General features: G+C 38.3%; 4 protein-coding genes across 4 annotated transcripts; 1 reads left to right on the top strand and 3 right to left on the bottom strand.

Annotated features, from left to right (window-relative positions):
* The first annotated feature begins 4,838 nt into the window (after positions 1-4,838).
* LOC149404992 (uncharacterized) lies at positions 4,839-5,840 on the top strand. The gene has a single exon (XM_089607741.1). The coding sequence runs from the start codon at positions 4,839-4,841 to the stop codon at positions 5,838-5,840; it is 1,002 nt and encodes a 333-aa protein (XP_089463867.1).
* A 12,717-nt stretch (positions 5,841-18,557) lies between these two features.
* On the bottom strand, positions 18,558-47,500 carry LOC149404991 (pleckstrin homology (PH) domain-containing protein). Its single transcript, XM_089606736.1, has 63 exons — positions 47,079-47,500; positions 46,278-46,381; positions 45,800-45,934; positions 45,643-45,693; positions 45,443-45,537; positions 45,243-45,360; positions 45,044-45,145; positions 44,764-44,952; positions 44,517-44,677; positions 43,814-43,984; positions 42,412-42,504; positions 41,987-42,308; positions 41,796-41,900; positions 41,616-41,711; positions 41,135-41,202; positions 40,415-40,535; positions 40,137-40,337; positions 39,835-40,038; positions 39,523-39,632; positions 39,177-39,273; positions 38,860-38,958; positions 37,784-37,933; positions 37,636-37,710; positions 37,073-37,549; positions 36,645-36,992; positions 36,408-36,539; positions 35,881-35,994; positions 35,593-35,777; positions 35,222-35,330; positions 34,890-35,033; positions 34,110-34,400; positions 32,861-33,514; positions 32,573-32,770; positions 31,975-32,078; positions 31,409-31,698; positions 31,245-31,329; positions 30,828-31,163; positions 30,176-30,538; positions 29,571-30,060; positions 29,012-29,175; positions 28,621-28,783; positions 28,229-28,498; positions 27,943-28,137; positions 27,572-27,614; positions 27,079-27,203; positions 26,035-26,991; positions 25,874-25,947; positions 25,433-25,772; positions 25,248-25,346; positions 25,019-25,174; positions 23,888-24,069; positions 23,266-23,784; positions 22,752-22,929; positions 22,532-22,668; positions 21,985-22,111; positions 21,662-21,883; positions 21,226-21,585; positions 20,928-21,086; positions 20,258-20,542; positions 19,958-20,173; positions 19,820-19,869; positions 19,563-19,671; positions 18,558-19,305 (listed from the first exon to the last, which is right to left on the bottom strand). Exons 1-63 carry the CDS (start codon positions 47,173-47,175, stop codon positions 18,946-18,948), a joined length of 12,774 nt encoding a protein of 4,257 aa, XP_089462862.1. The 5' UTR covers positions 47,176-47,500; the 3' UTR covers positions 18,558-18,945.
* Positions 47,501-50,810: 3,310 nt separating this feature from the next.
* Positions 50,811-56,488, bottom strand: LOC149404990 (cation/H(+) antiporter 1-like). Its single transcript, XM_089607254.1, has 5 exons — positions 56,336-56,488; positions 54,909-55,483; positions 54,071-54,488; positions 51,931-52,895; positions 50,811-51,093 (listed from the first exon to the last, which is right to left on the bottom strand). The coding sequence occupies exons 1-5, from the start codon at positions 56,486-56,488 to the stop codon at positions 50,811-50,813; spliced, it is 2,394 nt and encodes a 797-aa protein (XP_089463380.1).
* Positions 56,489-68,374: 11,886 nt separating this feature from the next.
* Positions 68,375-69,744, bottom strand: LOC149404989 (FCS-Like Zinc finger 1-like). Its single transcript, XM_089606746.1, has 2 exons — positions 69,369-69,744; positions 68,375-69,129 (listed from the first exon to the last, which is right to left on the bottom strand). Exons 1-2 carry the CDS (start codon positions 69,668-69,670, stop codon positions 68,943-68,945), a joined length of 489 nt encoding a protein of 162 aa, XP_089462872.1. The 5' UTR covers positions 69,671-69,744; the 3' UTR covers positions 68,375-68,942.
* Positions 69,745-72,089: the final 2,345 nt, after the last annotated feature.

The following is a 72,089-nucleotide window of genomic DNA, read 5'->3' as shown; positions in this document are numbered from 1 at the left end:
CCCATTGTTCAGATGCCTCCCATTCGGAAAGATGTTCCACATTCTTCCAATTGATGAAGACCAAACCGATGTTGAGGATTGCGTTTTTTTATTCCAAGTCTTCGCACCAAATCAGACCTTTGTTTCCGGAGAAAGGTGAGATAACCACATCAATGGAAGAAAGATTATGAATGGCTGAGGAGATATCCTCCCATTGATTGAAACCATTAAATCTTCGAACCACCACTGTCAAGTTCGCTTTTTCTGGGATGAGTTGGAAAAGCGATAGGGGAGTGTGCCGAGCCTGCGTCTTTCTTCCCCGCCGTCTTCAGTGAAGCTTGAACAGCTCCGCTGTAACTAAGCTTCGCATCGGTCCTTCTTGCTTCCAAATCCTTTGACTCTCCAGCCCTCTGATTGACGGACCATCGCCCGAGGACCACTTCTAGGGTCCTTGAGAAAATTTTCCATCCTTGCCTCCTCTCGCGTTCGGGGATAAGAACCAGTATTCCATGTCCCTGAGCAAACTTCGTGATCCTCATACACGAGCCTCTATTTTTTGTCATTACATCCAAGATAATTGAGAAGACGTTTCCCACGAATCTCCTCCAAAACGTGTTTTCGGGAGAATGTCATTGACATCCTTCCATGGCCTTCACCAACCACGCCGCAATATTTGTGTTCAGAAAAAATGCTAAAAGAAAATTTCTTGCTTTCCTCCAAAAGCCGGACGATTCCACCATCTCTTCCAAGAGATACCGAGAACCGTTTGTCTTCTATGAAGCAGCTATCCACAAACACGTTATCTCTTAGGACTACCATGATCAGACGCTATGGTGAAAGCTAAGGAAAACAAGAGAACCGAGCATTTGAAATAATTTGTTGAACCTGAGAGCGCAAACCGATATCAAAGTTCGAGAAGAAAATGAGAAAACAGTGAGTCGGAAAATTAAAAAAAAATGACTTGAGTGAGGCGCGTGGCACTCACGCGCGTTGGAGGTAGGGGCGCATGGGTTGCGAGTGGAGGCACGTGAGTTGAGCCCCGGGGCGTGAACCGCCACAAAGCTATGCTAAACTCTATTTATTTTCTTTCTTCTTTTTAGTCCTTTTTTTTAAGACATCAAACGTCAAAAGAGAGATACGTACCTTGAAACACATGAGCACTAGTTTAATAAATGCTACCATTTTCAGTAATGTCCTACCTTTATAAATAATTTTATACTCAATTAGTTTTTGTGATGTTATTTTGAAAATAAATTTGAAACCGGATACAAACATCTATCGCATAGAAAAAAATCTCTTTTAGAATATCGTAAAGATTATAAAAATTTTAATTTTTTTTTATTTCTTTTGTATTCAATTAATTTTAGCCGCTAATAAAGTAATTTTTATAGTATTGTATCCTCATCAAATTAAATTTTGATATGTAGCCCCTCCTTTAAGTGTGACTGAGAATAGAAATATTATACTTTCGTTTATGGTGGTCATTGCCGTTGATCATAGAGTAGTCTATCATTTTCTAAGTAATTCTTTTTTTATCCCATGTAAGAATATTATCATATTTATATATGATGTTTTGACCGAGGTTCGAAATTTCGTTTTTTACGTCATTTCGAACCTCCTGATTTACGGAAAATCGACACGCCGATGAAAAATCGAACGGAAAAAATGTGGAAAAAGACAACTGATATGCTTTCAAATTCCGTTTTTCATGGGAAACCGACATGCCGATGGAAAACCGAACGAAAATAATGTTACAGAATATATTAAAATATATACATGTATCCATATATATATATATATATATATATATATATATATATTTTACAATTTATAAACTTAGATGTATATCTCAAAATATGTCTACCCAATACACATATTATATAAATATGCACATATTATACAAATGACGTATTCATTTTTGTTTTGATTCGAACAAAAATAGAAAACGAAAATGCTACACTACAGATTTTTCGGATTCTAATTATATGATATATAGTTAATGAAGGACCAGAACCAAGACCAATAACGTCTAATGCAATAAAGTGACTTGGAAATTAGAATATGAAATTAATATTCATCCAATTAATGAAAAACCACAACGTCTAATATTTGTTTTAAAAAATAGTATATTAATATGATTTCAGAATATTACATTCACATGAATCACAATATGTTATAGATATTTTAAGGTAAATAATAAAAATTAAAAAGATGTCTCTCTCTGGAAAAATTATAAGTCTAACTGAAAATTTAAGAACGATCTGAATGAGTAACTTACTTCAACTTTTTTCTCTCTAAGTTTCCCCCGAAACTTTAGAGCTCCATTTGTGGTTCTCCTTCTTGGTAAGGATGGAAGAGTTATGCAAGGAATGGCAAAATCTCAACGTGACGGAGGATGAGGACGAGGTTGTTTCCATTGGCGAAGACATTCTTGAAGTTGGACGTTCTTCTGCTGAATATGTCCTTCTGGGAAAGCTTCTTACTGACAAAGCCTTCAACAAAAGGGCTTTGAAGAACGTGATGGGAAATCTTTGGAATATTAAGAAAGGGCTGGAAGTTGCTGAGCAACAAGATTTGATCTTCAAATTCAGCTTTGGATGCTTAGCTGAGAAGAAGAAAGTGCTCGAGAATGGACCATGGCTCTTTGACAAGGCCCTCCCGAACCTGGTCGACCCGACTGCATCGGATATGGCTAGGCCGGAGCAGTTCTCTTCTGCGGCTTTTTGGACCCAAATCCATGGGATTCCTCTTCTTGCCACCTCCGCGAAGATGGGAGAAGTCCTTGGAGGCAAGATTGGGAAGGTGATAAAGATCGACACGGATCGGAAGGGTAGAATCCGAGACAGCTACATTCGGGCTAGACTTCAGATCGACATTTCTAAACCTCTCCGACGGGGTATTTCGGTCCAACTCGGAGCTGCGAAGGAGAAACTCTGGTGCGAGCTAAAATATGAGTGGCTCCCACTGCTTTGCTTTCACTGTGGAGTGATTGGACACCAATGGGACAGCTGCACTATGGGTGACACCCCGGTGGTTAAACCCCCCAATGGCTTCGCATATGGCGGCTTCATGGCCGGGATCCCTCCTAATCGTATGGCGGCTCCGGTCTTCCGCATACCTGCTACCACAGTTGACAAACAGAGGAAGGGATGGGGGCCGACGAAGGAATCTGGTGATGCTCGGACAAATCAGAATCCCCACGACCATGGCCAGGGGGCGATGAACCCCGATGACGGGCCGAACGAGAACTCTCGCCCGAGTCCTGGGGCTCCGGACTTGGAGAAACCCGTCGAAGCTTCCAAGGCGGTCCCCCCGGCACCAGCTGCGACGCCTTGCCCCCCGTCAAGCCCGGCGCAGAGCTCCAGGCCAAGGGACCTGCAAGATGGGCCTGGGAACTCACGCGCGACTGCTCCACGCGCCGAGAAGCCGCGGAGTCCCGAGGAGAAATCTTCGGCCTTTGATTCGCCCAATAAGGAGACCCCTTTCTCGTCGAGTGGGGCTTCTCCCTCTGGGTCCTCTGTGATTCCCCAGACCCAGCCAGCGGTCGCTCCTCACATCGGGAATGAGAGTGCTAAATATACGAGGAAAAAACGTGCCTTGGGTAAACGACAGACTGGGATGTCGTTTAAGGAGAAAATTGATTTCTTTGATGGGCCAAAGAAGACCAAAGGCGAAGTGGACCCATCAACACCCGTGGGCCGTCTGGGCTTCTTTCCCGGGCCGGGTCTTACTCCCAACTCCTCGGACTGGTGCCCCCACCCGGACGAGGCCAAAGCCACGACTTTTTTGAAACCCAAATCTGCTCCTGCTTCGTCTGTGGTCTCTGGCGCGGCGAAATACACGAATGGGGAGGTGCGACAGCTGGGGAAGGAGAAGGACGGGGAGGAGAAGGGAGAGGCGCGTGAGAATGATGTGCCGGTGGTTAACTCGACGACCCGACCCAGCCCTGCGGTGGAAGAGAAGCATGGTCGGGATGGGAGGTCAGAAAGTCCCATTCCTTCTACCTCTCCGGGAACGCAGCTCAAACCTCCAGGCAACCCAGTCGTAGGTAGACATGAGTCTTTGCCAAAACGCTGTGACTTATCTGAGACTCGTGGCTCCTGGAAGAAAAGAGCTAGACAAGCTCCTCCTACACCGGGCTCGACAGAGAAGAACAGCTCGGCTCTTAGCAAGGGAGACTACACGGGGCCCGGTGATGAAGGTAATTATGCTAAGATAGCTAGGAAACGGGATGAGCTGATCCTGGCTATCGAGGCGGGTCCGGTCGACGAAGCCTCAGGTTTTGGAATGAGTGGGGCTCTTGTTCTATGCCCGAGGCCACAACAAGAGCTTATGAATGAAGCCTCGAACACCTCCCTATGCTCTGCCATTTCTGGGTCCTTGGATTCGGCAGCGAACACATCGACGATTGAAGCGGCGCCCCGCATGGACGAGGGCCGCCGAGAGCAATGATTGCCCTTTGCTGGAACGTCCGGGGGTTGGGCAACCACGGGACGAAGCGAACTCTTCAGTCGTACTCTCAAAAGTACAAGCCCGATATGATCTTCTTATCGGAAACTAAACTTAAGAGTAGTTCGGCTGAACGAGTTTGAATCTTGTTGGGTTTTGAAAATTGCTTCGTGGTGGACCGTGTGGGTCGCAGCGGCGGACTCATGCTTTTGTGGAGGGACACTGTTTGTTTTACTCTTGGATCCTACTCGAGATTTCACATAGAGGGAGGAGTCCGAGATGAGGAGAATCGTGGCTGGAGATTTTTGGGTATTTACGGTGACCCGGTGGCCTCGAATCGGAAGTGGTCGTGGGAACTTATCCGAAGGGTTCTAGCCTCCCATACCGGGCCGTGGCTAATCGGGGGAGACATGAACGAGGTTCTTGAGAACTGTGAGCTTAGTGACGGAAGGACTCGGGACCCTTATCTTCTTGAATCCTTCCGGCACCTCATGGAAGATTGCGAGCTTGAAGACTTGGGTTTCGAGGGGCCGGAGTTCACGTGGCGTAAGAATTCCTCCCCAGATAGCATTGAAGAAAGAATCGATAGGTGCTTGTCTAACGTGGAGTGGCGTACCATCTTTCCATTGGCGAAAGTTTTCCACCTCGAGTATTGGAGTTCGGACCATCGGCCGCTCCTCCTTGCGTCCGATGGTGCGAAGAAGAGGGTCCCGGTGCATAGATTGAGAAGATTCTTTTTCGAGGAAGCTTGGTGTGATGAAGAGGAGTGCGGCGCCATTATCCGAGAGGCTTGGGAGGGCAGCAACGACTCAAGCACTTCTCTTACTTTTCTCGAGTCCCTTAAGAGATGTAAGAGAGGTCTTGATCGGTGGAACCGGGGGAAGAAGTCGGAGTTAAAAAGGAAGATTGAGAGACAAAAGATTATTGTGGAGCGGGCCGTAGATAGGCGTGAGGAAGGCTGTCGAAGGGACCTTGGACACGAGCAACGTATCCTCGACGGACTCGTTGAGAAAGAAGAAATCTATTGGCGGCAAAGAAGTCGGATGGCTTGGATGAAAAGCGGGGATAAAAACTCGAAGCTTTTCCACCGTAAGGCGACTACGAGGAGGAGGAGAAATACTATACGGGGCCTCTACGACGATGACGGGACGTGGATAGAGGGAGACTACGAGTGTGGAAAGGTGATTTCGAATTATTTTGAGAAAATCTTTCACTCGTCTAGACCCGGGGCGGACTGCATTGCGGAGGTTCTTTCCGGAGTCGAGCCAAAAGTCACCTCGGAGATGAACGAGCTCCTTCTTTGCCCCTTCGACGATAAGGACGTGGCGGCTGCCCTCTTTACGATGGATCCCATAAAAGCACCCGGGGGGGACGGTTTTCCCGCTCTCTTCTATCAAAAAATTGGAAGGTAGTGGGAAATCTTGTGACCTCCGTTTGCTTAGGCGTCCTCAACAATGGTGACCCGATCTCGGCGCTCAACGATACCATTATTACTCTTATCCCTAAGATGGATAAACCGACAAAGGTGAATGATTTTCGTCCTATAAGCCTTTGTAACGTTATTTATAAAATCATTGCTAAGTGTCTTGTCTCGCGCTTGAAGGGTCTCATGGACGTGGTTATCTCGGAGAATCAAGGGGCTTTTGTGGGGGGGGGGGGGGGGGGGGGCGCCAAATCTTCGACAATGTCATGGTGTGCTTTGAGGGTATCCACACTATGAAGAGGGCCCGGTTCGGAAACGAAAACTTCGCCGCATTGAAAATTGACATGGAAAAAGCTTATGATCGAGTGGAGTGGTCGTTCATTGAAGCTATTATGTTGAAGTTGGGCTTTGACTCTAGATGTGTGGCGTTGATCATGCGATGCGTGTCCTCGGTGAGTTTCTCCTTCAACGTCAACGGTTCGACTCAAGGGTATCTCATTCCGGAATGTGGCCTACGACAAGGGGACCCCCTCTCCCCCTTCCTCTTCCTCTTTTGTGCCGAAGGTCTCTCTCGTCTCCTTATGGAAAAAGAACGGAGGGTTCTCATTTCCGGAGTTAGATTTGGGAGAGATAACCTTCGGGTCTCACACTTGCTTTTTGCCGACGATAGCCTTATTTTCTTCCGGGCTAGCGTCGAGGAGAGCATTGAAGTGGGCCGGTCTCTCTCGCTGTACGCCGAGGCTTCGGGGCAGGTCGTTAATCTCGCTAAATCCGACGTGTGCTTTGGTCAAGGGGTCCCGGACGACACTAGATCTTCGGTTGCGAATAGCCTCGGAGTCTCGATCACCTCGTGCCATAAAAAGTATCTCGGGTTGCCCACCTTCTCGGGACGGAGGAAATGCGAGTTATTCGCATTCATAAGGGATCGAGTTTGGGAGAAGCTTCGTTCTTGGAAGGGGATTTGGTTTTCTCACTCCGGTCGCGAGGTACTCATCAAGGCGGTACTCCAAGCTATTCCCGGGTACGTAGCGAGTTGCTTTAAGCTCCCTAAGACGCTCATCAAAAATATTCACAAGATCATCGCTAAATTTTGGTGGGGGAGCAAAGAGAATGAGAAGAAGATCCATTGGTGTAAATGGGAGGATTTGACGGCTCACAAGGAGGATGGCGGGTTGGGATTCCGGGATTTGGAGCGTTTCAATCAAGCACTTGTGGCGAAACACGTGTAGAGGCTCGAACGGAACAAGGGCAGCCTCGTTGAGAGGGTCTTCCGAGCGAGCTACTACCCCGACGGAAGCATTCTTGATGCCGTCTGCAAATCCAACGGTTCCTCTATTTGGTGAAGTTTAATGTGGAGTACAGACCTTATTGTTAAGGGCTCGAGATGGAGAATTGGGGACGGGGAATCGGTGTTTGTGACGAGGGATCGGTGGATTCCCCGGACCCATAATGCCGCGCTCTCCGATAAATATCTCATCCCGGATAATATGAGAGTGGCGGAGTTAAAGCATAATGGGGGGAGTGGAATGAAGCCTTGGTCAGAGCCTTGTTTGACGACGAAGATGCGAATGATATCCTTGCCATTCCGGTGAGTAATGATGGGATCCACGATAAACTTCGTTGGCACTTTTCCATCGACGGTGAATACTCGGTCAAGAGTGGCTATCGGGTGGCCATGACTTCCATAGCTCGTGCCTCCACGTCCGAGCCGGGGGCAACCGGTAGATGGTGGAAAACTCTTTGGAAGCTCTCTCTCCCACCTAAAATCAAGCTTTTCACTTGGCGGGTATGCAAAGGATGGATCCCGGTGCTAGCGAACCTTGTTCGAAGGAAGATCACCGACAATGACCGATGTCCGAGATGTTTCGGAGGCCCGGAGACGATTATGCACGGCTTATGGGGCTGCAGGAAAGCTCGCAAAGTCTGGGAATTTTCTAATTTTCTAGACGACGTTAAAGATTTCCGGGGAGAAGATGCTACGTCTTTGTTCATCAAAATTATGGAGAACTATGAGGTTAGTAGATTGGAATTCTTTGTGGTTCTTGTTTGGGAGCAGTGGAATCTTAGGAACAATGCCATTGCCGGCCATGCCGAGTGGAATGCGGAGGAGACGGTGGAATGGGCTGGACGATTTCTAGAAGATTTCCGGGTGGCAAATGAGATTTCTTCGCCTCGCCCCCCGCCTCGCTCGCAGCCAGCCGATCGGTGGATGGCCCCAAGCCTAGGTACGTTGAATTTATGTGTTGATGCGGCCCTTGATGTGGCTTCCGGGAAATTTGGCACGGGCTGTGTCCTTCGTGATCATAGGGGATGGGTTGTCGCTTCGGAGATCTTGGTGCGCAACGCCGGCTTTTCCCCTACTCTTGCGGAGGCTTACGCGGTGTTTGGAGGGCTGCGGTTGGCGACAGAGCTCGGTGTTTCCAGCCTAACCGTGCATTCCGATTGCCTCGCTGTGGTCCAAGCGATTAATAAGGAGTCTCCCCCGGCTACGGAGCTCGGTACGATCTTGGAAGATATTAAGGTTAAAAGGTTAGCTTTTTCCAATATTGATATTTCTTTTATTTCCCGATCTTGTAACGCGGTGGCCCATAGTTTGGCTAAATTTGCTCTTAATTTTAACTCGGATTCGCGGTGGATGGGGCTTGTCCCTCCATGCGCTATGCGAGAGGTTAGTAACGATATTGTTTGTTGATGTAACCACGGTTTTCCTCCGCCACTTAAGTGATGGTTTTAATGAAATCTCTCCGTGGTACCGACCACGTTTTCAAAAAAAAAAAAAAAACTGAAAATTTAAGAAACAAACAAATATACTTCAAATATATATATATATATATATATATATATATATATACATTTTATTTTGTTTGCGTTATCAATCTCTAAGAGAAAAAAAAGATTAAAAAAAATATAATGGAAACTTACCATAGTTGAGACGTGAGGCGGTACTATTTTATACATAATAAAGAAAATAAATGAAATGATGGGGAAATATAAAAAAATTGAAACATATTTTTATGTTTTATATAAATGAAACATATATAGAATGTTTTTTTTGTGAAATTTGTTGTAACTAGCCAAGGTTGTCATTCTTATTGGGGGAATAGCCCAAGTTTCATTTTATTAAACAAATAGCTCATATTTTCGGCTCAGACCATAACGCCATTGGTAAATTCGCGAATATGTTAATTTAATTAACCTACTGGAGTGAGTTAGGTTAATTAATTAACTTATTGGTTGAATATTAGTTTATGTTCTGATTTTTTTGTGAGTAAAGTTAATTTACTAAATGATTGAATTCGGAATTAGGTTAATTAATTGAATGCTTTGAATATCAATTGACTTAAGTTATGATTTTTGTAAATTTTTTGTGAATTTAAAATCCTTCACGAATCAGTTAATTAATTAACCTAACTCACTCCAGTAGGTTAATTAAATTAACCGATTCGCGAATTTACAAAGTGCCTCTCCTCAGTCCCCTCCATCACCGCCGATTTCCTCTCCGCCGCCGATTCCTCTCCCCCCGCCGATTTTTGAGTCAATCTGAGCCGTCGATTCTCCGAGCATCGCCAATGCCGGAGCTCGACGGAATCGATGCCGTCTATGGCGGATCTTGACGGCGTCTATGGCGGATCTCGCCGGCGGCGTTAGGGATCAGCAACGAGGATGGACGACGATTGGCGACGACGCGGCGGCGTGAAATGGATCGGCGGCGATCGGCGGCGTGAAGTGGATCGGTGGCGTGAAATGGACGAAGATGAGAACGAGTTTAGGTTTAGGTTTTGGGAAAATTGAGTTTTGCTCTTATATATGAGGGTAATTTAGGTAGTGAAATATTAATTGGGCTATTCACTTAATTTATTTAAATTTGGGCTATTCTCCTAATATTGGTGGGTTGATTGGGCTAATATGCTCACTCTCCCATGTTTTTTAATCGAAAAAACTAAAACACATATATATATATATATATATATATATATATATTTGCAGTTTGGCACATAGATAAAGTTGCCATGGGAGACTTAAAATATAAATGTAAAAAATAAAAATAAAAATTACAACTGGACACTTAATCACACAGAAATGTGTCCAAAATAAAAACAATTAAAAAAGAAAAGAAACTAAACGAGAGAAGTCGAGATATAAAAGAGAGAGTTTTAAACAAAATTGGACAAGTGGCCAATAAACACCTTATCAATGTGTCAGCGGGAGAATGAATTGCTTGAATACTTATTAACTATGCTATGGATCTAATTAATTAATATTCTAACTTTCAATAAAGTTACACTCTGTCACTTGCCACTTCTCTTGCTCACGTCTAAAGCTGGCCATATGAAACCCGGGAAATGTGATCCCCTGGTCCATTCCCATATTTTGCGGGAAATGGGACTCCCAGAACCGTAAGAAATGGTACAGAGAAATCCCGGAACCATTTTCCACGGTACCGGGAATTCCCGGTACCATATTTCGCGGTTCTGGGATTCCCATATTTATTTTTTTCATTTTATTTTAATCATGAATACATTTAAAAATAAATAAAAATCCATATATTTTCAATTAAAAAAATACGATTTTAAAAATATGATATTAAATGGTGCTAAACGGGGATCCTAGTTCCGTCCCATTTCCCGGATGGTTCTAGGACAAAAGTCCCGATACCATATTTCCTAATACGGTTTTTTCCCATTTCTCATATGGTACCAAAAATACGGGAAACGGGGTCCTGCGGGATCCCATATGGCCACCATTGCTCACGTCCCCCTTAAAACACTTGACCACTCTACCAACCACTCTATAGTTTTCAATAAAGTTATATTCCATCTATTTTTCTTCTTTTTTTTTTGGAAAGTGGGACTCATTGACTCCTTCGGTCTCTCTCTCTCTCTCCTCCTTAATCTTCTTCCTTCTTCACCACCGAAAATCGCCACAGCCATCCGCCATTTCTCCCGATTTTCCCCGACGCACCGTTTATGGAAGAAACGACGCACCGTTTCTCCGATTTTCGAACAAAAAATAACTACGAAACGATAAAATGCGTGTTCGTCGGCCGCTAAGCCATCGGCAGCGGCGGCACCGGCAAAATTCGACGACTTTTGCCGAAATTTAAAACCTTGGTTTTGACAAGTGAAATTTTTTTAAATTCAAGGGTCACTATTTTAATAAGTGTATATAAAAAATATAAAATTGGAGAATGTGCCTTCTAAAAAATTTAAGCTTTATTACTCTGCCATAAATATAAACATTTGATTATTTTGCAAAGCAAGTAATTTAAAAGTATAATTTATATGTGAAGTTATAAATGTAAACCTTTGATTATTTTGCTACTATAAGTTTCTCGATTATATTTGCCTCGATGATCACACGAAAATGCCGAACATGCTCGACAATCTATCAAATGTAAAGATCGGATTGTCCCAAATCTCAATACAAAAAGTATCAATTACAAGGGAATTCAACATAAAGGTGAAATAATGATGAAAAGTTGTGCAACGTTGGTGTATTGTCCCAAAAAGTTTTTTTTTCTTTCCTTGTAGGGGTCTTGTGTTTTTATAGGCGGGGTCAAGTGTGAACGTTGGTTGATCAAACCCATGTCCTAAGCGGTTATTTAATAATTTCTCCGATCGTGCAATATAACTGTCCGGGTAACCGTTCGTGGGTTATCTGGACAGTTATTGATGCTTAAGTGGCCATTGTAAGCTTTAATTTGACTAGTCTTTATTAAACCGAGAGCTTCTCCAATATTTTATGGTTCTGCTGATCGGTACCCGGCCGGAGCTTAGCTTATGCTCCCGATCGTTCTTCACGTGTCTTACACCTCGAACAAGGTTTTGTTTGATATTTTATGGCTATTTGGTGTTACGTATATTTCTGATCATAACAGTGATAAAATATTAAATTTTACTAATATTTGAGTCAAATTCCCATCCATCTATTAACGAGTCCACTATAACTCCAGGTCAAATCTAAGACCTATGGTTGAAATGACAGAAAAAATTTTGATGGTCGAGTAGAAGGTGTCGAAAACAATATATGCCATAAATTATGACATTATTAACACCATTTTCCACAAATAGATAATAGAGGACGGTAAGAGCAACTTCAATGCTAAGAGTTGCTCACTCTTGACACATCACTTAAAATAATATATTTTATTCAATCTCTCTTTCACATCATTTACTGGCAACTATGTACAAAATTACTCCAATGTTAGCAACTTTTAAAGTTTGCCTACCATGATCTCACCTTGTTTTTTATAACGCCTTATAAATATATATATTCATGTAATATATTTATAAAAAATACTACATGAATGAAATTGAAAAATATATTACTTAGTTATAGAGTTAAAAATATTAATTGTTTTGGTAATGCTATGAAAAAATTTGAATAATTTGGGATATAGTTAGAATAATTTTTGTATGGTTAGTTAATAATATGGTGAAATGTAATTTTTGGGGAATGTATAGAGAAAATTGGAAGTGAAATAAAAAAAAATAGAATATTTTAAAATTGAGAAACTTGAAAATATTTGGGATATTTGTTAAAAAAAAATAGGGATATAGTTTCATATTATGCTAATTTTTTTTAGGTTTAGTTAGTTATATTATATTTTTAATAGTTTAATTATTATTAAAAAAATAGGTGGGCATCGGTGCCAGACAGGAGCACCGACGCCCAATATTTTTTGTATGAACTAGCAATTTCAAACTTAGTGTTTAGAAAAATAGTCAAGGTTTCATAAGTTAGTGTATTTTAGCCACTTATAATGTAAAAATACTAATATACTCTTAATTATTTTCAAAATAATTAATATAAGTTTCCAAAATTTCAATCCACTGCACTTTTTGTATTAATCCATTACTCGATAAACTAGAAGAAGAAAAAGAAGATGTCAAAAAATTTAATTGTTCTTTCTAAATATTTAATAAGCTCTTCGATAAACCAGAAGTAGAAAAAGAATAAAAATGAAGAAGAAGAAGATGTCAAAAAATTTAATCATGCTTTCAAAATATTTAATCTACTCTTCGATAAACCAAAAGAATAAAATTTTCGTAGCTGAATGTCCCTAACCTAATAAGACCTAAACCTCTTTGGAAATTCTTCCCCAGTTATAGTACTGGAAAATCTCTATAGTTTCCCCGAATCTGCACTCTCAAAAATTCCGGATCTGGTCCGATTCTGAAGAACAGACGGAGCAATGATCACATCTTCGATCTCGAATTCCACGGTGGTGTCATCTTTTTCGGTGAATCTTGAGATCGAAAAAGCTAGGGCTCGGATGAGCACTCTGGCTCTAGCAGCGATAATCATCAGTGGTTTTCTGGTGGTGGCGGTGATAAGCGTACTTCTCTATTGCTTCTACGCTTCCAAGAAGAGCTCGAAGATGATAACAGAGACCAAGAAGATCGTGTACTCCTCGAGTCCTTATGTAAAGGATAAACTTTTGAATCTCGTCGTTTGTAATTTACGGTTAATAAATGAGCTTCCGTGTGTTACAAGTAAGTTTTTGAATGAATTATGGACGTTGAAGTTTAGTACTGCTTTTCAACAACCAAACACGAATCCAACTAACTTGTCACAAAATCTTTAGCAACTGGAATCTCCTGCAGCTGCGGCTTGACCGTCTTCGTGACGTCTACCACGCTTGCAAGGTAACCAGCGCATCCCTGATGCATCATCTTCATGGCCTTCAGCTCCGATATGATCGGAAAACTCGATTTCCAGAGGCCGTGAGGATAGCGGACGGTCAGGGCCGCCTAGTAAGAAGCCTAGGATCTCTGGAAGAAATCAGTTGCCCGTGTGCCGAAGGTGTGGCAGATCGCACGAGGGAGAGTGTTATGCTCGTGCGCTGGTATGTTTCAAATGCAGGAAAAAGGGTCATCTGTCTCGGGTATGTGAGAATCCAGAAGTAAAGACCCCTGCACCCAAAGAGCAGCCGAAAGCTAATGCCCGAGTCTTCTCCATCCGTGAAGATGAAGTACGAGCAGGGTCGCCCACCGCTGTCACAGGTTAGATTTTCGTGGATTCCTTCTCTGCATATGCATTGATAGATTCAGGAGCCACGCATTCATTCTTCGCATCTAGGAAGTCTGGTCAGTTAGCTGAGCATCAGAAAGAATTCTCCTACCCGTTCGTCACGGCTACGCCTTCTGGGGAAAGGTACCAGTCATTATACTGGTATAGAGATGTGTCTATCCGAGTTCATGATCGGATAATGAAAGCAGACTTGATAGAATTGGAAATGGTGGACTATGACGTAATCCTCGGAATGGATTGGTTAGGTGGGTCTCGGTGGCGCGCGCGCAGTGGAGAGCTCGGCTTAGCTGGTGGCGCGCGGAGAAGAGAGAGAACGAGGGTTGAAGAAGGAAGTGGAGATGGCGAGAGAGATGATGATGATGATGGCCGAGAGAGCTAGCTTGGAGGAGATCACTGGGAAGAGGACGAGGAAGCAGTGGGTGAATGGTATTTCGCTGATTCGGTGAGAAATTTCATCTCCTTGGTTTGAATTGAAAACTAGGGTTCATAGCTCAAATATTGGGGGTTTCGTGTTCTTTGTTGATTTCTGGAAAATTGGAGGTGTTTAATGGTTGTTGAGCTCGTTTTTTAACATCAATGATGTGAATTGGAGGATTGAACTCAAATTTGTTGGGTTTTGATTTTGGCCGTGTAGCTTGGTTTTTTTAGCCGTGTGTTTTGAATTGTGAAACCCAGCCTCTGCTACGTGATATAATCATTCCTTAGGATTTGTGATTGACCCGTTAGAATGGGGGAGACAGGAGATACGTGTTTAACTCTCGAATTCAAATCGAGGGTAGAAGTACCGGGAGTCATATCCCGAGTCTTCAACCTAAAACACTAACGAGCATAAAAGGGAAATGAAATTTCTCTCAGGATTTATCCTGAGTCGCTCTCCTGTAAGTAGCATAAGTGTGTACTCTGAGTGTAGCAGAGTACCCGAACCTTAAAGAATTGTTGTGTCGATGGTACCAAAATGAAATGAACCCTGACGGGCTATGAGGGTCTGGGGGATGGCGCTGAGTACTCATTTATCGGGAAGTCGACCAAGAGTCGCACCCGATCTTGATGCCAGGTTATGAAAACCTGAAGAATGCACCTTGACGGGCTATGAGGGCTTGGGGGTTGCGCCGACGTCGAATGAAGTTGGTACCATTAGTGGATCCCAGACTAACGTTAAAACTCTTAGGCCGCCGGACGACTGCTGCTTGAAGTTTAAGGTTGGTCTCTTGTCGTTCTGAAGGCTATAGCGGGGGATGTGTATAACCTTAAAGACGACAAGTACTAGTTAGAGTGTGCACACATTAGTCATGCTCTAGAACTTGTTAGATTTGCATCTATGCATTCTTATGTGCTTGTTTGCACATCACATGTTATCACACGACATTAGTCGCTTTATTTTCTAAGTTAGACTCCCACTTGTTGAGTCAATCGACTCATAGTTTTATGACCCTTGGTAATGTAGAGAAGGGCAAGACGGCGACGTGAATAACAGAATTGAAGACGAAGACCGGACGTGTATCTCTTGACCTTTGGGCTAGTGGAGACTCACCCGGGATCAACCTCTTCTATAGTTATAACTATATTTTGTTGAACCTCTTCCGTAAACTACGCTCCTAAAACTATCTCTTGTAATTATATGTAAACCCAGGAGCGGTTATGTAAATATTTAGAGTCGTAGTGAGACTTAAAGTTTGAATTGAGAAAAACGAAAAATTTACCCAGGTTTTTATATAACGACTTATAATACTTATATGATATCGTATTACGTTTAACATAAGTATTATGGTTATTATGTTTATTGAATTCTGTTTCTTTTGATATGAGATATATTATTATATTGATGTTGTGACTTGTGACGTAACCCACCGTCGCGGCTCGTGAACCAGCGACGAGAGGTCGCGGGTCGTGACAGGTTTTGTGGTATCAGAGCTCAGGTTTAGCCTTTCCTGTAGACTTGAGATACACGTTCCCGGTACGGATAGTGGGGTCATGCTGAGCTTACTGTTGCCATGTTGTTGATAGGATGCAGATAGTTAGTAAGCAGCGATAAGATTACCCTTTTTGGAACTCGTCTGACTAAGCCTCGGGAAATGCTAGTCTCTTTTTGGGAGTCTGTAGATTTGTGTATATAGCGTTAGTTGCCATGTGACATGTGAATAGTTGATGCAGGAATGCAGGTTGTATATATCTTTTTGACTTGATGTAGGTATGAGAAATGTTTGTGAAATGTCGTTTTGAGTCAGGATCGTGTGTTGATATGATTACTTTTCTCGCATTCTCGATGTTGTGACTTGGATTTTAACCTTGCCCTCTTCCATGTGTAGAATTGAGCAGGCATGGGGCCTAGACGAGACCCGTCCAATGCCGAGAATGTTATAGCGGCGGATCTCGCGGAGATCAGACGCACGCTGGAGACACAGGCTGCTGACGCGACCCAAAGAGATGAGATGAATCGGAGGTTCGCGCAGCAGCTGGAAGAGCAGAATCACACGATCACAAAACTCTTAACGAGGCTGAATGCGCCGCCTCAACAGCACCCAGCGCCTCCAGTTCCAGGAGAACGATTAAAGAACCCACCGTCAGTGCCTCCAGTTCCAGGAGAACGATTAGAGAACCCACCGTCAGTGCCTGTGGATCCTCTTGAGGAGCTCAACTTCCATATTCCTGACGTCGTTCCTCCTGTGAGCGAGCCGGTATACGAGAGGTTTCGTAAGCAGAAGCCTCCGACGTTTGATGGCCATGTTGATCCAGCTGCAGCTGAGAACTGGGTCAAGAAGATGCAGCAGATCTTCAACTACATGCAGCTGTCTAATAGCGAGAGAGTGGCTTGTGCTGTGAATCAACTGGAGGATGAGGCTAGGGGCTGGTGGGAAGTGGTGGCGTCGTCTGAGGATGTCCACTCAATGACGTGGGTCCATTTCCTCAATCTGTTCCATGGGAAGTACCTGAGTGAAGCTAACCTATCGAACAAGGTACGCGAGTTTATGAGCCTACAACAAGGTTCAATGTCAGTATCAGAATATACGGCAAAGTTCGACACGTTAGCAAGGTTCGCTCCTTCCCTAGTCCCTACTGATCAGGCTAGAAAGATGAAGTACATGCATGGGCTCAACGTGGATATCGTGAGCCAAGTGGATAGCGGCGATGATGGACCTCGCTCTTACGCTAACGCCGTGCAAAGAGCTTTGCGGATTGCTGGTTGGCGCGAGGGTGATCGGACTCCTGCACCGAAACCAATTGCTGCAACACCTTCTGAAGCTGCGGGCCTAAAGCAGAGCGAATCAAGAAAAAGATTCAGATCCCCATCAAGATGGGAGAGGAGACGGAATGAGGTCCCAACAAGGCTTGAGTTATCGACCTCAGGGAAGTTCTGGAAACCGATCACAATCGCTGAACCAGAGCAAGAGGTTGAGATCTCTCCTGAAGTCAGATATGAAGAGCCAGCTGTAGCGATTCTTGATCGCAAGGATAAAGTTTTAAGGAATAAGACCATTCGTTTGGTCAAGGTTTTGTAGAGAAGGGCAAGGCGCCGATGTGAACAAGGAAGTTGAAGATGAAGACCGGACGTGTATCTCTTGACCTTTGGGCTAATGGGAACTCACCCGGGTTCAAACTCTTCTATAATAATATCTATATTTTGTTGAACCCCTTCCGTAAACTATGATCCCAAAACTATCCCTTGTATATATACTTAAAATTCGGGAGCTTGTGTATAAATAAGAGTCGCTATAAGGCTCTAATTCCTAAAGTTAAAACACGAAAAATTTACCCAGGTTTTTGTATAACCCCTTATAACACTTATATATCATCGTAATATGTTTAATATAAGTGTTATGAGTATTATGGTTATTTATTTCTGATTCTGTTGATATGAGATATATTGTTATATATATTAATGTTGAGACTTTTGACGTAACCCTACCATCTCGGCCCGTGAATCGCCGACGAGAGGTCGCGGGTCGTGACACCTTACCCCATGCATCGACGACGAGTTACACGGCGGCGATATGGAGAAAGGAAGAATGATGTTCTTCGAAGGAGTTTGGAGATTCGAGCTTGAAGATCTTCTCATAGCTTCGGCGGAGATGCTTGGGATGGGAGGGTTTGAGATATTTTTGTGATTTTTCAAATTTTGGGTTAGATTGTCTCAGCTTTGCTAAAGTTGTCTATTTTACCAAACTCAAACTTTAAAATTGACTAGATAGCCACATCGCCCTTATCGCTCAACTTGCTCCAATGCTAAAAGCAATTGCTGATGCTCATAATATTCTCCACGTCAGCTGAAGAATGCCCGCGTTGGAGTTGGCCTAAGACACCACTTGCCCAAATTGACAACGCGACATAGAATTATACTATGCACAATATCGGTAATTTTAACCTTTTCAAAGTTTCAAAACTCGCTCGTCGATCTCAATCAAGAGTTCAATTCTAAATTTTTTTGTAAGCTTTTTTTTTTTTTTTGTTATATAATTAGCTTATTTCTGACAAATTCTCTTCCTTCTCCGAGTTCTCTTTATGGAAGAAAGTATGAATAAATTTCATTTTGACGCAGAGATCTTAAAATTATTATCCAATATAAGTATATTTAAATCTGAAATACTAAAAATAAATAAATTCAAACATAGGTTTGCTCCTAATTACTGATTTAGATCTCAGAAGATAAAGAAGACCAGATAAAAGCAATTGAACATATAAGTTAGAGAAATACGGTACCATAGAACAAAATGTATTTCCTTTTATTATCGTCCTCATAAACCCAAATTAACCGCTTGAAAACACTGTTTACCCGATACAAAACAGTGATTTGGGTAAAGCTAATCACAACAAAAAATAAAAGAAAACCTCAACTTCACATCTATATCATCTATACAATTCGGTGTGTGCTATACGAAACGAGCAATAGAAGTTATTTAATCAAACGGGCCTCATTGGCTTTAAAAGCCACTCTGGTCCAAAGAGCCTCTATGAGCACTGTACACTTTAAACCCAAGTATATACGACGCACAAACAAAGACCTCCAAAATAACCGACTAAAACAAAAGGCAAAAGCAAAAGACAAGAAGAACTCACGGGTCTCATCATAATATCTGAGGTGTGGAAGATGAATCCAAGAGAGGATGATTCGGGTCATCAAGAACCCGGGTGGGTTTCCAGTCGGATTCCACATCGGTTTGGCGAAGAGCAACGAATTGAAGAGCGTCGCTTTTGACTTGATAGATGTGGCAAGCCCACGGGTACGAATCCGGGGACGCCCAAACTTTTTGGTCTTCGAACTCGGTTTCCTCGGCGAGCGACTCAGCCATGCAGAAAACAGAGTCGGGCTCGGGTTCTTCGAAACTCGCTACGGCGACGCAGCCGGGAGATACGTACCCCTCGGGAGCCCGAGGGTGCCATATCGATACCGGTGTTATGTAGTCCTCCAAGCAATTTCTCCACACCTGTCGGTTTTCAAATGCTTTAGCTGATTTTATATTTATATATACGTAAATTTAAATAAATATATCATATGGACGCTCTTGGCTTTGGTTCATCATAAACAATGGAAATTTATATTGGGACTAAAACGATTGGTTAAGTGATAAACCAACTCAGGAGCAACATGAATGCAAAGCTATAGGGATGACAGGAGAAGCAAACTCTCTCTTTTTTCTGGATTAACATTTTGTATCATCATTATTCCGTGAACATTTCTTACCAGGTCATAACCAACTGGTAAAGCAAATAATCTGTCGATGTTGCGATAAACAGCAGCCACATTCGGAGGATACGTACCGACACGAGCAATATCACCAATCGAAACGTACCTGAATATTAACAAACCGTGATTTGAGTAAGAAGAAAAAAAGAAAAAAAGCAGGAAGAGCACTATATTACGCTGGTGGTCTTGAGTTGACGACATATGTAGAAAAATATCAATAAAAGGTGTAACAAAAGGTGAATATATGTAGTTACCCATCCGGACAAGTGGGTCTCCATATGCTGCACACACTATCTTCGAGGACCTGAAAGCAAACACAGTCCATTCATATCATTACCCAGCAAAATGGCATAAGTGTAACCACTTAAATTTTACAAGGAGCGACAAATTACCTTTTTCTTGCACAACGTGCATCGTTCTTTTGATTCTAGTTCGCTGCTCCAAATCTTCGTGAAATTAATAGCATGCTTAACAAACCTTCTTTCAACAGATGTAGAACTGCTTGCCAAGAGCTCTCTCGACCTAACAATAGATTTGCTCGATCTCCTCAATCCTCTCCCATCGTTTCCACTCCAAGCAAAATGCACATGTCTTTGGCTTGATGGAACCTGCGAAACGAGTCACGTGCATGTCAGACTCTTTTCAAAGCTAAGAGTCGTGCTAAAAAGCTATAGCTTCTGTACAAGGTTCACCTTCAGAATCAGGGTTTTCATGTCCAGCTGGTATTCTTTCCACATCTTTCGGACAACAGAACAAATCCTGATTGCTTGTGGTCCACTTCTCTCTGATTCCTCACCAGCATTGCACTTGATGACTCTGACAAAGTGTTCTGATCTTCTAAAATTCTTAAGATGGAGGATCAAGTGCGACGGTTGGCTGTGTCCTGATTTCGCCAGTTCCAGGGACATAAGCTCTTGCCAAGGTACATCCCAAATGATTTTGCAAGGCTTCTTATCTAACTTGCCTGGATCTTGGCACTAAAAGAAAAAAGAAAAAAAAAAAAAAAAAAAAACGAGTGGCCAATGAATGTCATGCAAATATGACTGCTAGTATTTTAAATAACATTTAGCAAACTAGCCATATTTACACTTTTAGATTGCTATTTAGCCACCCTTAAGTAAATATTTGGTAAATAGTCACGTCCACGTATTTGTACCTATAAATTGACTAAAACACCTCATTTTTTTCCTGTCCGAGTGTCATTATAAAATGGGTATTTTAGTCAATTTACGGGTGTAAATACATGAACGTGGCTATTTACCAAATATTTTTTTAAAGGTTGGCTAAATAGCAATCTAAAAGTGTAAATATGGCTATATATCTAATGGACCCTTTAAATAATATATATGGGTTATGACAAACCTGAAGCAGCATGACTCGTTTATTCGTCACTAGAACAATCTTTTGGTGAGACACCACAAAATGGGCTTCATAGTAATCAGACCAAGCAAACTTTGAGGGTTCTTTGAATAAATCAGTGCAGCCAAAGTGCCGACTTGCTTCTGCTAGGTATAGAACCATCTAGAGACCACCCAAAAAAAAAAAAAACGAGGAAATTAAGGAATATAACTCACTCAAAAGCAATATAGCATGAAATGATCTTTGAATTCCAAAATATTGACCCAGAATCTTGAAGTATAAAATAAGGAAAAGAAAATACCTGACCAAGAGCTTCTCTTTCACAATATTCTCTAATAATACCATCAGCACGTACGGCCCTCGGGTTTCTGATTCTTTCAGAAGTGGTCTTGCTACTTAAAACCTCCAAGCATCTGGAACAGCTTGCACCAATTCCATCGACGGTCAACGAAAAAAAGTCTAAAGCCCCACTGACTGGTTGAGCAATAATTCCTACGACAGCTTGACCAAGACCATGGGCGAGACCTATCAGGCCATTCTGTCTGACACTCGCAATGGGCTTCTTCACTACTCCAGATACCCCAAACACAAAGCCTTGTGCCAGAGCTTCTGATCCTTGAATAAATCCATCACCCACTCCAGTAATTTTTCTCGACCATCCCTGTTTTCATCTTAAAGTTAGAGACCCACTCTACATATATACGCCGACAGTGTCGTTGAAGGGAAAAAAAACTTGCCTGTTTTGAACGTAAGTGCATAAATTGTCCATCAGTTGAGAGCTCTGCAAACCCTTTACTGAGAGAAGCTAACGTTGAACTGGTCATACCAAGTACATCTACGGAAAATATTAGATGCAAAGGGTTGTGGATCAGGTCCCTCCAGACACGGTTAGTAATAGCAGATCCAATGGAACTTCTCCGCATAAATCTGTCTTTATGCATCACCCTTCTCAGATGCACCTTAAATAGGAAAATCAAAGATCATTTGTGTTAGTAGCTTGAAACACGTTACAACACAGCTGATTATAAGTTCACGTCTGAGCGTTTGCACAGGTACTGACCTGAATCTTGAATGCGTTTCCGATAGCTGAGAGTATAGGACTCCACACTCCAAGAACCCCACGTGGTCTCTGGGCTGGTGCTGTCTCCAGCGACAGTTTCATCCTTACTTCCGACACATCTATTAAGCTGGAATGAAAGAGTAGCATAGAATATTGATCAAATCCATACATATTTCTTAATATAGTTTATTTTTACATGTAGGGCCATATTCTGTGGTACGTGCATATAAGCAATGGACTGAATCCACACTGAGAGTGTCTACTTGACTAAAACAATGCACTAACAAACATCATGGCGGAACAAAAAAATCACAGGGGAACATGTAAAGTAATTGATGCAATCTCTGCCAACGGTATTTATGTGTATACATATAAACAGTTGACTTTGAGAACCCTTTTCGTACATTTGTAAACATATGACAGATGCATATTACTACCTCGAGTTGATCAATCAGTAAAAACCAAATGCTTCCAAAATAAGCTTGGGTATTTTTCGAGAAAGAGGAGCTATTAAAGGAGAGTGCAGCCATATGTATCATATACTTACCCAATGAGTATTTCTGGATCAACTTCTGCAACGCTGGAACTTTTCGGAAGACGGTCTAAATGAAGATTATTGGAGAAATCAACCAGAGCCCAAATAATTGGTTCATGAATGTTTACCCTCCATGTATTTTCAGTTACCTATCATGTCAACAGACGAATATGAAGAATACCATCACAAGAATTATGTTGGCATATGAAACTAATTGTTTACATAGCATTACCCGTATATACACATATGGATACACCTGGATGCCATCGGCATTCTCATTGCGCATCGTAACGGTCATCTTGAATGCTGGATTCTGCACGCTAGAAGTTCCATCAGGTGCCAGCAGCACTGGCATCAAAGTAAGAGGAAGTTGGTTGTCCAGCTGCAGGTGCCCAAATATGACCTTGAACCTAATACAAACGATAAACATGCAAACTTGAAACTATTTTCCAAACCAAGTTCCGTAAATAGACATGAGGATTATGACAGAGTTGAACGAAATAAACTCTCTTGAATGCTGTAAGTTCTTTTGGATGAACCGATGAACAACATGTATGAGAATAAATACAAACCGGAGATTGCATTATAAATACTCAGTAACTAACTTCTTTTATCTCGTGCTAAATATAAGCTAATATTCATTTCCCTGCTTTAACAGGGACAAGTTCTTGAAAAAAATATGCATTAGAATTGGAATAAAAATGACACAGAACAAAGGTTTATTGCCTACAGTAGTGTATCCTTACCTACTAGTCGACCCGCCATCATAGCCAGTAGAATATGACATGAAGACTCTCTCTAGATAGAAGTACGAGAGCTCTCTGGGTTTGTGGTCTATGATGGAAACCCCTATGACTCCGAGCTCAACAATAAGTTCTACCGGCGAAGTGTCATTTTGTGTTTTGGTTTGATTATAGGAATGTTCCCAATTTCCGGTAAGCGGAAAACACCTAATTTCTTCAGAAGTTGATCCTGGAATCCTCCTATCAGTGAACCAAGCAACCTTGGTATTGCCAATATCCACAATATGAAATTGCAATCCTAGTTCCTCATTTTCTGCAGCACATAATCCAACTGTCTCGAAATCAAGTTTCCAAACACCAGCACCATTCCTTTCATCAACCTTAGCATCTACACAGTTTAGGCCATATGGATTTTCCCAAGCAAAATTTGTGGTTGAATGAGGTTCCAAATTAATCCAGGCTTCATCATCAAACCCAGACTGGCGAATACTGATTCTTTTGGCAGTTGTTCTGTTCTCGATTCTGCTCAAACCAACCTCAGATAGTTAGCTCATAAAATAAGTGCATATACACACACACACACACACACACACACACATGACCCACTCAGCTAGGTAAAAAGTACCTGAGAGGAACAGAGGTTGATCCCAGGCGAAACACAACAATGAAGCGAGATCCTTCTTCATATCCACGGATTTCTGACCTCAGGAAAGCTCTAGAGCCATCCTCCCTCTTTAAAACAAGAAATATTGTGTCTTCTTTTTCAATTTGAACAGGAAATGACCAATCGGTATCGCCCAAACGAACCTAGACATTAAAACAAAAGGGAATTTTTAGCATCAAGAAATAGGTCATCAGTCTGCTCCTTTTATAGATGAAACAAAAACATTTATATATCTCTGGTGGAAACAGGGCTATCTTGCAATTATTCTCGAGATTATTAAAACCCGAGAGAAACCGAGGCTAATGCCATGGAACTGCTCTTTCCATTTTAGTACTTGTTGCAAACTGATCAATAGACCAATAAAACTTAGATTTTTTGTTTGATTCTCCTTCGTTGTTTCCCTAGGCAAGTAAAATCAATCTTTATTTCAACTTTTAGACAAATCATAATTCTCGACTGCAAGATACTTTTTTTTTTTTATTATTACTGTTTAGTTAGTATTTGTGTTTTTAACTATGAGATACTTGAGCAGAAAATAATGACCAATTGTAATACAGCATATCAAGTACACCACACATTAACCATGTAGAAAAGATTAATCTTATTGGACATTCAACTGAAAAGGATCCCATAAAACATCCATAAAAAATGTAATCTTATGAAATAATCCTAATAGTGCGCCATACTCTTAAATCTTAGATTTTTCTCTTTCACCCAAGTAATTAGCATTGGTCTATGGTTTTTTTTTTTACCCGTAAACACAAGTCCTGAATAGGAGAGATAATGAACTTTACACAAAGAATGTAGCAATACCATGCTATTGAGTACATGCACTACACAGTTCATCATGTTCATGAGAGTAAACTCAATGATTCTTAAATTAAATGGCACCATAAAAATAGGGCCATAATTAAAGCATGTAAGCAGTGTGTTGACACAGCATACAGCAGGATCGAATAGTTAGGCAGCTGGATTAGGTGGTGCTTTGATAATGTGTGCAAGATGAGCAAAATGACTCGAGAATCATCAAACTTGTGCTTGTCCAGAATAAATGCAAGTCAAAAGGTAGACACCATGAGTTAGTTCACTAACCTGGAGCTCATCAGGTCCATTAGACCTACGATGTATAAATGAGACTCTTGAATCTGATGCATGGAGAATCTTTGGTTCATCTTCACTATTCAGTTTGATCATTATGTCTTGCCCAACTCTATTGGTAAAAGTCATAAATGGTCGAATGGATATCACCTAAAAATTGGGAACGAGTTAAATTCCTTGGTAGAATTCTTGATCTATGAAAGTATTATAGTATAACAGCTACCTTGGTAGGAACAGATAGAAACGAGCATGGTTTTGTACTGATAAAAAGCTGCAAACAATTTCCTTCTCGATCATTAGCATACAGATCAAGTGCTCCATCCTGTTCACAAGAAAACAGCTTTCATTAATAACTATCTTCCTCTCGGCCATTATAAAGTGGCCCCGAATAACTTATCTGAAACCTACCATGTTGCTTAGAAGAGAAAGATCTTTAGTGGGTCCAAATTGCTCCTCACCAGACTGAGCAATAGAAACCGCAACTCCCATTAGTTTAAAATTATAAGCTGATGCAATTGTATGGCCTTCAAACATTTCCTCTTCAGTTATTTCCTCAAGGATGGTTTCCTCATTCTTCTTAGAACGGAATGGATTCCGACTCTGTCTTTTTCCCGTTGTATCTAGAAGCCTACAGGTTAGCGGAGGGCAGCGTGCAATGGAAAACCAATATGGAGCATAGACTTTAACAGTCTTAGCTAGCATGGTTCGGTCTTTATCAAAATTTTGTTCAATAATAATATGAACAATCCTGCAATTAACAAAATGATTGCGCACATTAAAATAACAATCAAAGATAGATAGCCAGGGATACACCAGATTCCAAATTATCTGCAAGTTAGTAATTATAACCTTCCAGATATTGAGCTTCTCAAGCTTATTGTTTTAGCTGGGACATCACGGGGATGAGATAGAAGGACAACTTCCTGTGTGATTAGATAGTAAAAGGGTCAGACCGAGATATACTTATCGACACAAGAGATGGGCATATTATGTTGACTTTGAAATCTCACATGAACAGGGAGCCATCCTCGGTTTGGAAGCAGTGAAAAGAACAATGGATTTCTCATATCAGCATTGTGTACATTCACGGTCTCTCCAGAATTCAATACACCTCTCGAGCAGGAAACAAGACTTCCATTTTTTTGCATCTCCAACACAGAAAACTCAGCCATCAACGGAAGAGAATTGGTGATAGATAGTGGGGACTTGATCACAAGCTTCCAATCCTGGATGGGATCCGAATGAATATCTTTTGAGATCTCTGTTGCTTGTATGCTTACAGAGAACCAGAACTTTTGGGAACCACTTGATGATGTCCCACTTATCTCAGTACAACTTATAAGTTCCTCAGATTCTGTGAGATTTGACACGCTTATTCCAGAAGGTGCATAGGAATTAATTGAATCCCCAGACTGGTCAATCCTATCTACAACCGAGCTCCAAGAATATTCCACGGAATCAGGAAGGTTGGAAGGCTTCAATCGCAAAACATATAGTCCAGTTTGTGTCAAAGCAGATAAAGGAAGGGGCATCGTGTCTCCAGGTCCTAAACTTTCCATACAAATTTCATTCTTCAAGTTAGTTTGTGAGCCTTCAATATCATTCACATCGTCAAGAGCTTTTGCGTCTCCCCTGGATTCTTGTGATACAAGGCACAGCTCGAGCATAAATTCTGTACAATTACATACGGAAACCAAAGATCTAATATTCACGTATCTGCTACCCTCCATAATGCTTAATTCACTGGCGACAACATCATTTCCCAACCGCCAACAAGCAGCTGGTGCAGCATAGTTCAGCCTAACAGTTGTCCAAGGCCCTTCTCTGCTCGGACTTATTTGAAGAAATCCAGATCCTCTGCTGCGAATAGCAGATTCATTGGTATTTTCATTTACAGGTTCCGGTGATAGAAGTATGCGACAACGTACTTTTCCACATGACTCTCGAGCGTCATCTCCTTGAGTAGTCTGCATTGTATCATCGAGAGAAGGGCTAAGTTCTTAATCTAATTAAGCATATAAATGTAAATGAATGTCAAGATTTGAGAGCCTCACCACATTTTCAATCGAGGAGAGTTCTATGACGGTCCATTTCTTCACATGGTCTGATGTATTGGAATCATCTTCAGAGGTGAACGCTATCTGATTAAGCGGGGCTGAAAACAATCCGACCGGCACACCTGCAAAAGAAAAATATAGTCAGATTACCATTTCTCAAAAAACTTGTGGTGAGGAGAGGGCGGGTCGACATTATATTTTATAGACGCCCTCAGATGAGAAGGAGTGCGTAAACATGTGGGTGAAGTTATTAGGAGAAGCAAAGTACGAGCTAAGGGCACTAGGCCAATCTCGAGAAAGATCCGGGGTCTAGAGGAACTAAAAGCGGGACCTACCATGTTAACTTATTACAAAAGCTTAAGCTGATGGGCCGCTGGCCAACAATATAACTATATTCATAGTAAAATCATTCTAACCCAACACCGTGACCAGTGACGAAGCGGAAAAAAGAACAGGACAAAGATAGAAATTTGAAAAAAGAAAAATATACCTTTCCCAATTTCTGTCAGGATTAATTCCACTGTGTAATGATCCTGTGAAAATGTTACGGAACACAATTTAGGAGGATTATTGGAGAAATTCTGCAAATGCTTTGTCTCCACAACCACATTTTACAAGAATTAACAGAGTCCCTAAAAGAATCATGCCAACTATCGCCATATATTATACTGTTTGAACAATTTTGAGACAGTCCTTTCATGGTTATTGAATTAAGCATGACGAACATAAAGAAACTTTCTTGTAAAATTTCGGTTTTTTTCCTGGTATAGATTTTTCTTCCTATTTTACAACTTAAGAGAAAACACTGAATTGTTTTCTGGGTACTTGTCTGCTGAAGAGGAAGAAGAAGAGATAACGTACCGGTGAATCAACTTTAAAAAAGAATACTTCATTCCACTTGACCAACTCAACCTTTGAAGATGTGCCGTCTGAACCGCTTCCGCAAGTGCGTGCACTCTGTTGATAAACTGGTGATTCGCTTTGTACACTTACGTCCGGAGTGAGATGGACTGCTACAGTATACTGAGGGAAACTCAACCCTCTTCCCTTTTGAAACTGCTTGACAGGTATGTTTGAGAAACGAGGTAAGAAAAACAAGAAGATAAATATTGCAAAACAATACAAACAACCATCTCTAGTTAATTACCTCTGCGTCAGCTATAGTAACTGTTACCATCGTTCGAACTCTCCTGAAAAGTTTTCCATTCAAATGCGAATCCAACATGTTCTTTGAAACGGGAACTTTTATGTGCTTCATATCCCCAGTGGGCATCCTAATTATATTAGTGAATCCCATGAGTTCAGTAGCTCTAATAAAGATGTCCTGCCCGAGTTTATTCTTCGGAATAATGTCATAGTTCCTCTGGTGATGAATGCCAATAATAGATCCTCCACCAAATGTTGGAGAAAACTTTTTCTGTTCAACATTACGTGTTCCCATTAAGAGAGAGAGAGAGAGAGAGAGAGAGAGAGAGAGAGAGAGAGAGAGAGAGTATTATGTAACAAAAAAATAAAAAAGAGCGAGTAAGATATTTTTACTTTGGCTGTATCATTATTGTGGGCGTCACCAAGACTATTCCAGCTAGCATAAGCTTGAATTATCATATTAGCATTTGAAACTGAAACATTCAAATTCAGATCCCTCGTAACTGTCAAACGTATCTGAGAAGCTGCACCGGGAGCTTTGAGATTATATTGGTACCTGACAAGTTATACATCAGCAATGAGCTGAACAAACAAAACGAACACATAACTTGTATGTCACATCTTCTCCTAAGATATATTATATATATATATATACATATATAGATTATATATATATATATATATATATATATTTAAGGAAACAAGAGACTTTTTTTTTATTGATAATGGCCAAACCGAAAGAATACAAAACACAGCAATGAGTTCAGTTTGAGAGAGAGAGTACCTTAGCAGTCCGTCCACAGGCTCAACAAGAGGCTCCCATGATTCATACTTATCATTATACGATCTGGCAGAAAGAGAAAAACTGACAGTGGAATTCAAGAAGTCCTTTCGTCCATGTACATTGACTCCTATTCCACTCAAAGAAACATTGAACAATGGAACCATCTGCCAAATTCACAAGTCATTTATTAACAAGAATATGGGAAGTTACATAAAAAAAACTAGTAAGAGCTTAATGTAATTATCATCAAACAGAAGTGTGCTATCCAAAAATATAGAAATAAGTAGAGGTGGCTAGCAGCAGGGGTAACGCAAGGAATCGAAAGACGCTGAGAAACCAGTGCGGGTTTTTACAGTTCTCGTGTGATGGATAGACTACATTAGCATGAACTCATGCTGAACAGATTTTCTTCCAAGTCTATAGTCCTGCTCAGTTGCAAATTAGACTGAATTTTTTTTCATTGCAATATATCTACTCTGTTATGGGTTTAAAAAAATATTCATAAGAATAAATCAACACTTTTCTCACGACAATACAGTTGTGCCAACAGACGTCTTACCAAGCCACCATAATCATCGAACAGGGCAACCGAAAAGGTCCCGATCGTTGCGTCAATGATTGTGTCATCTGAACCATCGAGCACATTTGTACCTGCCAGCTTTAAAGCATGTCTCTTTGGAGGCTTCTTATGGCCACTGCGGACAATAAATGTCCCCAATTCATTACCAACCGCCCAAATACTAAATGTCCCTGCCGTAATCTTCGAATCAGTTCCTTCCCACAGGCTCTCCTCTGAAAATTCATCCCCAACAACCATATCACTGCGCATACATCTTAATACACTGAAATCTTGTTGCTTTGGGGTCCCCTTGCTTGCAATACAACCCAACGAAACAAATCCAGGGGGAGCTTGAGGGAGCCAGAAAGAGATGTCTTCCATTCCCCTCTGCTTCTTGATTCGCCCAACAAGCTGGAAGTCCGACGGGGTTCTTAAAAGCTCTTCGTCTCCCGTATCACGGATAACAACGCAACTATTTGGTGGCTCATACCTAAATTCAATCAGATCCAATGTCAGAATATTTAAAAAAAAAAATAAAAAAATCAATACTTTTAGCGATTGAGAAAATAACGGTTGATAACACCAAATACACAAGCACGACATACCCACTGACAGCAATATCACCGAAGTATATCATTCCTTCGGGTACTACTGGACGCCATACGGACAGTTTTTTCCTTGAGTTTGAACCGCGATTCCACCATATCAATCGAAAACTAGCAACTGCTTCAAATTGCCACTCAGAATTCAAGACTGCTGCTGTCTCTGATGGTAGGTTTTGACTGGGATTGGCTAGAGAAGCTTGGGTATTCAAACCCTTAATCTTTTTTGAAGACCCATCCAACGACCCAAATACTATGTGACGCAGATCATATGATTTACAAGTTGAATTGTAAGTAGTTGGGTCTGCTGGCAAAAACGTCCCAAAAGAATTATCCACACGCCAGAATGCTGAACTTGACGCGCACCTGAAAGGTTATGTAAATATGAAGATCACATAACTGTTCTAAAGTTCGCATGTGTAAAGATTAACAGCGGAAAAAATATGTATATGGGCAAAACGATATCTAATTCCAACCTAACATGGGCTCAAAAGATATTATACTGTCATTTTCTAAAAAAATCTGGTCTTACTCGGATACATTTACCAGGTTTGATATTTTTAAAAGCAACAGTATTGTAATCGAGTCACATATGTTTGAGTTTAAGTCACAGAATGAATATAAAAATAAATTGTGCCTGTAAAAAAATACATACGAATTTGTATTGTTGATTGAAATGCAGTCTCTTAAAGAACATGGAGAAACTAATGAAGTTGAGATGCAAAAGACAGAAGACAGTGGCGGTTGCGTTCGTCCAGCAGAAACCACACAGCCCAATGCAACATAACCTTTTGGGGCTATAGGAAACCAAATGGAGCAGCTTTCTCCATCATGAAAGGTACCATTTGGCAATGAATCAACTTTTCCTTTGTCTTTATTATGAACATCCGTGGGATCTGAAGGCTGGAAAATCAATTTGAAAGAGACAGGTCTCTTGACCCTAACGTAGTTCAAATTTACTACTACTACTCCTTTTGTAGGTGGCTTATCCCTGTTACATATTGAGTGGAACATCAGAATCCATATATAAAACAACATAACAAGAATGAGTGAGAAAGTATTGATTACTGACAATGGCGTCAAATAGTCACCAAGACTGGCGAATCCAGGAGGTGCATGAGGTCTCCAAAAGGCATATATATGATCTCCATAAGGATCTGAGATGTTAAAAAATCAAGTTCATCAGGATGTAAATTTCTGCATCAGATGAAAGACCGAGAGAATATTGGTACGTACATTTTATTCTTCCAACTTTATCAAACTGGGAGCAGACCAGTGTCATTTTTCTTCCCGTCATCCTTAAAAATGCTAATATATCCTCTTCTACCGCTAAAAACAGTCTCAGAATGCTGTAAGAAAAATTCATAAAAATGTCTGACACGGATGCATGTATATTGGTCTTTCCCGAAGCATTCGAATAGCTAATTGAGGTGTCAAATGGTTCCAAAATTCTGATTCCGTTGCTTTCCATAGTCAAACCAAGTGCATTTGCATTCATCTCAATAGTCTCACCCTTCATAACAAGCCTGTAGCCGCATTTGCATATTAAAGATAGTAAGAAAAAAAAAATCAGCAAAAAATCAGCAGATTTTCCCTTGTAAAACAAGTTATCAGAACTTTTTCATCATTATTTCCCTGTTGTATAGCTAATGTCAATTGCCCAGTAAGTTTACAACTGGTATCAAATGCTTAAGCTACGAAGGAGATGCCCAAACACATATATCGCTCTCCCATGGCAGTAAATAAAAAAGAAAAAAATAAAAGGTTTTCGGGAATAATATTGACATGAAAAAAAAACTGACCTGCAGAATGCATCCAACTGGGCATGCAAGAGCTGGTTAGAGAGAACCAGTGATTTGCCAATATCTTTTGATGTGTTACTAAAAGTAAGCTCTGGGCCAATAATCTAAAAATAAAATAGGTTCGTTATTGAAAGACGATTTGCGTCCCGCAGTCGATATAGCATTTCAAAAGGCGGAAAAAAGGCACTTATGAATAAAAAAAAATTAGCAAAATCCAACATTAGCATAAATAAATAATAACTTCATACTACGATGAGATGGACAAGTATCCACAAAAATTCGAAAAAAGAACAAATTATACTATGATGAGATGGACAAGTAACCACAACAATTCGAAAAAAGAACAAAGTACAGACTCCATTTACCACACCACATGGCAATCAATTGATAGCTACAAGTTACTTTTGAACCTAAAGGACCACAAAGATGTGAATAAATACACAAACCTGAATTTTTATTGCTAAAAAATTGAAAAATATGGTCCAATGTATATTTAATATTAGGAGAATTTAAATGATGTCACTATTGTGCCAAGAGCAAGCATAAGGTACAAATAAATAGGTAAGTATTAGAGTCTAGAACATGAACAAGGGTTAACCTGCAACTCAATTATGTACTCCGGCAAACTATTAACAGAAGCACTCCCACTCCCAGATGGTGCATGATTGACATGTTCACTTGAAGAAGTTATTGCAGAGCCTTCATCACCGCCCTCCAAGTAGACATGATCATCAGCCAAAGCTGAGTAGCTACTGTTGCTTCCAAGAGAGAGACACGAATCCAAATACAGCCCATTCTGCAATTAAAGAAAATAATAAAAATTAAATATAAAAACTATGAAACAATGGAAAATATTAAACCAAATTATTTTGTAATTTCATAATACCTTGATCACAACATTCTTGAATTGCAGCCTTTTCCCACTTCCTACATACACTATGGCTTCTGAGCTTGGTGCTGCAAGATCAGATCCTTGCCTATCTTTTAGATTTAGTGTTCCTCCTCCGCCATCATAGATAAAATGGTCAAATCTTTCATCATCAACTATTAAGGGCCGTGAAGGGGAGAGGGATGCTTCAGCAGATGGTTGCTTGTAGGTCGACTTGTCTAGAATCAGTGCATCAATTATTTGAATAGATTTTGCGTCCTCTTCACTTGTCAATACATGGCCTACCGTTGGAACAAAAAACTCAGCTACAGCTAGTAGGAAATCAAGGGCAACAAGCAGCTGTGGCCTCTGAACGCACAACGAAACAGATGTAGAAAGTTGACTAAGCTTCACATCCAGAATAAGCATTGTTGGAACTATGTCTGCATCATTATCCTCCACAATTCTCTGATCGGCCTTGATTTGTAACTCATCCTCAGCAGCAAAAGGGTGCAGCCGACTAGAATCAACGTTCTCTGCATTTCCTACTGCCAACCTGAATTCTTGTTCGGTTCCTTCACGATCATCGCACACTGTGAAACGCTTAAGTGTTGCTGAGAGAAAACCTTCATCACCAGAGTTAGCTTTGTAGAGTAACCAAGCACCCGAAATCTACACGACAGAGTGGTACGAGTAACATTGTTAATAATTCACCCAACAATGGTGATGATGACTCCAAAGAAATTCCATAGGAATACTCCTTTGTAGACGTCAACTAGCATATAAAAAGAACTGAAATCCCGGTTATTAAATACGAGCATCTGAAGAAGAATTCACAGCAAGTTTATACATCATTTTTTTAATATTGTAAGAATAGAATATAACATGAGAAATCCATTCTTTTTCTAAAGTAAATAAACCGAGTCAACGGTAAGGTACACATATCTTTTCCTCGGCTTTCTTATAATATTTAAGATCACTATGGATTCAACAATAAAATGTAATAAACGGGGGTATCTAACAAAAGTAAAACTTGTGGACTTGATAGATTCATGTTGATTAACGAGTTAATGATATCTGGCAAGGAAAATAAAATGGAACTCATAAAAATATGCAGGAAAACACACTAAGAAAGACGATAACATATATTAAAAAAGAAAAAACTAGGGAAGATATCAGATAAAATGATTATTAGTCCCCAAAAAAATGTTCTACTAGTAACCCAAATTTTCGTAACATGGAGAAAAATCACTAGGGAAATGATTACCTGCACCGTGGCAAGAGATGTGTCCCTTGAAACTGTTTTATATAATCGCAGTTCTACCAAGCCAATAAATACAGAAACTTTGGTCACTATCCATGATTCTTCGTTTTCATGCTGAGATTCAAGATGCTCTGCCACCTGATGAGTGATAGGGATTGCTTCTACTTCATCAGAAGTAACAAAACCATAATTCAGCTCAGGAATGACATGTTGAGTCTCAGAGATATTAGACACTGCACACTCGGAAATAATCTGGTATTCCTTGTTTGAGAGAGCTGCTTTTAGTTCTCCTATCTGAGTATCAGAAGGTGTAATAATAGTCAGAACATTTCTTACATTACCTTGCATGGAACTAATATATAGGTAGTTTTTTACTATTTACCGCACAGGCAGTATTGGGTTCCATCACTTTTATGTTCTAGGTTAAATCGCTTTTCGTTTCTTCTTAAACAGAGAACTTTGACAGTCTGCTATTGAAAATGCATTGTTTTCCTTTGATATAATTATTTGGAAATAGTAGAATTTCAATAAACTTAAATTAGGATAGTTCAGTCATTTTGTATTTTCTTTTTGTTTGGTGGGGTCAGTTCTAGCTGGTTTGGGTCGGCGCATAACTCTTTAAGGCTATTAGCCTCAGTTTAAATAAATAAATAAATAAAACTAAACTTTGAAGGAACACAACTCAGAGAAAAGAAGTTTTATTTAAGTGTCGAGAGTGAAGGTCAGAAATTATTTTAATGGACAAACTAAGCCTACTTAAAAATTTCAAGGTGCACCACTTACCTCGACTTTAATTTCCGTATTTGGAATTTGATGAAACAAATCTCTAAGAGATCTCTGGATTACAATAGAGACACCATTGACATCCTGAATTATGCTTTCACCTACATCTGTTCCAGTGCCCACATTCAGATGGATGTCTTCAACCTACACCCGCAATATAACATTCGAGATGAAATAAGAAAGATTCATGGTACCTTTTTAAAATAACAATACAGGTAAAATTGCTTGCTGTTATTATTTTCTCTACTTGTATGATCCTCAAAAGATTTTCATGGCACATTTACTTGCCAATACTGTAGGATTGTGTTTCCAGTGGATAAACAAAAACCTACCTGTATTGTTAATACATCCAAATGCACGGCATTACTTTCGCTTTTACTTCCAAAACACCACTCAAACGTGTTCTGGACGGTGACATGAACAATGTCAAGTTTCAAGTAGCTGCATTATAAATTGAGAGATTGATAGTCATAAACACTGACATGGAAAATTATACATGCAATTACTATGAAAGGATGGGTAAGATGCAAACTTCCATTATGTAAAAATTACAAAATAATTAGAGGGTTCGGGTCCTTGGGCACTGCCTTCCCATACAAGCCTGTTTTGTGAGGGTGAGCTCCATCCAAGGGATTGTAGCAAATATGATATGAGAAGGAATTAAAAAAATGCATTTGAGGTTCAATGTTTAACATGATCTTACTCAGGGCTATCAGTTCTCCGTGGCATTAATATGATGGGCTGTCTCAGAGAAAGGTCCAGTTTCACGGCTGGTGATCCTTCAATTTCACTAGTAGTGAACCATTTCTCTGAATTTGTTAGTTGGTCTTTTAGCCTGACAACACCTTTCGATTCCTTGGGAACCAGACCCATAAAATAACCAACCACCTACGAGCAATTTTAAGACATAAGAGGGCTGGGGCGTGAATAAGATAATACGCAATAAGAATTCAAGGCAAGTAAATGATAACAAAATATACTGTTGTATTACCTCCTGTATAAACCGATTCAAATACACAATCCGTACTTCAGAAAGCTGTCCAAAGAGACTGTATTCAAAGCCTCTGTAGTCTTCATCATCTACACTAAATGAAGTAAAAAGCAACTGCATAGAAACATTATATCGAAATGTTATTACTATAGATCCAGAAATAGTTCACAACCATGGTGCCCTATTCAATAAATATAGTACGTTTTGCATGATTCATGTAATGGCCCAACAGCATTCGGTGAACATCGCATCATGATGAAATAAAAAGTTGCAAACAGGCATAATTATAAAAGCCAAGTCGAAAAAAATTATGAATGCATTTTTTTTACAGATATATAGCTGAGTAGAAAAATGATGGAACTTCTCCACAGATTTCTTACATTTGAACTGTCCCCTCCATTATCAGTTCCTTTTTCATAGTATGAAAAAAAATAAAAATAAAAACTAGATATTTCAGAGCTTTATATTTCGTTTTACATACTTCCACGAGAGAGAGAGAGAGAGAGAGAGAGAGAGAGAGAGAGTACCTCTACAAATGAACTGCCCCCTGGATTTCGCATATCACAAGCCCAATAATACATATGATCTTCTGGAAGGCTGTCGTCACTAATTCTAAGATTTCCCAAGGCTGCCTTTATACTAAAGGTGGATGGGTACACCTATAGAAAAAAGGAATGCATCTGTAATGAGAAACATGAATCCAACAATAATATCATAAGTTTAGAACCATACAAGAGAGAGAGAGAGAGAGAGAGTAGCCAAACCTTAATATCTGTGAGCAAATTATCCTGTGAAAGACTTGCGAGTGTGGTATCATCTTCATTCATCAATAAAATCTGAGCTCGTTTCATATTAAGTTTGATATTGAATACAACTCGTAACTTGCCCTTTCCTAACAATCCTTTAACAATAGCATCTTGAGTTGTTGTTGAGAGCTGATCATCTATCCCAATATCTCCGGAAACGGCATGTTTCGGAACTAATCCAGATGCATTATCACTGGGAGGCTCACTGCTTTCTTCCTCTATATTAATGGCATTAACAAATTCCAGAATGGCAAGAATTGTAGGTCTACGGCAGAAAAATGACAAGGTAGCAAGCGTAACAATAACCTGAAATGAAAATTTATTAAATAAGTCACGTGCAAGCTTTAAACTACAGGAAATAATTAAAGCTAAAGTAACCCTCACACCTGTTTGTCTATATTGTCGTATCTAGGAGACTTGGGGTCACACATTACTATTTGAGCTTTCACAAAACTATCCAGTACATCAGTGTGCTCAACGTCTTCCAGACTCGCTGGGGGGTCATCAGTAGGAAGTAGGCCAGAAATATGTGTAAAACTTGGGAGATTAAATGATGAAGTTTCCGATCTGCGAAATGCCTTACTCAGATCGCCTGAGGGTATTCTCCCTGACCCTGACCGCATAAGATCTACAGAATCAGCCAGACTCTCTGCTGCCTCATAGAATTGGTCATCTCCTTCATTGCTGTCAAAACTCGGACTCCTAACATCCTCGGAGGTTGAATAAGCATCAGAACTCCCAATAAAGGATCTAGCAACATAACAAGGCTGAGACACACTTTTACGAGAAATTAAATCCTCAATCTCCAAAGATCTCAAGACAGTGCCAATGAACATGTCATTCTCCCTGAGTGATACCTCAACCTGATGTTCAAAAGAAAGAACCTTGAGGCAGAAGTATAAAACACCACCAAACAAACAAACAAAAAGTAATCCATCGATTTCATCACCTGGCCACCTCTAGCTCGAAACTCAAATAAGCGACTCTCGTCACTTTGTAGCACCTTCAAGAGGGTGTGATCGTGCTAGAAAAATGTTTCATCTGTCAGGCATTTTCATTGCAGGAAAACTTAATTTCAGTAAGCAATGGACATGTACCTGATTGCTGTAACTGAAGCACACCTTCAATTCATCAAGAACCCCTGTAATAAATATTCTCTCCAAAGCATCAATGTGGTCATCAAGTTCAATATCGGAATCATCAGCATCTGATGATGTTTCAGATAGACCCGTAAAAGCAGCAGATCCCTGCATGTGAACCAGTGTAAGTGCTTTCTTATTTGCTTGCCTGTGAAGATATGCCCAGCCATATTTCACAGGAGATATTAGTCACAAGATATCATATTCAAATTATAGCCAGGGACTACTGGTCAAGTCATCTTCAAGTTCTTGTGCATGATTTAACAAACCATCACCACATTAACAGTACTCAAACTCCCAACATGAAAATTTCTCAGTAATCTTTATTCATTGCTTATTGGATAATCTTTATCCTGGAGCGCGGAAGCTCTGCAGGAAGCTCTTAATGGTAACATCGTTTTTGGCTTCACAGCCTAGGCAAAGACTTCAAGTCCTACTCTTTGGGGGATCTTAAGAGAGATTGGGGTAGCGCTATTTAATTGGTGGGGAAAATTTTTGGGGGACATATATTTCTTTGTTTTTTTTTTTTTTTTCTCCTGTTAATGGGCAGGAGTTTTTGTGTAATTCTTTTCGTATCCCTGTCCCACATTTTTGTAATCTGACATTTTGGCCCACATGAATATGAACGAATTCTTGTATAAAAAAAAGAAGATAATAATGAAAATTCTAGCAAAACCAGATGGGAAGGAATGTCTGAACTGCTACTCCTTAGGAATCAACAGTGGAATTCCATATTTTACGTTTTTCCATACAACAGACCCCTAAATTCTTTTAAATATTTATTTATTTTTTAATCATTTACACACTACACGTCCAAATTCGTTAATTTGAGTGTTAACAGAGACACAATTGAAACTACTGTCAACAATGCCTTTGATAAACCTATAATCTAAATGGACAAGAAATTCGACAGAGTTGAAACCCAAAAAATTTTGGCCATTCTAACATGAGAGAAAGACGCTTCTATAAATGAAATCTTCTAAATTCTCAAAATCTAATCAGAAAAAGAACAAAAAAAAAATCATAAAGGTTACCGATGCACGATATATAGCCCCTTGCAACCGACTCTTCCAAATCTTCCTCAAGTCATCAGAATCATATCGCAATATTAGCGCATTTCCTTCCACAGCAACCTATTTGTGCTTAATGATTAGCAACATACAAACAATGAAAGAAAAGTACAGGGGATCCTTAGGATAGGCCTCTATCGACTCATCTTTTCGATAGAGGCCTATCCTAAGGATCCAACGCCAATCCAGCACGAACCCCAGAAAACAAGCCAAAAACGAAAACAAAGCCACTACTATCGGCATAGACCTATTTACAATTAATAGTCAAGGTGTAGAATAACCTTGCTGTCTACAAGTGACGAGTTGGAAATAGACATCACGTGCTCCGCATCACCAACATATTCTGGGGGAACTCCAGATATATATTTTCCTCGTAAACTGTAAATAAGTTATGAAATTATCAATTATTTCATGAACGGCATTATTAAAAGACCCTCACCCCACTGGAGGAAAACACTAATTTCATCTTGGTCCCTATTATTAGTGCTTTTTCACCCTTCTGTACTTTCATCAAATTTTGTTGCCCAATCAAATTGGTCAAATACTATGAGAGAATCAGTTTTATAAAGGTCTGAACTGTTATGCTACATGCTGCAATGCAAAAAAATTCTCAATGTGGAAAATAACCTGATATATCGCTTGTATGATTTAGAGTCAGGGCTCTCCAGTACATAGAGGAAAGGTCCTACCAAACAGAAATATCGTCTCTGCCACACTGCATCCCTATTTCCAACACCCTATAATAAGGGAGTACAGTCAACGAATAAGATATAGACAACTTAAAGGGATAAAATACTGAAATTACATTCACATAAAATAACTATATGTGTGTGTGTGTGCATATAGGGATAAAATAAAGAATATTCGTACATTAGCATAAGATAATTATGCATGAACTGCTATCAAAAACATACATGAGAGAGAGAGAGAGAGAAATACCTTCCAGGTAAGAAGAGACAGCCACCCCTCAAAATCGGCTTGATTCCAAGGTTGAAAGGAATTTGAGTTCTCATCATCCTCACCCTGGAAAAGCTTTGCAATTCGCATCAAACGATGATATCGTGCAGGAGAGAAGTGGAATCCCAACGACGGTAATCGTATTGCAAGTCTTGTTGAAGGGTGGGATGGATTTTCTAATCGAATCTATATAGTTACAATAGAATATTAGCATTGTCAGTTCAGCTTTACAAAAATATACTAGAAAATCGCATAATACAAACGAACAAAAGATTGATTTATACCTGTTGCAGCTTTAAGATTACCCCACAGTTATCAATAACGGGCAAGAAATTAACATAATCTAAGTGGGAGGAACCAGAAGACTTGTTTGCTGGGTCTTGGCTCCAATGGTAGTCACCATCAACCAGAAAAGCAGAGACATCCCTCAAAATAACATTAAATTGCAAATACATCTCCAACTCCTTGGATGATCCATAGTCATCCTGCAGCAAATATTTTGGAGCACTTATAATACTTGAGATCATTTATAGACAATGGAAAAACTGTGACCAGCAATAACCTCCGTGCGAATTGTCAAATTTCCCAAGTCAAGCATGAGTTTTGTCGGATGTTTACTGTTTGGACAAAAATCCGTTGGGATAATGATTTTTGGAGCAGCAATGTCAAGGTCCAACAAAAACCTACACATGGAAAAAAGAAAAAGATAAATACAAAAATTCAACGGCAGCCAAGTCCCTTGTTTCTTTATAAAAAAAAGGATGACAAGCAAGTAATTCTAACTTCTTCCTTTACCCTTTTTGAAATGCGATGATGCATTGTTTTTATACAAATTTCCAAAATAGATAGATCATTTTTCATCAATATAAACCCCAACAGCATCTTACTTCAATAAGAGTAAGACATGGGGAAATTTTTGAATTAGATAATGCTACTTTGAAATCCGACGGTGTTTTTCGTAGCAGTCCAAGGGGTTGGTTTACTTTTGGACATGCTTCTTTTGCTCTGCTCTCCTTCTTCGGACACATTTGGCATGGCGCTCAATCTTTTACCAAAAGGATTGAGCCGAATACAAGGATACTACATATTTTGTATATATACATGATGATATACAAGATTTTATATACAAAGTATAAGACAAAAAAAACTTTCAATTGTTGTGTTGGGTTCACAAGAATTACTATGGCTTCTTAAATGTGTGTTCTTTCTCTATATTTATTATTTTTATTATTTTCTGCCACCTTAATAGAAATGTATAAATAAAACATAACAATGTATGTACCGAGATTTATCCTTTAATGCTTTGTTAACTTGTTGCTGAGCAGTGCGCTTGAATCCATCAATTGTCGTCTGAAAATTTACACACCCAAGTGAAGAAATTAAGGGCACTACAAATATAAAAGAATTTAAAATAGAGGAATAAAAATAACTTTTTCTGAATGAACAAAAAAATAGCAGGGTATTTTTCTTCAGGAAAAAAAAAAGAGGCTATCAATGCATGAAAACATCAAAACAGCAGGTAGTTGACAAAGTAGGGACCCCTAAAACTAGATCTAAAACTAAAGAATCTTTGAAACTGCATATCGGTATGGATCCCAAGAAGTCCGCAAATTATTTCTACCCTCTTAATTAAGATAGGAAGGACAACGGCTGAATCACTCACCTCACAGTACATGGTTCGTAGCAAACTAGTTATCAACTATGATATGGATTTTCACACAACTGGCTGAAGTTATAAAGCTTAATGAATAAATAAAAGAAACCTGCAAAGCAGCAGCAGTTTCCAAGGCTAAGGTCTGACTGACAGCAGTGCCACTTTGAAAAAAATTGATAATCTCATTGATGGGGTCCTTCAGATACTGCCAAAGAATCAATAGTTAGAGAACAACCCTTACTGAATGAACTTGATGTCAAACAAAAGAAACTATGAGATAGAACCATACGGTCACGTAACAAGGCGAAGCTTTGGCAAGCATACTCCAATCTGCTTTCACATTGAAAGGCTTGATGCAAAAAACCCCAACTAATGAATCACGAGTACTTGCACTCTGCATATGGATAATATAGGGTTAGGAATTATGTTACAAGACATCTAGGGTATGATACTTTTGAGCACAATTAGAAACAGCATTACCTCAGCGAGGAGTCCATTGGGTGATGACAGCTTGTAAGACATCAACTTCACATCAAACACTTTTGTCTCTGGATAGAGCTTCACTAAGCAATTAAGGCCTTCACATGATAATTCCGCAAGATCGTTGGACCCATCAATAAGCTTAGCAGCACTCCGTGTCATATAAATGTTCAAGGAAGTGTGAAGGACGTCCACCTTGTCTTTAATTAAGACTGACGGACTATCATCACCTTCCTTATACCCAATGATTTTATTTAATCGTTCCCAATCTTCATCCCCAAAATGAAATGGCTCATTTTCATCTTTTATAGACTCGTTTCCGCTGGAAGAGTACATAATATAAGGTACAATCATAAGACTAAAGGCCATAGTGAAAGAAACTGTAGAGAATAATAACCGCAACCACAGCATTAATATACTTTTACCTTCCAAATGACCACCAGGATTTCTTACTTTTCTCCCTCTTTACGCGAAGACCTTCCTCTGCAGACTGCTCCACAAACTTGTGAGCCAGCATCCTGTCATAAACCAAATTTGATGAAATACTTTGACAAAAGTTTCCATAAATTAAGACTTAAGTCAATTAAAATGAGACAGAATAAAAACTTCAATTAAAAGCCCTAGAACTTTAATCTTAAGTCAATTATAAGAGGCAGAAGGCATGTGGTTTTTGTTTGGTGTTTTGATATTGCCTTGCTCGTTGGGTTCGCGCACTAGACTGGCATAGGATTCAGGGGCTTAGTTTTTTCGACTCACCTTTTTCGTGTTAAATTTGGCTTACGCCTTCATTAATACAAGTAGTTCGTGTTTCAAAAAAAAATTATAAGAGACAGAAGAAAAAAAAAGCTCCAAACCTACAAGAACCCTGGGTAAAGAGCCACTTTCAAAAAAATTCATGCTGACATGTGCATGAAGTATCTTTATGCATGCATATCTATAAGAAGAAAAATAAAAAAATAATGACAGAGCATTCTGCAAGGGTACTGTTGATTAAATATACGATCATCACCTAAGCTCATAAAAAAAATACCTAAACTAGCATACTTTTTGAATGGCATACAAAGTTCATCTAACGTCCCAGTACAGCATCTATAGTCAGATGTTTGTACAGACAGAGAACTAGATGGACAGACTAAACTTTCTTTCGTAGCTCTAGCCAATTTTAATTCTTAATTTTTTTAATAGTGAGCTTGAAATCTTGAAGTCGGATGATTAAGCAAATAAAATCAGTAATATTTTGAAACAAAATTGTCTTCGAGTCTGAAATACTAGATTCTCTAATTGACAAGCTTATCGTTGTACATCTTTCCCTTCCGTGAAATTTTACTCAAGTTCCCCGGAAGACTTGAAATAGAGATGTGTCTAAAGAGTCTAAGTACAGAATGAAAATAAAGCTACATGGCAACACCTAAATTAAAAACAAAGATCCTAGAGGTCATTCATCATCCAGGTCTTTTTTTAATTCATGTCTAAAATGGTGGTCGTAAATTTTTTTTTTTTTTTTTTTAAAGAAACTCGAAAAATATATTAAAGAGTAAAAAAAGAAAGCTTCTACTATGAAGAAGCAATATACAATGGTCGTCGTAAATTTTCTCTAACACGTAAGTAATCATCTAGCTCTCATCCCAACATTAGGCTAAATTTGTGTCCATTCATGACTCCAAGAACATTCCTGCTCAAAATGCATCAGTTTAAATGTGCTCATTTACGACAACAACTCATTTATCACATACATAACAAAGCAGATGACAACTACAGACTTCAAGCAGGAAAAAAACAGAGAACCGTAAAGAAATTTCACATCATCAACAATAAAAAAAAAATTACCTCCACTGAAGAATCAGATCAATATCTAGCTCACGATCCATTTCATCAATCTCATCATTGCCATCAACAACTACTCGACCAGGCTCAGATTTAAGTAAAGCAGCATATAGAGCAATATATCTTTTGCGTAGCTTGGCATGCCTCAAAACTTGCTCCCATGGCAATTTTCCACTGCCATTACAATCACATTGAAAGAAAAATATGATATATCTAGAGAAGTATTGGACTATCAAAACCTAGGATTCGACCTACATCATTTAAATTGTTCCAGATAACATTTTATAAGAGAAAAGGGACAGCATCAAAGTAAGAAATAAAATAAATTATGCAGATTAAAACAGCTTTGCTTTATCATCTTCAAGAATAATACGTTGCTTTTCTTTATTAATTCAATTTAAATGGTTGATAATAATTTTGTTTTCTGCTCACATTTTCCTCACCATTTTCAGTTTCCTTCCAATTTTCAATTTCACTGGTAGGAACCAGGTTCCAACGAAAGACTACAACTAAAAATGGATGGGAGAATTATAAATTCCAACTAAATGTACTAATCCCATTAGCTTCAATTACTAAGAAATGAGGAGATCTCATAAACTCCATAGAGTGGCTCCAATTACTAAGAAATGAGGAGATCTCTATATAATCACCATGCACATGATTCTAAAAGTCAACCTAATTAATAAATGAAGACTGCTTAAAATACCTTTCCTTCTTCACCTGGTCAAAAACAGCTTTGTAAACATATTTCCACCAAGCTCGAGGATCAGAGCTTACAGAAACGTGTGGACGAAAATGAGCATATTTCAACCGCTGATTAAAGGACGCAAAGTTATCAGCTAATTTGAGAACATCCCTGTAACCAGCCTGCAAGCAAAAGATAATATCATTTCAAGCTCCATCTAAAGATGTCATCCAAGATCACAGCATAAGCATATAAAACTTGAGAGAACCTTTGATAAACAGAAAGTAACATCATCCAAATTAACTCCTGCTTTCTGTAAAGCTACAGCACTGTCAGTGAATTCACTAGCTTTTAACTTTTCATACTTCGCACTTCCAGTTACTGGTTCCAGTATATATGTGTGCTTCTTGATGAGTCTATCAGCGGGTTTTCCATCTTTTGTTCCATATCTAAAAACCTGAAGCATCAACGGCAACACTGACATTGTATATTACAAAGATGCCAAATACACATAACCAATTGCAGATATATGCTAAAGACTTTACTACCTGAACCCACTCAGGAGGAAGTAGATCCTGCCATGACTTGTCAAGATACCATGGCTCACTATCAGAATCCAGATAAAATGCAAGGCGGTCAAGCACAACTGACTGTGAAGACAATGAAGCAACATTGCAGCATATACATTAGATCATGAGTAACTACCAGAATTCCAACATGACTTAGAATTAGTAAAGACTGTTTTACCTTTTGTATACGGTCCAGCGCACCTCCAGTAACAAAAGTTTCATTTCCATTCTCATCAACTGTCACAGCTGAGAGTTTTTCCAGGGTTAAACCTGCTGCAAATGGGTGTCCAGGGTTGCTGGAAAATAATAGATACAAGGGTCAATAAAAAATTAGAAGTGTACTGAAAAACCAAATTTCAAAACTGTTCCATTTCGCACCTCTCATTATCCTCGTATCTTATATGAATATTTGTTATTGAGAGTTTCAAATTCCCCACGATCGTATTGATAAGAGAACCCAGCCATGATTTATTCTTCACACGGAAATAGAAAGGCCAAGTTATAATCATGAGTTTTCATCCTATGAGAATATGATTAAAAATATATTGAAACACGAGTTATGCTTTTGTAAACCATACCACTTCTGCCTGCAAGTGTTGTGCCTTTTCCAACAACCGCATTTCTGTTTCCTGGTACAAGAACCAAAAGATAATCAATGTCAGCAAGCAAAAGAGTGATATGTTAGTGCCATAGACATGATTAGAGGTTTATAAACAAAAGCCTTCATTGTCTTACCCGCACTCTGTTTTTCTTAGCTTCCTGGACAGAATCCTCACTGGACCCTTCAACTTGCGTTGCAGGTTCCGCTACTAAAAAGATTCGATCCAGTTGAACAACCACTGGATCTTGACCGAGCCTGCTCCAAGGAACCTTGGTTCGAAAACAACAAAAAATTATCTTCAGCCCAATGCAACCAACAACCATATCTTCAGCCTTTCAAAGTACAGTAAAGCTGATTTCTGTTTAAAGAGATTAGCTCATGAATGCATCACATGTATCTTGACTTAATGTTCATGTCTTTTATCTTTGTTTTGAAATCTATAACAAACATTTGCACTTTTACAGTTACTATTGTAAGCAAGAATATGAGTAAGGATATAGCTTGGTATGTCATTGGTGAAAATAGATTTTCACAATTGAATTTCTGCATCCAAACCAGCTCAACAAACTATTACAACACTTTATGTGAAAAGATAAGATGATTCACACAAACCTTAAGCTTCACCGAGCCAAGAAATCCAGCTTTAACCTTCACCGGCAACTTCAGTGCATTAAGTGCCTCCGGCTTCAGCTGCATGTTTGTTAGCTCCACATTACCTGTTGTATGGGTAATCATCAACACGGTGAATTACATACAAGACGTCTAAGAGGAGTATAACAGGAATTTCTTTTTTTATTTATTTTGTGTTTTTTTTATGCATCCTCAAAAACCTATCCGCCCAATGCACTCTGCTTCTTTCTAAAGTCAGAAAACTTTGTTGCCTATGCTGTCACTTCTCACACAATGAACATATACCCCTAAATGCAATAGTGGTATATAAATTTTTTTCTCACTCTAAATCCATGACAATCTCGATTTCAATCTGTTACATGCTACGGTATATCACATAACACATTTTTCTAAGTTTAGAAATATCATCAGAATGCCATAACCAAGTTATTTCAATCGCCGACAAACATGTTGAGCACAAAATGTACTACATTATCAAGCTAAAACGAAGATTGTCCAACTTCCAACCACGCCACACCATCTAATCGCATAACAAACATTTCCAAGCGCAATAAATGATCATCGCACTGGTAACTCCAAGCTATTCTGATCAGTTCAGAATAAGTACAGCAAAAAAACCATACCCTAACACAATCACTTGAATCAAGAAAACCACATAGAAACTATATAATTCTCGTCTAGACAATGAACGAGACATCACAAAACCATAATCAATTTTATCTCGTTCAAATCCAAACCATATCGAATCAAGAAAAAAGAAACAGCCAAGAAAAGAAACAGAACCTTGCCAAACGCTGATCTTGAGTGCTTCCTTGTTGAGTCCTCGGACATAATTGCCGAGGTACCTCTGCAAGAGGTACGCAACTTGATCCTCCAACATCTCCGATGACCGGAATTGACAGAAATCGCCGCCGTCAATTCATTTCACCGCTTATTCCTCGGAACTTTCAATCGAACGCCGTCGAGTTTTCAATCGTTGAGAGAGAGAGAGGAGAAAGGGATTTCGGAGCTTGTTGATCACGTATTCGGTTCCGTCTCCCAGTCCCCAGTTAGACTGGTACGTAACGCATGGATTCTCTGTGTGCGACTTCACGGTAGGATCTTCATGCGACTTAACCAAATGGGCGATATGATAGGTGACCTCAATAAAAAGGTCAACTCTGGGAGCCCTTGACTAGGTGTGTTGATTGGAAGGTGAGCTTGTTGTCGTGGGGATCGACGCAAGGGATTTTCATGGTACAAACGTGGCGTTTAGAATGAGGGCTACGTGGACCTGATTTCGGTCGAATTGCGGAAATGCCATTGCCTCAAAAAAAAATATCAGAAAATGGCGGTGGGGTGCTTTGATTTGATGTCCTGTGATTAAGTCTCGATTTTCCTTTTTTTTTTCTTTTTTTTTTTTAATCAATTTGTCTTTCTGGTTTTGCTTTGCGTAAAACACTTTTGGGCGGTCCCGTTGCTAAAATCTGTCACTTAAGTCAACACAATCCCTTATCAATTAATTTAAGAAAAAATGGCATGAACTAGCCAATTCAAATTATGACTTTTACGTGGTAGCTAGCTTGGTCTAGCGGTAATCTCACACACACCTCGACGGAGAGGTCATGGGTTCAAGCCCACATGGGATGCAGAAATGCATGCCCCCTAGGATTTATTCTAATAAGTATGTAATCTTGGCCAGTAGTGCCACTTACTATGTAATCTTGGCCGATAGTGTCACATGCGCTTTGCACTGCTAATATATCATGTAATCCTGACCGATAGTGCCTCTACTAAAAAAAAAAAAAAAATTATGACTTTTACAAAATAGTCATAGTTTCATTTGTTTGATAAAATAGTCATCTCTCAAAAACTTTAACCAGATGATTGAATTGGTTTCGTCCTCATCGACGGAATCGGCTTCGTCCTCCTCGACCACCACTCCCTCCGCGATCTCGCCGCCCTCGCCGTCTCCGTCATCGCCGCCTCCGGTGACGACGTTGCTCGGAGAATCGTCTTCGAAGAAGGCGCCCTAAGACCGTCGAGTCTTCTCCCGCAGCGATCCGGTTTCGCCGCCGCCGTCGGAGCGATCGGGAACATCGCGAGCGTCAAGGACGCAAGAATCGCGTCGCCGAAGAAGGAGATGTTTCGGTTCTGCTTCAGATCCTCGATTTCCAGATTGTCATTAAATTTAATCCTGCCTCGATTAATTTTAATCCAGCCGTCATAAACCTTACATTATGTCTTTATAGTTCGTTGGGATTAAATTTAATCCAACCTAGATTAATCTTACTTTGGCTATTTTGCTTATAGTTGACAAACTATGGCTATTTTGCAAAAGCTTAAGTTCTATTTGGTTATATAGCCGTTTGACCCGTATACAGTTGTATCTTTATTTGTACAGAGTTAGTGAGAGCGTGTTTTTATTTTATATTAATGTGTTTGTCAATATTCGGGAGAGAATTGATTAAAAGTGAAATGGAGTCTCAGATCTAAGAGAAACTCATATTGCAAATTCATTGAAGAAGTCAAAGTCGAGAGGTATTTGAAAGGGAGTAGTTAAACCAAAAGCATATACCTTTAAATTTTGAGATAGTAGATTGTTTTATCACCGAACATGGTTACCAATTCTATGTGTCATTTATTGCTTTATTGCTTATTTGATTGTTGATTTAATTAATTCGCTAAAAATAATCAGTTATTCAATAAATTGTTTCACCAATTAGTTGAACAATCATCTAACATCACATTTAGTAATTTCATACTTATACTCCGAAGTTTTTTTTTAAATAATATATATGTTATTTTTTTTTTTGAGCGAGTATTAGATATGATTTATCTTAGTTAGAGCTTAGAGCAGATATATGTTAAGTATACTAAAAGATCCCGACGACTGAAAGTCATACGTATTAATGACACAATGGAATTGTAAAGTATTTTATATTATAAATGTGCAATAAATTAAAAAAAATTATTTTAACTTTATCATTTTATTTAGTTTAACTAAAGATTGAGTAATCGTTTACCATTATCCACATTTATGAGTTTTACCACGGATTTTCTAGGAAAAATGGCTAGATCAAGCTATTATTGATGTCTTATAAATACTTAACATTATTATAAAAAAAATATCATTTTTGTTTATCTTATTAAACAAAATTAAGGTACTAATATTATTGTGTAATATATTATAATTAATCAAATATTTATTGTAACTAGTCAATTATCTACCTCTTTTTTAAGATTTAGCTTAAATTTCATTTTATTAATAAAATAGTCCATCAAACCGAAATTAATTTGATTAACCGTTTAGTTAATTTAATTAACTTCGGTCTGGTGACTATTTTCCTAATAAAATGAAATTTTTATTAATTTTTAAAAGGAGGATGAGTTATTGAGCTATTGACCTAATTATCCCATAATTAATTTAATTTCTTGAATATACATGTTCACATTGATATGAATATAGTGGCACGTTTGTATTCATATCAATTTAGTATCTAGGCAACTGTCAATATCACTTCTGTTCTTACATGAAAGAGGTGAGATCAAATTCCACGGGATAGCATTGTCATATTTATTTAATTTTGGGATGTGTTTTTGTGGTGACATAATATATTTTTATATTTGTTTAGTCCACATATTTGCATACCTCTTTTATTGTATCATTGGTTAATAATACTCTCCTGAAAAAAATGTCTTTCAGAAAGAAAAGAAAAAAGAGTTTAATCACACAAGACTTTAATGGATTGGCTTAGAATTTACTTTACAAATCTAAAGCCAACAAAAATGGAACATAATTCATGGGCATGTGACACAATTTGGTGGTAGTGAAAGTGTGGTATTGAAATTAGAAATTAAATAAATAAAAGCCATTGTGTGTGTATGTTTTTTTTTTTTTAACAAGAGTAAATGCCACTGTTTTGAGTTTAGACCCGCTTCAATAGTAAAATTAAAATTTTGAAAGACAAAACCCTATATGTAAAGTTTTGAACACATGCATACGTTCTCACGTCAACGCCTCGGAGAACGTCTCTACACACCAAGGCATTCTCCACGGCGTTCTTTGAGGCGTTTTCCTCGTTCTTCGAGGCGGTCTCTACATTCGTCTCCTCCGCATCTTCATGATCCATGGTTAAAGAAAAATGTGTTTTATTGACGGATTATTGCCATTAATTAGGGAACGTACATTCGTTTGTTAACTTCAATCAAAATTGCCATCACATAATTAAAAGTGTCAAAATGTATATTAAAATACATCTAGACAGTACAAAATCAGGGTCATATACTTGAAGATTTAGGGATTCAGAGAAAATTAAAAAGTCTGAATAATGAATTGCATTACAAAGAAATAGAGTAGTCTGGGTATATATAACACTAATACAACAAAAAAAGGAAATAATCTTAAATACAATAATAATAACAATGACTAATATATTATATATGCTAATAATAGCATAGTAAACACTCTCACCTAACCTTGTAAAATAAAATAAAGAAATGAAAAAAAGGGGATATATATTATTGGATTATATATTAATCATGGGTGAGATCCTTATTTGAGGTTTGGTGTTGCTGGACGACGAGGACGGAGCCGTTGACATTGTACTCGGAGGATGCCAAGAGGTCGCCGACTGTGCCGAGCTCAGGGCACTCTTCCCAGTCGCTCATGCCGGTGGTGAGAGGGGAGTGGCCTCGCCCGCCTTTCCCAACGATGAAAAGCGAGTACATGTCGCCAATGTCTCTCAGCGCTGACACCGTTTCGACCCCGTTGTTCACGTACTTCTCCACATACCCTACTTGCCCTGATGTCACGTACCTATACACAAAGAGATATGTAGCTAGGAAGAATCAAAACCAATATATAGTGATTAATTACTCGTAGATAAAAGTGTGAAATAGTATTTGATTAATTCGGGTGGTTTGATTTGATGTTTCAATATGATCTCTAAACTTTATTAGGTAATTTGTTATAATTTAAATTAAAAGGTGTCTTTACGTTCGTACAAACTTATACTAAAGATGATAATTAATCATCAAAATTATGATGTTTAGCACAAAGAAAATGATCTCATGTTATGCAACTAAGACAAGACAAGAGATTTTGTTCATGCATGTTTATTTTTATTTGTTTTTTTCTTTTACGGAGAAGATTTATCGAAAATCTTGTCATTTTTTAAACACCTACAAATTACATTAATATGATCACGTGTCTGATTTTTGTGTATTTTTTATCTTTTAAATAATTTTGTTATGAATTATAATCATATTTTTCTCTTATTATACGTTTTTTTTTTCTGCGATCACAATCATGTCATAATTTAATTAGAGCAACCTAGAAAAAAAAATGCTGATTCTTACTGGTTGTAGAATTCGCAAAGGAAAATATTTTGTTGAAGAAATAAAGACAAATGAATTATATATGTTTTTTTTTTTTTTGTGCAGTGAAGATTTATCAAAAATCATTTTTTTTAACACCTTACATTAATCCGAGCATCACACGTCTCATATTTTGTTGTTCAATTAAATTTCTTACGTTACGACTTATATCACCATCTTTTTTTCTCTTATTATACATACTCATTTTTTTTTTCTGCCGATCACAATGAAATGATGTCATAATTTGTAGGTGTTTAAAAATGGTGATACTACTTACTGGTTGTAGAACTCGGTGAGGAAGGCATTGTCGAGGTCCTTGCCGGGATCAACCTCGGCCACGGCCATGAAGGCCTCAACATCATCATCATCCACCTTCCCGTCCACCCGCCTCACCGACGAAGCCTCGTCCGACAGAAACCGAATCACCGTAAGATTGATCCGCCCGTGCCCCGCCATCCTCTTGCTCCACGCCACCGCCTCCCGGTCGTCCGCACCCCCGAAGAACAGCGCCGCCACCTGCTGCACCGCCGCCGAAGCCGGCGAGGGCGCGTCGAGAAGCTGCGCGAAACCCGGGACCCCCGCGAGCCCGCGCTCGACGATGACGCCGACGGAGCACGGGGCGTGTCGGAGGATCTTCCGATTGGTGGCCCTCGCGGCCTCTTTCCCCGCCCCGGCTCCCCCGGAGTCCATCTTCCCGTCGATCCGTTGGTGCTTGTGGAACGGGAGGAGGACGGCGGAGGCGCGGAGATCCTCCGCGGCGGAGCACGCGTCCTCGTAGAGGGTTTCGGCGGCGGAGACGGCCTTGGAGGCGCGGACGAGGACGCCGGTCTCGGCGTGGAAGGCGTCGACGGCGGCGTGGACGGAGACGACGTCCTCGGACGCGGCGGAGGAGGCGCCCTCGTCGTCGGAGAGGTTTTGCTGGGCGTCGTCGAGCTCGTGGTAGGAGCGGAGGGCGGGGCGGGGCGGGGCGAGCTCGATGAGGTGGAGGAGGTGCGGGGCGGTGGCCGGGGCGGAGGCGAGGAGGGCGGAGACGAGGGCGAGGATGGACGTCACGTGGCGGGGCCCGTAGACGCACGCGAGGAGGGTGCAGGACGTCTCGGCGTCGGCGTCTTGGAGGTTCGTTTGGGTGTGGGCGAAGAGGCGGCCCTCGCGGCGCATCAGGAGGGCCAGCATTGGGCCGGAGACCACCGTGTTGATCACGATGCTTATCAGCAATAGGTTGTACGCCTCCGGGTTCCAACCCTGCCCACCAGAGTTGAATCGTCGTTTATTTATTTGATTATATGGAACATTTAAAACACAAATTACAAAGAGATTTTGTAAATATTAAATAATGGAGACAAATCGTTGTCTCGGTGATTGAGTTCATGTCCTCGCGTAAGAAGAGACCTCACAAAATAAGAAGCGCAAGATAAGATAAATGCTTGGGGGGTGAATCATCATTTATTTTCGAAACGTAGTAATATCATAATTAGGGACTAGATTAGAGGAGGCTAATACGCAAAATAACGTTAAGATCAGAGAAGATTGGTCTATAAATTTTAAGGTAACAAAATGTAAATATTTATGCAAAATGCGTAAAAAGTGCAAAAGAAAACTTTGAAAAGGGGGCTGTGGTTTCGTCCTTGATCATGACTTACAAAACAATTGATTAATCCACAAATAATTTTTATTTTTTTATTTTGAATATAACTTAGAATACCTAAATATTAGTTAGGTTTAGATTATTTCATTTATATATATCTTTTAAGATTTCTCTGACCAAGAATGTTACATTTTTTATTTACGACCCGGAAAAAAATGAATTAAAATTTTTTTTATATAAAAAACATGCACTTAAAATTAATAAAAATAAAAATAAATAAATAAAAAACTATTGAATGAGAGATGATTTTGTAATATAATATGTGTAGCCACAAGATAGATGCTTATTAATTGATAGATACTTATCATGATTTACGAAATTAATTAAAATCCACTAATTTTTTTTATTTAATTCATTTTGAATGTAACTTAGAATACCTAAGTAATAATTAGGATCAGATTTTTTTATTTTTATATATATATATATATATATATATATATATATATATATATATATATATATTTAGATCTCTCTGACCCGACCAATAATATTACAACAAAAATGCACTTAACATTAATTGACAAAGCTGATAAGTAATTTATCTGATATTATATTTCAATAATGTTAAGTATTTATATTTTGAGCAATATGTTAAAAAAAAAAAAAGTGATTTTGTAATAATATGTGTAGTCAGAAGAGATATATATTAATTGATGAGAGGATTTGTGATTGTAAGGTGTAATATTGAGTAAAAAAAAAAAATGGGGACGAAGGCATTTGATGAAAAATAACTAAAGTTTGTAATTCACAAATAATATTTGAGGTCACTCACGATCAAATTATTGGTGGATTGGCCGATGAACAAGAGATCAGCATGGCCTTTGAGATTTAGAGCAAACCCAACAAAGACGCCCTCATTCAGTGGAATCTTCAGGTACCGGCACGCAATGAGCGTCCCCGTAATCTTGCTCCCGAGACTGAGTACCACCAAGATCACCAAGATCATTACGCTGCTAAAACTCCTCAGCCGCGATGCGTTGAACTGAAACCCTAAGTACCCAAAGTAGACGGGCAATATGAAGTTGTGAACCGAATAGCTCAGCTTCTGATGAAGAGTCCTCGCCGTTTTCCCCTCCTTCGGGAACAAGGCCCCGATTGCAAAGCACGTCAGAACGCTACTCCCCGCAAGCATCTCAACCATCATCGAGCTTCCTATCAGAACCGAGAGTATCGAGAGAAGCTCGGTGTTACTGCAAGGGCGGAGCCAACAACAAAACTTAAAGGGGACCCAACTCACATAAATAAATTACAAAAAATTAGTCAAATAAGCCACCCAAAGTCTAAGAATTGTTAGATAACCAATTTTTTTATAATTTTTTTGTAAATAGTCATATCAACTTATTTACGGCGCTCAAAAAGACAAAACGCTATAAGCAAATGGCTATATAGCTAAAAGACCCAATAAATTAAGGTAAAAAAAAATGGTATTATAAAATGGAAAACAACTTAAGAGTAATAAATTTAAAATATTACGATAACAAATAAAATAATTAAGATTACGAAAAAAAATAAAGCTACTTAAAGTCGCGTCTGTTTAAGAAACAAACACGACTTTGAGATTTTTTACGCGATTTTTGTCGCGTCTAAAGGCCTATTTTGACCTAGTGTACCTGAGGTGCTTCTGATTTCTGTGCCTGCGGTTGAACCATGCCGTGGCGTACCTGTTGACCAAGTACACCACGGCGATGACGAAGAGGGTGAGAGCCATGCTGCGGAGGACCGTATTGTGGTTGAAGGTGAGGACGAGGGTGAAGGCGGCGAGGCAAACGAGCTCGTTGACCACGGCCGAGGCCACGGCGAGCTTCCCGGCGGGAGAGGCGGCAAAGCGTAGGTCGGAGGCCAGGCGAGCCACCACGGGGGAGGCGGTGTAGGAGACAATGAGAACGAGGACGAAGATGAAACCGGGACGCTTCTTGTCGCTCATCATTAGCTGTTGGTGGAGGAAGAAGGAGACCGAGGAGGCAAAGACGGCACCCACGCCGAGGCCGGAGAACGAGACAAGGGAGACGCGGCGGAGATTGCGAAAGATGTAAGGGATGTCGGTTTCGAGGCCCATCAGGAACATGAACATCATGCGGCACAAGAAGCCGAAGACCTCGTAGTACTCGGCGGCCGAGGCTTGGAAGAAGAATTCGCGCACTCTCGCCAGGTTCGACAGGCCGGATGGGCCTAGAACCAGCCCAGCCTGCCTAATATAATAAATTCATCAATTTTCGTTTTAAAACGATTCATATATTATTTATTCATACCAAATAGAATATTAGGGCTAGTGTTTTACATTGGAAAGAAATTTTTTTAAAGAAAATTAGATGACAATACGAGAAAACATAAGATTCTAAAGTTTTTTTTTTATGGGGTTAGAAAATACAGAGAGAGCGCCATGAGAGACATACATATGACTCCAGTGCATGTACAAATTTATTTGAATTTTTTTTTTCTATTTTCACTCTCAATTTTAATTAAAATATGTACATGTTTCCTCAAATTTCTAAACTTTTTATTTACCTTTTCACATTTAACAAACTACACAAATATATGTAATATGTGTATATATATATATATAATATTGCTTTTAATTTTCCTTATCTTTTTTCTACTTTGTAAGGTCAGCCAAATAAAGTGTAAGCGACAGTAATGCATCAAAACAAATTGTGAAAATAAGATTTTGTAAAGAATTTCAGCTGAGGGGAAAAAAATGATAGCCTATCATGCTCAGAACTTTTGGCCATAATAATATGGAACTAAATAATAAAATAATAACATTTGCATTTTCGTAATACAAAAGAACATTGCATTGGCTGGACCTATTTATTTTTTATTTCTCATTTCAAATGTATATTTAACTCGGATTTAGAGCCGTCCTTATAAAGTACAATTGAACATAGAAAATAACAGATTATGTTTCCCGGAGAATATTCACAAATTCAATTAGAAAAAAAGCATTGGAATTTACCCAATAATGACCTCATTAAACGATATTGCTGTATGAAATTATTAAATAAAAGAGGAATTCGTAGGAGAGTGAAATAATGCGTACGAGAATCTGAGCAATGGGACCAGGTTGGCCTAAGCCCTTGAGGACGAGGTGGAAGAAGTGTGAAATTACGAGAATGCACGACATTTGCATGCCCATCGACGTCAAAGGGTTGAAAAAATCTTCTTGACATACCACCCGCTGAGTCGCGTCCATTATTCTCTCTCTTTTACTTCTTTCGCCCTAATCGATCGATAAATGATGATCACGTACGCCACTGAAAAAAACAAATAAGGGATTAAGAGAATGTTATTATGAATAAGATAGCAAAGAAAAAGAAGAAGAAGAATGAATGAAGAAGGATCTCACGTGTCCAACAATCAAGGCATTCATGATCCTACTATTAAGCGTAATAAACTCAAGGGCTCAGCTTAACATCTCATGATGTTGTCTTAAAAATAATCTAATTTTAGATGTCAGTTCATGTATCGACATATTTTCTTTTTCTTTCCTTTAATGGATATATAAATGATATATATTCCAAAGAGAGAAAGTTCGAAACAATTAGGATATATATATATATATATATAGATATATATATATTATGTAAAAAAAATATAAAATGTTCTAACAAATTTCAAACTTGATACTAAATGTTTCGTTTATTTTAATAAATTAATCATTTATCATCATTTACCAAAATTAACGTATAAAAATATTAGGGACAATCTTTACCGTTGATCTGACCGACCAAGAAAGCTTCACAGTGGCAATCAAAGTCTGCGTCATAATCTCTCATATTTATTCAGGCTGCATTTATGTAATAATTTATCGACATTAACGCAAATAAACACAAATATACCGATATTAACACAAATAAATTGTTTAATTGGCAGAAAATTGCCTTAGTAAAATATATTACCAAGCTTCAAGCGGCTATATAGCCAAATAGAACTTAAGCTTTTGCAAAATAGCCATAGTTTGTCAACTATAAGCAAACTAGCCAAAGTAAGATTAATCTAGGTTGGATTAAATTTAATCCCAACGAACTATAAAGACATAATGTAAGGTTTATGACGGCTGGATTAAAATTAATCGAGGCAGGATTAAATTTAATGACAATCTGGAAATCGAGGATCTGAAGCAGAACCGAAACATCTCCTTCTTCGGCGACACGATTCTTGCGTCCTCGACGCTCGCGATGTTCCCGATCGCTCCGACGGCGGCGGCGAAACCGGATCGATGCGGGAGAAGACTCGACGGTCTTAGGGCGCCTTCTTCGAAGACCATTCTCCGAGCAACGTCGTCACCGGAGGCGGCGATGACGGAGACGGCGAGGGCGGCGAGATCGCGGAGGGAGTGGTGGTCGAGGAGGACGAAGCCGATTCCGCCGATGAGGACGAAGTCGATTCCCCTGGCGGCGAGAGTGAAGCCGATTCCGTCGATGAGGACGAAGCCAATTCAATCATCTGGTTAAAGTTTTTGAGAGATGGCTATTTTACCAAACAAATAAAACTATGGGTATTTCGCAAAAGCAATAGTTTGGGATTGGCTAGTTCATACAATTTTTCCTTAAATTGTAGCACATGACTACTTTATGGATGCGATAGGCTCTCAAAAAGAAAATAAACAAACATGTCAAATGAAAAAAAAAATCGTTACGGGATTGCTACTCTCTTTGAAGCCACTCTCACTTACAATCGGATCAGATCGAGGATCTGGGAATCTCACCGTCTTTACTCGACAAGCGCGAATCCTTCCTCACCCTCCATCTCGCCGAGTGGTGGGAGTATTGGACCGTTGGGGAGAAAAATTCGGCAGTCTCTGACGGCGCTGCATAGCCACCATAACTGGCGAGCTCGGTCTGGAGCGAGTCCTTTTCTCCGAACAAAGAATCGATATCTATTTCCTTCAGTCGACGGTCTCCTTCAGAAGGCGAGAGTTCAGAGCTTTGAGGCTTTGAAACTTGTCGGATGGGGGATCGACCATGGCGGCGGAGACGGCGTCGGAGGACTGGCGATGGAGTGGAAGCTGAGTGGTGTTGGCTCCATTGTCGTTTTTGGGTCTTTGGCTCACCTTCTTTTTTGCCATTTTTGGAGAGAATCGAGCTCCGTGAGTTGAGTGGGGCCGAATCGTATTTGGGTCGTGTGCTGTTGTGTTTTGTTCGAGGATTAGGGCTGAGAGAGAGTGATCTGATTGTCTTCACGTATTAGGTTGTAATGATAATTGATTTTTCATTAATTATTTTTATTTCAAAAATTTCAATAAAAAGGTAAAAAGTTTAACCAAATATTTGGTTCATCATCATAATTGGCTATTTAAATTTTAAACCCAAATTTTTAAACTGTTGGCTAGTTTGCAATTCCAACTTTTCACGTGACTTGGTTCGTGTAATTTTTCAAAAATATACACACGATGAGTTTATTTTTTGGGAATGTTTTAATATTAAAAACAAATATGTATAAACAAATCTTTTCCTTCCGGCGTAAATAATATTAATTAGCACCAAATCCGCAATATATATTTCCTTTTTTTTTAAGTAATGAACTTTTTCGTTAATGAATAGACGAAACTTCCAATGACATGAAATCCATATGTCGATCAAAGTTGGAAGGTTGAGTAGATTTGCGCTCTTTTGAAGGTTTTAATGAAGCTTTATTGGCAAAACAAGCATGGAGAATTCTTAACGATCCATAATCACTTCTTGCCAAGATCTTTAAATCCGGATACCTCCTTTATTCAAACCTCAAATGAGCGGTCATCACTCTTCTATAGTTTGGTGTGTGGCATTAAATGTGAAAATAAATTACTACAAAGAGGTCTTCAATGGAAGATAGGAAATGGAATATTTATCAACATCAAAACAGATCCATGGATCCCAACATCATCAACTTTCAAACCCATTAGTTGTAAACCTGAAGGCGTCTTCCACTTGTTCTTGGAGACAAAAGTACGGAATATGCCTTGAAAATACCTGTAAAAGGAACCAGAAAAAAGCCAAAATACCATAAATGATGAAAAATCTTGAACAAAATTGGCCAAACCTATTCGAAGAAAAAAAAAAGAGAAATGACGAAGGAGCACGCAACGACAAAAAAGAAGGTCTATCGTCGTCCTAGCAGGACGGCAACATGTAGAGGAGTTCTACCACCCTCGCGAGGTAAGTTTTTTTTTTCTCCCGTGCCTTTATTGCTCTACATTAGGGACAAAGTAGATTCTTAGTTTTAGGGGGCTAAACTAACTTTGTGAGGGTGCTTTTTTTAGTTAGGTTTTTTATTTGGTTTTTTATTTTATGAGTTTTGCTTGATGATCGCTTGTTAGTCACAGTGTTAGGTGTTCTCGCACGTTAATTGCCAGTGATATAATAGCTTTTGAAGCATTCCGAGTTTGAGTCAATTTTAATTTTTTTTATGCGTGGTTCAATATGATTGACTTGCGGTTTGAGCAGCACGGTTTTGGTTGACTTTTCCCGTTTGCACATGCTTGTCCTCATGTTTAGAATAGTTTGTTATGGATTCAATCACGTCCTTAGATGCCTAACACCAAGAATTTCGCTAGCCATCTTCAAGGCGAAATGTTTCTCAATATGAGCCTTGGAAGGAAATAGGCCTTATTTGGACCGATAAGAGCCAAAAAGCCGACATGCAGTATATCCACTACCACCCTCTCAGAAATAGCCGAACATTATTCTTTTCTCATTTTAAGTAAAAAAAAAAAAGCCGATACGAGAATGTTTAAAATCCCCAAAAAGAACCTTGAGTGAATTTTTTTTAATGATTGATAGGTGCACTTTATACTCATTAAATTCTAATTTCTCGGCTTGGATTTGACGCGTTTTCGAGTGATTTTAGGTGTGGTTAATGTTTTTTTTAGTGAATTTCAAGTTTGAGAGCGATTTGTTGTGCTAAGGGTGTTATTAGAGCCTATCGTGATGTTACAGAGTAATCAGGGTATCGAACAAGTCAAAAACAAGTCTTGGAAGCATGGAAACGAAGTGTATGAAGGCCACCTTTGGGTGCCCCATGCGCAACGCAAACCTTTAGTGCGCGCCGCGCAGAAGCCCTAGACAGCTCAGCAAGCTTCACGATTTTGCTCTGTTGAGCCGATCGATCAAATCTAAAGGCCCAGAAGGCTCTAAAAATAACCCAAAACATGTTATATACGAATTAGACTCTCAGAAACCAAAAGGTTAGGTCATTTTACTTTGAGAATAATGTCTGGTTGTTTCAGAGAGCTTTTGGAAGACGAAAAAAGTGTTCTTCAGCGGAATTGACAACCTGACGAGTTCTTCTTCTCCGAATTCAATCATTATTTTTTCTTCTCCTTTTTATTTACTTTGTTGCACTCTAGATATTGTTGAATTTTTTATTTAATATGAATTCTTTTTATGGTTTTATTGTTTGTTCTTTTCTTTTTATTACTATTTTATGCTTAGGTTTGATTTCGAATTCGTGCAGAGGCTAGTTTTTATGGGGATGTGATATAGCCCAAGCCGATACTAACGCATTGATGATTCTCTAATATGTGTCTATTGTTTCCTTTCATGTTTGCTTGATTATTAGCCGTGCATTTTGTCACATTCATTGATTAGCTACTTTTGAATTGTTATCTAGGATTGTTTGCTTTTTCTTATTGATTAAACTTGTTTGATTTATCGTTTCTTGTCATTGTTTAATTTTTAGTTTACTAGTAATAATCGTTCATTGATACTTTGGAATCAATTCGTGTCCAGCTAATTTGATCGTTGAAATTACTAGTTTTCGTGGGATCGATACTCGTACTTCCGTACACTATATTACTCGTGCGACACGTGCATTTGCGTGTGATAAATCATCGCAACAATGATCTTTGCGAATATGAAAGAATTTGATCGACTAGTCTACATGTTTTCAAGTTCATTATACACCATGTCGGTGACTGTTCGTTTGTTTTTTGTTTTTTTCAGTTAAAAAAAAAAGAGAAGGAAAAAATACATAAAAAAGAGTGTTTACGTTTTGTTAGTTTATTTTTGTTTTTCGTTTTAGCGTTGTATCATGTGACATTTATTTTATAGACTATTTTAATTATTAGATTCGAAATAATGTGTAGTCGTAGTTTGGGGGGAATCGGATATACCAACTTATAAAAAAGAAAACATTATTGAAAGGCGATATCTTGTGCTATGAACCTGAAAGAGTGATAAGTTGAGTGAAATTATGCGAGGGTTCAAGATTTTTGGGTTAGATTTGAGTCGCTAGATAGACGTTTTAGCCACATTACTATCTTATCCTACTGTTGACCCTAAAGAACATGACAAGCCGACAAAGTCCTATGGATTTCTAAACAATGTACATTCATGGAAATCTTATAGTCTCCTTACAAAAAAAAATGTCTCCCCTAAAGTCAATTTCTGGCTCTGTCACCGGTTGCGATCAATAGTTGTTGGGAATATTGCTCACTTGAAGATAATGAACAAATGATTACTAAATTCGATAATAAAATTACTTTATTAGCATTATATGATTAGTGGGTTGATTTCTAAACAATTAAATCAATAACAACTATCTTCCATAGCCTCCGTATTAAACTGAGTCACGTGCTGGGCACCTGAGTTCGGGCGGTGAGCTAAAACGAGGTCGATGACTGATATACGCCTGGAAAGCTATATCTAAAGTCATATATGTGGAACACATAGGTGAAGGCTGATCACTATGTGAGAGCATTCTACACTTGTGGTAAGTGTACGACTTGGACAGGTCTTGGTTGTAGATGTGTCGTTTAAGGACCGTTACGACACACTAACCGAGGCCGCTATGATGGTCACAGTGAGACTTGATCTGAATCCTGAAGTGATCATGGACACTGGGTCATGTTACTGAGCTCTTTGACTCATTCGCTAAAAGGCTATCCATGCTAATCACAGCTTATGTCTTGGGAGTCTCTCAGAGCATGATTCGAGTAGGAAGTGATTTACAGATACGGAATTCAGCCTTCCTGAAAGAAGGTTAATGTTCACTCACCTAAGGGTTGATTCCAGAACCGATAGATTGCTAGCACTTTCGAAGTAAGTAACGTTCGAACGAATCTTTCGTTGGGGAAACAACAATGCTTAGGGCTGATATGTATCAAGAGAAGTATAACGGAAAAAATTGACTTCTCTTGACACGAGTTGAATCTGGAGGATCTTGATCACGAACTGACTATATCAGTGGACACTCGTCACGATGAGTAAATATAATTCTAGTATTAAAGGATAGTTCATTCTTGGCTTACAAAGTGGAGTATTTGATCAAGATTAGACGAATCGATGGAAAAAGGGAAATGACTATTTCGTCTTTTTCATCAGATTTGTTAAGCTTCTATTACTAGGTCCATAGTCCCCGATTCGGATCTGATAAAGGCGGATATGAACTTTCGTATAATAATGTTTATCATTATTAATCTCACTTGTTGTAATTGTGATTGACAGCATTAATTCTGGAAAACGAGTATTCGCATAATTAAATAAATATTTATGGTAGAATTGTTTATTTATTGTTGGATCAAGTAAATAATCAATTATTAATTATTTCTTTGTTGTTGGACCAAGTAAATAAATAATTAATTGGGTTTTAAGCAATTGGGCCTTGCACAAAATATGAAAATCGGATTTGGGAATTTTGTTATGGGAGTTGCGCAAATTTGCCTTGGCCGTGTGCCTAAAATCCGACTTTTATGATATTGGTATTTACCAATATTTTCTCTTTAGTTGTTTAAATAAAGGAGAGAGAATAATATAAAATATTGTCTTTTATTCTCTCCTTATTTAAAGGAAAGTATTTAGGAGAATATATTTAAAGGGAAATAATATATTCTCCTTTATTATCTCACTAAATAAAATATTCTCTATTTAAATAGAGAATAATATCTCATAGATATTGATCTGATGGATGAGAGAAAAAGTAGGATTCACTTGTTGAGATCCAAGGGCCTAGATTAAATCCTCTAGTGTGAACACAATAAAATGAAATAATATATTCTGGAAGGTTCCATGAATATCTCCTTTTACTACTATAAATAGGGGTTCATGAGAAGGCAAAAAGAAGAAGGATTTTGACCTAATAATTTCGTGGCTCTCCCTCTTGGCCGTGCGAAATTTTCTGCCTCTCCCCCTCGAAAATTCGTTTCGATTCTTAGTAAAATAAGAGCGAGATTTGAAACACCATGTTTCTCATCTAGTGAGATAAAGACTGTGCCCACTCATCTTTCTTATTCGTCTCGGAGATTACGTTTCGGAAGACTAAGGTGTCATCCTTGAGTCCTTCATCAAGACGACGCAAGGAGTACACGATTATTTTAGGAGCGTTCTGTAGCTGAACCGAAAATCAATGTAAGTATTCGTTTTTCTTCAAATCGGTTGCTTGATAAATATGCTCTCGTGAATTAAATTAATTAAACATAACTAGATCTTGTTAATTATAACCATAATTTAATTAGCTTATGATCAGCGTAATTAATTATTTTTCCGCATTAATATGGTTATATGAGAGAATCATCACCAATGAGTGGTATCAAAGCGATTGTTCGTGTATGATACGCGCTTGATTCACCAACAATAGTATGCAGTCAACAAAAGGGAATGGTGTTTTTTTTTTCAAAATGCACACTGTTTATATTTATGAAAAATTGAACTGTGTACCCTAATTTCTACTATATATACATGTGGATGGGTGAAGAAAATCCATCCCGGTTTTCTACAATTCACTCTCTGTATCTCTTACTCTTGAAGTATTAGTGTTTAAATAGTTCTTGGGTTTAGTTATTTCTTTGGCTTTTTCATAACATGTTATCAACACGATAACTTTCATTCGTAAGATCAACTCGGAGGTACACTAATCTAAACACTAAAACTTTTACAACCATTATTTGTTATTGTATAACACTAAATTACTATACACAAAGCCTCTGCCACCTTATAGTAATATAGTGATTTACAATATTTTAATTTCAATAGTGTATAACTTCATAATACTATATACAGGAAGGCTTTGCCACCTTATTGTAAAGTGATGCGAGCTACATCTAATTTTATATGTAATTAATGTCAATTTTCTATATCTGCATGCCACCTTATAGAAAAATGTTTTTAACTGCAAATTTATTTGAACTCCTTTATTAATATTTCGCTTTAAATAACTATGTCATTTTAATACTCGTACATTTGCATCTTGTTTCTTACACATTCTTATGTCATTTTAAATACTCAACGATAATATAACGACCATAAAGCGGCTATATTTTACCTTATAAATACCTTATAAAGCGGCTACATATGGACGCAGTCGAGGTGGTTATAATCATCACCATTCTTACAATACCACGCAAGATTATATAAGAAGTAGCAAGATGGGAATTTTCCCTACAAAAAAAAGGAAAATACGCGAGTTCTTCCAAGGATAGTGGAGATACTTGTCACAGATGTGGAATTAAATGGCATTGGGCTAAGGTTCCCAAAGCGCATGAGCAAACTGTACAATGCATCGTTGAAAGGGAAAGACATGAGGTTAACTTGATTGATCAAGAACCCTTAGATGGCTCCACTCATCCTTCCGACTTAGTTGATGATTTAGCTCACATTGTTGCTGGTTCTGCTGATTTCACTAACCACTTCAATGATATAGACTAATGATGCATGTTTTACTAGTTTGTATTATCATGCTTAGGAATGAAGCCAATTGTCTGATGTTTACCTGGCTCTAAAAATGTGTACTATGTATAATATACTTAATATGATTAATATGTATCATGTTTAATATTTCCTTATGCTTTACAACAAACTAATATTGTATACTAATAAAACTTTGTTTTTCTCATATCTCCCTCTGTTTGTTTGAAGTTTCCAATGGATAAAACGAATTGTGAAGCCAGTCAAGGAGTTAATATTGGAGAAATTGCATACGCGATAGTGGAACTACGCACTATATTATGAAGGATAAAAAGCTCTTCTCAGGATTGAAACCAACAAAAATTTTGTGAATACAATATCAAGTCCTGTAGATCTGATTGGAGGAATTTGTAAGGCAAATTTCACACTGCGAAATGATACAAAATTCACAATAAATGATGCTTTATTCTCACCGAGATCCAAACAAAACTTGCTGATATTTACGATATATATTCTCATTGATTTGATACTCAGTCTATAACTGAAGGTACCATGAAATATTTATGTCTTGCAGCATCCAAATTTGGAAAGAAACAAATTTGAGAAAATCTATCAATGCTCTATATTGGATTGTGTTACACATATATAAATGCAATAGAATCAAATTTGGTAGTTATTAATTCTTCAGTATTAACTATATGGCATAATCGTATAGATCATCTTGGATCAACTATGATGCGAATAATTATTGAAAATACACATGGGCATCTATTGAAGGACCAGAAGATCCCTCAAGGTAATACTTTCTCATGTGAAGCTTGTTCTCTCGAAAAGCTCATCATAAGACCTTCATCGGGAAAAGTTGAAATAAAATCACATATGTTTCTTGAACGTATTCAAACTGACATATGTGGGCCTATTCACGTACCATCTGGACCATTTCGATATTTCATGGAATTGATAGATGCCTTTAGAAAATGGTCACATGTTTGTCTGTTATCAACTCGCAATATGCATTTACAAAATTACTTGATCTAGCAATCAAATTACGAGCTCAATTTCTTGATCATACAATCAAGAAAACCAAGCTCGATAATGCCTGTGAATTTACATCTTAAACATTTGATGATTATTGTATGTTAGTTAGGATTGTTGTTGAGCATCTTGTTGCTCATGTACATACACAAAATGGTCTAGTTTAATCACTAATCAAGCGCCTTCAGCTTATTGCTAGACCATTGATAATAATAACACCAAAAAGGTGATAACAAGTTTCCATATGGATAAATCAAATCCTTTAAGTACCTCAATGGTCGTCAGATCTCTAGATGTGATAAAAGATCCATTTCATCCATGTGAGGAATCTGAACAAATTCTTAGTCCTGAAGTACCATATTTCAGTACGATAGGAGTTCTTATGTACCTTGCTAATTGCACTCGACCTAATATAGCTTTTTCAATTAATATACTAGCAAGATTCATCACAGCTCCTACGAAGAGACACTGGAATGGGGTCAAAAATGTGCTTCATTACCTTCAAGGAACAATTGATTTAGGATTATTTTACCTGACAATACGAAACCAGGCTATGCAGATGTAGGTTACTTATCAGATCAACACAAAGACAGATCACATACTGAATATGTGTTTATATGTAGAGGAACTACGATTTCTTGGCATTCTAATAAATAAACTCTCGTCGCTACATCATCAAATTATGCGGAGATTATAGCACTACATGAAGCAAGTTGTGAATGTGTATGGCATAGATCCATGACATAACAAATTAGAGCCACCAATGTTCTTCCAACAATCAAGGATACAATCGCAATTTATGAAGATAATGCCGCATGTGTTGCCCAAATGAAAGAAGGATTTATCAAGAGCGACAGAACAAAGCACATCCCACTGAAGTTCTTTTCATTCACCCAAGAGCTGAAAAAGAGCAATGTTATCAACATTCAGTATATTCGTTCTTGTGAGAACTTATCTGATCTCCTCACAAATGCGCTCCCTACTTTCACTTTCAGAAAACATGTCATGACATTGGAATGCGAAAATTGCAAGATTTATAAAGGAACACACCCATGTCAGCATTAGGGAAAGATGTGCGTGGTTGTACTCTTTTTCCCTTACTATGAATTTTATCCCATTAGGTTTTTCCTATAAGGCTTTTAACGAGGCAGCACGAACACGTAAATTTTTTAATAAGCATCACAAATGGGGAGTGTTGTATATAATTGTATGTATAATTATTATGCTCATCAAAGTCAAGAAAGGGAGGGTAAATAATTAATTACCCTCGTCTCTTTGTTGAGTAATGTACCATAATTTCTACTATAAATACATGTAGATTGGGTGAAGAAAAATTCATGCAGATTTTCTACAATTCACTCTATATCTCTTCCTCTCTAAATTTTCTATCTTGAAGTATTAGTGTTCAAAGTGTTCTTGGTTTTAGATATTTCTTTGGTTTTTTTCATAACAATATGGAAATTTTCTGATATTATTGTAGGACAATTTCAAAGAGCCACATAAATGATCAATAGATTTTTGTTAATAAAGGAGGCATAATGTTATTGTAGGACAATTTCAAAGAGCCACATAAATGCTGGATTTTAAGTACCTATAGGTTTCTCTCTTTCCTTTTCCTTTTCACGCAATGGACAACAAACAACTACAACCAACTAGTATTAGATATTATCTCGCTTAAAGTCATGTTTTTTCTTTGTTTTAAAAAGTTCAGTCTGTACACTGTATTATTGGATGTTTTACGCGAAATCTATTGATATGCTCTAAGCTGAAAAAATAAATGTTATATAACTTTGATGTTACTACTTTACTAATGTCTTTGCGTTCGGTTAAGTCATTCAATTTTCTGACCTGCATAGACGACTTCAGACTGAAGAGTGATATCTATTTTTGCAGTAGGATTGACTTGACCTGCTCGAGTGAGTGGAAATATCTCAAAACTTTTAACATTTCTAAAACAGGGAAATAAAACAGTGAACTCCAAAATTAACAACCTTTTGAGATTATAAAAAAAATAAATTACTTTCTTGAATTAATTGATAGTCATAGACTCGTAGACTTATAGCAGTAGGACCAGAGGTGTGTTAATGATTCCAATGAAAAGCCTACCAATATGCAATACCTAGATATCTAGAAAAGGGAAGATGGGCATGAAATCCAGAGCCATGTCCCAGGAAAATTAATATAATTCTCAATTTTCAGTTTTTTTACTGGTTTTTGTTAACCCTTGTTACGCAAATCTTCAAGAGTTCAAGGGATTATTAGCATCACAGATTCACAGGTCGAAAGTTTTTTTTTTTTTTTTGAAACGGTCACAGGTCGAAAGTTGGCGATCCACTTTTTGCGTTTCTATTCACGTCCAATATTTTTTCAATTGAACTTTGCTTAAAACCTACTTGACCAAAACTTCTCTATTGAATTGAACGAGTTCTATCAAGAAAAAAAGAGCAAAAAAGATAAGAACTTGGTTCACAAATCAAACACAGAACTACTAAACATTAGAGATACTTGTACCGTTGTATTAGACATAAGATTCCACGGAATCATTCATCATAATAAAACTTCCGCCATTGAAGGCTGTCAAAGCTTTTCCATATTTTTTTCATACAAATATTCTCAACCCCAAAAAAAAAAAGAAAAAAAAATATTACAAAGACCCGAAAGAAGAGCCATCTCATAGAGCATATTTACTCTTTATCATCAACAACCCCTATACAATAAAAAAAAAAAAAAAAAAAAAAAAAAAAGCTTTCAGATTTCAACCACACAAAATTCATTGTTTCTGATCGCTTACGTGTCCTCTCCTTGGCCTTCTTTTTCTTTTTTTGTCCCAACCTCATCATCTTCATGGAACTCAGTAATCACCGAAAAGCCACAAAGCTTCGATTTTTCTTTTTTTAATTCTCCAGTAAAAAAAGAAAAGTATATTATTTTCATAATACTAGCTATTTATAGCAAAGGTATTCATTTCTTTTTTCTTCTATTTTTTTTATTCTTATTTTTATTTTTAGTTATTTAAGCAGCTGCGACCGTGCCTGTACGGAAAGGATAATCCCGGTTCTTGTTCGGCGACGAGGATTTTCTCTGTTCCCGATTCTTTCTCAGAGCTTTCATCGAAGACAGATTCCAATTCTTCTCTTTGGCCTCGTCCATTTCGATCTGCTCCGATCTACAATCTTCGCTACAGAAAGGCGTGTCTCCTCTGAAAACAAAAAAATTACACAACCAAACAAAAATCAGAGACTATGATTAAGATCTTTGAGGCCTTGAGAAACTACTCTCTCAGATCTCCAAAATTTCAGATTCTTAAGAGAGAAATGAAACAGATAAAACAGGAGAGATTTTTTCAGATCTCGAAATCTCTTTTAGGTAAATTAGGTCACAGAAAAATAAAAATAAAAATAAAAATAGAAATGAAAGAGAGATCGAAAGCAAACAAACCTGTACATGAAGATATCTTTGTTATCTGAGAGAGGCTTTTTGCAGAGAAAACAGGCCTCGAGGAAGTGAGGCTGATGTTCCTCGAATCTAGCGTCGTAGAATCTCGCGCCGGATCTCGGCGAGTACGTCGGCGACAGCGAGCCAAACGACGGCGTTTGGAAGTTTCTAAGGCTGTTCCTTCGAGGCCGAGAGTAAACGGCGCAGTGGCCATGGCCGCCGGAGAATCCGGCTTCCATGTCGGCGATGGAAGCGAGACCATAGTCTTCCTCCGCGAAGCAGGGTTTTCTCGTCGAGGTTTCCATGGCTGAGGTGGTTTTCTTGAAGTCTTTCTAGAGAGAGAGAGAGAGAGAGAGTGTGTGTTGAAGAGAGAAACGAAGAGTGTTGAGGTTTATAAAGAAAGGCTTTCAAAGTGAATGAATAAATCATTTTTTTTATTTTTTTTTCTCTCTTTCTTTTGTTTGGTTTGGTTTGTTCTCTGTGGATTCCGTGCATGTGAATCCATTGGCTCTTCTCAAACCACTTTGATTATATATTTCTGTTTTTGCCCTTGCGTTCACTAAGGATTTACCGAAATGACTAAAGTTTTTCTTTCAAAAAGTTTCAACTTTCAACGTGTACTTTGCATATTTGATACAGAAATTTAAATGGACTGTTTTTTTTTTTATTAACGACCAAAAAAAGCTTAACATAAATAAACTGCTATGAAATTGAAACCTGAGAGAAGAAGAAAAAAATGTTTTAAATCCACGCTAAGGTTATATATAATTTAATTTAGTTTGTGCATTTTTTTTTGGAAGTATCGTAAAAAATGAGTTACTACGATTGCTGACTCTATTGAATGAGAGATTTTCTCCAACTGAGTGAGTTAATTATTTAGGGGAAGAGCTTAAGTATTAACGGTATGAATTGTCTAATTGATCAACTCATAAGCAGCAACAACTTTATTTCTTAAATAGATACATAAAACAAAAACTCAAACTAGAGTGTCTTTTCAAAACTTGAAACTTCGTCTCTGTATCTGTATCTGATTATATAAAGTGAGTAGACAACTTCACATCTAAGACCAACTTCATCCGATTATATCATTTTCTACTATATTTCGCAATACATGTCACATCAAACACCACCTCATCTCCAATCGAACTCTATTTTACGCCAAATTGAAATATTAATTTTATATTCAATTTTCTCTAATTTATTTCTATATCCTTATATTTCTTTAATATCTTTCAATTATATCACTTATTCATTATTTAATAATAAAATATTACTCTATAAAATAATTCAAAATACAAATTAACACAAACTAAACTTAATATTTATTAAAAACAAAAATACAATACAAAACAAATAACATAAAATAAAATATAAAAAAAAAGTACAATTACACATCCGAATTAGAATATCCCTCTCACAAATGGTTTATCAATGTATTGTTTTTTTAATGTCTTTTTTTTTGTTTTTCGATGTCGTTGTAATGTTATTTCGTTTCGGTATTAATATTAATGTCATTTTAGTTTTTCTCAAACTCTAAATGTCAATGTTGTATTTTAAAATATTGTGGAATATTTAATATATAAAAATAATTTTTGTGATAAATATAAAATATTTTATTAAACAGTGAGAATTGAGTAAATAATAAATTTTGCAAAGACTAAATAATAAATAAAAATTGTTTTTGGCGTAATTCATAGTACTGCGTCAAATATAACGCAGCACAATAAATCAGTACAAAATATAAGAATTTGATAGAAAACTAAAAAAATGAGGACAAAAAGAAGAAGCCATACACCACCCCACATCGCCACTAGAATTACAAAAATATAGAATATGGAAACTTTAATAATCAGAGAAATAAAAATTTGTAAATCTATGTTGATATTTATTGAAAAATCATACATTATCACTAGGTAGTAAAAAAAAAAAACTCTGAAAATTGGAAGGAAAAAAACCATGTAAAGGCATGCTTTTAATACTTTAATTTAAATAAGTGGTTACACATACATTATTATTTTTAAAAAATAATGGTATTTTCGTGAATACATAAGCTGAGCATGGGCATGTATAAAATCACGGGAAAAATTGTTAGTTTTGTAGTACAAAAAATTCATTGATGGGTCCAAAGATCTTTTCTCGTTTTTCTCTTCCCACAGTTTCATTTTGTACTCCCAAATTAAAACAAATGATTCAAGAGATTGTGGGAAATGGGACCCACAAATGGGCCCAGATCGCACATGCTTCGCTTTCAGCTACGCAGACAGACACAAACCGATGCCCGTTTTAAGTGGGTCCCGCGGTGGTACACACGCTCTTTAAGACGCGCGTAACACTCGATTGCAAGCACTCCTGTCTCTCTCAGTAATCAGTCTTGTGGGGGGTTATGGCCTAGTAGCTGGGGGGACCGATTTATTTTTTTGTTTTTATTTTTACTAGTTTGAATATAATTTTCGTGGTCTTATTTTTATAAACATTAAGGGGTCGTTTGGTTTAGTTTTCTAAACTCGTTTTCTGTTTTTAAATTCTGTTTTTTTATTCTAATTTTTAAATTTAAAAAACAGATTTAGAATTACGTTTCAGAATATTTTAAATGTTGTTAGGTTATGTTTTTCATTCAATTGTATAGAGATAAAATAGAAAACAATTTTTCATTGTTTTCTGTTTTCTAAACAAATTTCAAAGAAAACAGAAACATGATTCTAAATCTGTTTTCTAAATTCATAA

The sequence above is a fragment of the Urtica dioica genome, chromosome 2 (genome assembly GCF_054948205.1).
Source record: "Urtica dioica subsp. dioica isolate 48M chromosome 2, U.dioica_male_clone48M_v1_H2, whole genome shotgun sequence".
NCBI lineage: Eukaryota > Viridiplantae > Streptophyta > Magnoliopsida > Rosales > Urticaceae > Urtica > Urtica dioica.
Note: the sequence above shows the minus strand (reverse complement) of the source record. Positions and strands in the feature narration are given on the sequence as shown.

Coding starts and splice junctions, on each gene's coding strand:
- LOC149404992 (XM_089607741.1), top strand. CDS start 4,839: ATGAACGAGGTTCTTGAGAACTGTGAGCTTAGTGACGGAAGGACTCGG.
- LOC149404991 (XM_089606736.1), bottom strand. CDS start 47,175: ATGTTGGAGGATCAAGTTGCGTACCTCTTGCAGAGGTACCTCGGCAAT. Junction 32,079..32,572: donor AGTACATAATTGAGTTGCAG/GTTAACCCTTGT, acceptor TTTTATTTTTAG/ATTATTGGCCCAGAGCTTAC. Junction 19,672..19,819: donor AGACCCACTTGTCCGGATGG/GTAACTACATAT, acceptor GTTAATATTCAG/GTACGTTTCGATTGGTGATA.
- LOC149404990 (XM_089607254.1), bottom strand. CDS start 56,488: ATGGACGCGACTCAGCGGGTGGTATGTCAAGAAGATTTTTTCAACCCT. Junction 54,489..54,908: donor AGAAATCAGAAGCACCTCAG/GTACACTAGGTC, acceptor CCGCCCTTGCAG/TAACACCGAGCTTCTCTCGA. Junction 52,896..54,070: donor AATCCACCAATAATTTGATC/GTGAGTGACCTC, acceptor TCTGGTGGGCAG/GGTTGGAACCCGGAGGCGTA.
- LOC149404989 (XM_089606746.1), bottom strand. CDS start 69,670: ATGGAAACCTCGACGAGAAAACCCTGCTTCGCGGAGGAAGACTATGGT. Junction 69,130..69,368: donor AAAGATATCTTCATGTACAG/GTTTGTTTGCTT, acceptor TTTTGTTTTCAG/AGGAGACACGCCTTTCTGTA.